The sequence below is a fragment of the Vigna angularis genome, chromosome 5 (assembly GCF_016808095.1).
Source record: "Vigna angularis cultivar LongXiaoDou No.4 chromosome 5, ASM1680809v1, whole genome shotgun sequence".
Classification (NCBI taxonomy): Eukaryota; Viridiplantae; Streptophyta; class Magnoliopsida; order Fabales; family Fabaceae; genus Vigna; species Vigna angularis.
In genome coordinates this window covers 28,899,273-28,971,361 of record NC_068974.1, presented here as the reverse complement: position 1 = coordinate 28,971,361, position 72,089 = coordinate 28,899,273, and the positions used below count along the sequence as shown (strand labels likewise).

Sequence of the window (72,089 nt, the reverse complement as noted above, 5' to 3'; positions counted from 1 at the left end):
AAGGAATAATTTCAAACTAGATTTTCTCAATACGAGACTGCATCTATTGATGTCTACAATGCAGTCCCCTAGATCCTGTTGAGGAGGAAAGACTAAGGAACAAATGTAAGTTAGAGGTGGCAGGTGAAAAGTATAAGGAACGCATATACGGAATTGGACATATCGATTCTCATTATGATTATGTTGACAATTACTTATAACAAACACAAACATCTTTTAGTCAACAAGTAAATCCAAAAGAGTTTATTCAACTTCAAATGCGACTAACAAAAAGTGATGAACAAATTCAAAAAATGAATTCCCAATATCAAACCAGATTTGACACCTTACAAAATTTTATTGGTGCAATCATCTAATATATTCCATTTCTGGTAGTGATTGCACAAAATATTTTTCAAACACTAAATACTGAACAACAAAATCAATCGCAAGATAATGATCAAGTGTAACCACAAGATCAACAAAATTCTTATCGTGATTATTAGTATTAGGGAACTCCAAAATTTATTATTATGTTTGATTTCGTATCAACTCTATATTTTATTTATGAGAATTAAACACTTGTATTTTATAGTGTTTGGATTTAGAGATTTTATATATGAATATTATTGTATTGTCGTATGAATATTGTTTGGATTTTATATTGTTTCTTTCATGAGTATTTCTTATATGTAAGACTATTGTTGGTTGGAGTATGTTTACTTCAATCAATAATTGTTTCAACAAACAAGTTGTTTTTATCAAAGCTAACCATCATGTTACGTATAAATAAATTCATAGATAAATTACATACTGATTTATCTATAAATAATTTATAAGTATTTATCTAAGATAAATTCGTAGATAAAGTTTGATACAATGATTTTATTGATGGAGTTTTGTCCATAAATAAGTTGTAGGTAACATTATGTTATTATGGATATTTTGACTTACATATAGATTTTGTAATAGAAAATAGTATTTTTTTTTTCTCGTAATGATAAAAATCGAGTTGAAAATACTTTTAACTTTATGAGTTATCAAAAGTTAATGATTCAAAATTAGATTAAATTAATTTTTTTATATATTCTTTTGTTAATTTATTTTACTTCAATTCATATTGGATTAATTGGGTTAAATTTTTTTTTTATTTTTTTTATATCTTTAAATTCAAAAAAAAAAATTCTAATCTTTTTTAAAATAAACTATATTATTTAATATTTAAAACTTAAATAATTCAATGCTACAAATTATATATTTAATTACTATATTAATGAAATAAATTGAATAATAATTATATTACTATGTTTTAATAACTTTAGTCGATTTAAATTAGATTATAAATTTAATCTGTTACAAATTCATGAAAGATGTGATAAGATTAATATGGATCCAGTTTAATTCAATTTGAAAATCATAACTTTATTTTTATTAGTATATCCAGCTCAATAATTTCGATATTTTAGTTTTAAAATCGCTCATTTAAAAATAAAATTTATAATAATTAAAAATATAAATAATTAATTAAACTATTTTCTTTAAAGCATGACTTCCAGATATGATAAGATGAAAAGACTACACTCCAATTCGTCTATAGGCTGGTTGGTTTGTGACTCTCCATTTACATTTATTTCAATTTAAGTAGAAGTTATAATTAATGTGTTATCTTATATCAATATATATATTCTTAGACATATTTTAATACTTTATACTAATATTAGGAACATAAAATAAAATACAAAACAGTAAACTATTGAAGGTTAAATTAAATTAATTTTACTTTCATCACATTTATATGAAGTAGATAAAGGAAGCCATATAATTATAAATAAATGAAAATTAGGCATTTGGTAGCACTAGGTTAATATGAATACTTTATTTATTTATGATATTATAAATTACCATTTTTTAAAATAATATTTTATCATTAAAAAATTAATATGTATATTTTTATTTATTTTATATTTTTATATTGCATAAAAGTTGTAATTTGTGTAACTTTCTAAAACTTAATGCACTTTAAAAAAATAAAAATAGAAAAAATTTAGAGTAATATGGAAGAGAGAAAAAATAAATGTATATTAAAAAATAAAATAAAAATGACAGTGGTTTGTTTTCGTAAAACTTAAACAGTTTCAACCACTCCAAAATTTAAAGCCAGGCCAGTAAAAGAGTGTAAAAGATGGTGGTGAAAAGAAAAAAGAGTGTTTAAAAGAAAAATGGACAGAGGTCTAAGTTTCCTTTTGGGCTTTTGGCATGTAATAATGGACCCATGAAGATGTAATATATTTGAGAGTTATTTCCTCTGCCACCACATAATACTTCCTACACATCTCCATTCTTCTTTTGCCCTTATGTAATATTTAATTTATTGTGGTTAAAGATTTTAATTTTCATCAACATAATTTATATCCTGTTTATATCCTGAAACGGATGTGAGTATCAGTTGTATTTTTAATCGGATATCAACGTCCGTTCACGGATCTCTATGTCCGTTTAAGCATAAACGGATCTTGGTAATATAACGAATATTGTTGCAGTTTAAGTTTTCACCACCTAGTTTTAAACTCTTCAGCATTCTTTTAAGTTTTTCAGCATTCTCTTAAGTTCATCCATGGTCTTGTTATGTTATGCAGATCATCAAATGTCACATTTTCCTTCAATGGGTCAAAAACAACTGATTGAACCGGAGAATCAAAGGACATGTTTTTCGAAAAGACTATGACGTTATCTTGATCTGGGATGGGAGAAACTTCTTCGGAAACAACAAGTACTAACCACCTAATTGAACAATTAGAATATGAGTGTTAATAACTTTAGTGGATATTTCAACACAAATTTGAGTTGAATCCAGACACAAACTTAATCTACTACTGATAAATATGAAATAAATAGTGATGCGTGATGCAGATGGGAAAAGAGAAGGAAAAGGTGAAGAAAGAACAGTAGAATAGGAAGAGCAGTGCAGCCATTGCCTCAACCAACTTCCAAAAGCTTAGAGTTTGGGGGACATGATAGTAATTTTGGGAACTCCTTCAACAAATAACGCCTTTCCTGAATGGCAATAAGCGGTTAGGTTTGGAAATTTGAAAGCGAAAAATGCGAAGAGGAAAACGGAAGGGACCTTGAAGAATTTTCCAGATGCGTGACGGAGGTGAAATTGCTTCCATGTTAGGACATCGGATTCGGGAAGAGGAGACGATGACAAAGAAGACGTGGATTTAAAGTGGTAGGCATAGGAAGGGTTTGCTTCCACCTCTGCTCGTAGGTCTTCCCAGTGGAAGTCCTTGCAGAAGTATTGCGCTTCTGCTTCTCCTTCACTACTAGTTGTCCCTTTCTCCATTTGCTTCCACTCTTTTTTTTATAGCTATAGTGATCAACAACAAGTACTAACTACCTAATTAACATTTGCTACAAAGAGCATAAACAAACCTTGATCATCAGATCTATCACATGAGTCAGTGACAATGGAAGCAAAAAAATGGAGAAAACGAAAAAAAAAAAGTAAGAGAGCTAAGAGGAGGAGAGGAAGAAGACGGGAGAAATGAAGGTTATGTGAAGGTGTGGGGATATTACGACAGTGAAAAAGGAATTGAGAATGAGATCAGGGTTTTAGATTAAAATATGTAAAAGTAAAAAATAAATATTTAGATAAGGTTATTTTTGGAAATAAGAAAAGTTCAAGAGGTACATGAAGGACTATGTGGTGATGGAAGGAGTAACACTCAATATAATTTTATTTTAAAGTTTTGGATCATAAATTGCTAGCTTTGATTTCCAAAATGCCTTCCTCAAATAAAAAGGATTTTTACAAATACTAAATTACCTATAAGGATTGAATTTGAAATCTTTATTATTTTATTTTTAAGTTGTTGTGTAAATTGTGAAATTTAATAAAAATAGTAACTTACACATGGTTCAAAACCAAATTAAATCAATCAGTTTAAATATAAAATTGATGAAGTGGTCCTATATTCAATCAATTGCAACTAAAAAATTTGCAAAATAATTGGAAAATTTTGTAAAAATTAATCAAAAGGAAAAAAAAAGAGTTAAATTCTCAAAGAATAATGCTTAGTACAATGTCATTTTGGTTGTTTAAAAATCTAAAATAATTATTTTTTATTCTGTATTATTTAAAGGTTTTAGTAAATATTAGTGGTATAATTGACACTTACACCTAAGTAAGTATATGCTATTAACACTTAATTCTTTCATTGAATATTAAAAATCCTTAAAATATATATTATTTTTAATTTTTAATGTTATTAACTTATAATATTATTTTACATCATCATCCAGTTTTTTTATTATTGAAAAATGTATTCTCTTTTATGTATATTTTTAAAAATTTCTACAGAATATATATTTTTTCAATTATATCTTTAATTTAATTAATATATTGAGAGAGAAATTAACTATATTGACACAGAGAAAAAAGAAATATAGATATTAAAAACTATTTTAATTATAGCTTAAAATATAACAACCATCAATACAATATCCCACTAGCTAGATAGATTTACAAATAAAATTATAACTTAAATTAAAATTTTCAATATATATATATATATATATATATATATATATATATATATATATATATATATATATATATATATATATATATATATATGGGTTTGCTAATGGGCGTACGCCTGTTTTTCAGTTGGTACATTTTAACAATGTGTACCGGGTTTTAGTAGACAAAATACTGTAGCCCCAATTGAAAAAATCATAAACACTTGCCGTTAAATAATCTTACAAAAAATATTTTATAATGAGTTTTCATTTTATAATTTTTGTCTTATCTAATTTTATCCAATTTTCACAACCGTAAAGGAATTGATAATTGACCTGGAAAAAATCAGAAATACTCGCGGTTAAACAATTTCTTACAAAAAATGATTTTATAATGAGTTTTCATTTTATAATTTTTGTCTTATCTAATTTTCACAAGCATAATGACATCAAAGGAATTGGTAATTGGCCTGGAAAAAATCAGAAACATTCCGTGTTAAACAATTTCTTACCAAAAATGATTTTATAATGAGTTTTCATTTTATCATTTTTGTCATATATAATTTTATCTAATTTTCACAAGCATAATGACATCCGAAGGAATTGGTAATTGGCCTGGAGGGTTTTTTTAGAAATGATGATTCAACATATGGAGATGATGAAATTAGAGAGGTTAGTGAAGATAGTAAAATTGAAGAGATCTTGAATGAACATTTGTCTGAAGGTGAATATGTCAATGACTCAACTCTTTACAAAGGCAAATTGTTTAACGACATGTGTTTCTGATTTTTTCAATTCGGACTAGAAGGATGACAAAGAAAAGGTTGGAGGGAGAAAGATGAAAGAGAAAGGGTTGAGATGAATGAGAAAGGTAAGGATTTAGGGGTTTCTTTTTTTAGTTTTGAGAATGAAAATTATTAAAATACTCTTAACCTTAAAACTTAGAATTCATGATATATAAGGATATTTTTGTCTACTAAAATCCGATACCCATTGCTAAAATGTACCAACTGAAAAATAGACATACACGCGTTAGCAAACATATATATATATATATATATATATATATATATATATATATATATATATATTTATATTTATATTTATATTATTTATATTGATATGTGAGACGGTGTTATACTTATAATATCTCTTATTTAAATCAACACAATATCATTACAACCACAAACATATGATAGAAACAAGAATGATAAGCTTTTAGATATAAAATTGCAAAAACAATTATTAAGTAATTAACAATTATAACAACATTCGTACTTTTGTTCATATAATCAAATCCCGTCATAATTAATCTAAATTACATCATCTTAAAATTATTTTTAAAGGATAAATATGAGCATGTCAATTAGATAAATGTTTAATTTAACATCAAACTCTACCCAATCACAAACTAGCTCCTAAGTTAGATTGTTTCCTTATTATATTTTATGAAAGAATACACAATTTTAAAAACTATTACCAAATTTTAATTAATTATAAACAATTGTTTCATAAATATAAATTTTAATCAACTTCCAAGCTTTTGAAGAATTATTTTAATGATTTTTCAAAGCTTTCCCCTCATAAATATATTTTACTGAAAAGTCTACTTTAAAAAAAAAAGGATTATCATTTAAAGTATGCAAACAGTTTTAAAATTCATTGAATCAAGGAATCTTAATTCTTTGAAATAGGTAATTTTGTCTTTTTTTTTCACCCATTTGACAATATTATTTCATTCTCTTTTACCATTAAGTTTTTCAATATTTTTTTTGTCAGTGGTTATTATTGACTTTATGTATCACGTGGTAATGCAGTAAGATTCTCCTCTTTCCACAAAGGAAGTATTAAGAAATGATGCGATTAACTTGTCTTTTTCCCTCAAAGTCTTAAGATATGTCCAAATTAATGTTTGGAGTCTTTGGATGTGGCGAACCTAGCTTTCTTAATGGAAGTCAATGCCAATATCAATTTCTTTCATTTTATCCAAATCAAGAATACATTTTACTAGTACATCACTTTTATAATAATTTTACAAAAATATTTAAAACATAAAATTTTATTGAAAAGTATTATATTTAAATAAAATAAAACCTTCTATATATAATTTTTTTAAGCAATTAAAAGTGTGCATTTCATATTTATTTTTTTTACATCAAATACACATGATATAAAAAATGTTTGGAGAAGTATAATTAATTATGAGCATCAAATCACATTTCCATGATTTCATAGGCTGAATAATAAGGATAAATTAAAACAAAACACAAGTATCAAGTCTGCTTAACAATATTCACTGTATTTTTTAAATAATCAAATAGGCTAACCTTTTCGGGAAAATAAAAAAAAAGTTAAAACTGTTCACGAAGCAGCATGTTTGGTAGAGTTGAATTTCGTTAAATTTAATATAAAAATCGTTTAAAATGGATTGGGTTAGATTGGGTGAGTGTTTTTTATTTTTTTTTAACTCAAACCAAACTTATCAAATAGTAAATTAGTTGGCTGAAATTAGGTGAATGACATCACAATATTTAAATTTATTTTTTACTTTTTATAAATTTAAGTTGGAATAAGGAAAAGAAAAAAAATGATAAAATTAGTTTCACAATTAACATATGGAGTGTAATGTTTTCATTACCTACGAAAACCACTTTTGATTTTTTTTAGTATATGAAACTTGATATTAAGTGAATGAAGATAGAAAAATTAATACAGTAAGTTTTGGAAAAATATCAATAAATAATAATAATAATAATAATAATAATAATAATAATAATAATAATAGACAAAGAGAATAAAGGAAAACTAGAAAATACCAAAACCTTTAATATAAAATTTCTTCTTTTAAGTCATTTTCTAGATAGATTGGGACAAATATAAGAGACTAGTAACATAGAAAATGTATTTTTTTTAATTGTGGAGCAAATAATTTTGTGACAGAGATTAGTAACACATAAAATACTGTTTTTTTTTAATTGCAGAACCAATGAAAAAGAAACACTAATGAGATATTAAACAATGAGTCACAAGTCAATACAAAAAAAAAAGATATATTCAACTACAAACTTTAAAACAATATAATAATGAGTTTGTTAGCTTATGTATTACTCCACTAGTTTATTTTATGATCTTGAGTTACATTGAACTCCAACATGTCTCACAAGCTTTAAATTTGTTACTTCAAGAAATCAGACACTTTTGCTATTTAGGCTTATAAATTTACTAACCGCACCCCTACTCTTTTTTTTGGTGGTACGAATTTTAGTTTCAGTGCTTCCAAATTTTAGTCTTATTTGAGTCCTAAATCAAGTTAGTTAGAAACATACATGAGAAACCATTTCTATCTAAGCCTAAGTTCAGTTCTTACATGTAAACATACATATAAAATTCTTCCTTATACTATGTCACAAACAAAAGAATAAACATTTGCTTAGGAAATATAAACCTTGTCAATAATCCCATTTGTTATGTTAAACATAATGTAGCATAGAGAACAGAGAAACAGGGTCCGGAGATTCCTAGTTTTTAACGGAAAAAATTTGAATTGAATTTTAGTGCAGAATGCCTGAGGAGCAGAGACAGCACGCATCTAGACAACGTACGAAACGCGCAGCTGCAATGCAACTGCGATGCTGTGAAGTTCTTGGATTTCGCTTTTACCAAACCCAACTACCAATGGTGATAAGAGTCACCTCCCTCTCGCATTTATGAAATTTTGGAGGCTTATCATTGTGACCACTTCTGCTATTATAATACTATACTAATATCGATGCCAATTCTCCTTCGTATTTCTCTTACTTGACTTTAATTGCCTGCATCTGCATGTATTCAGAACTCTCATAATCGGCAATTGTGCACAAATACATTGCCTATGGTCAAATTATTAACTAAGTAATTCAACAAACACCATTATTGAATTCTAAATACTTATATAAGAGTATATCATGCTCTCTACTAAGACAAATAATCTAAACATTTAAAAGTGGATTTTCTCATCTTTTCTAATTTGGTTTCTCTTAACAATATAAATTGTTAGTTTAAGTTATACTAAGTAAGTAGATATGATAAAAGTTGAATATCATGTAAGAAATAGATTTATAAATTTATTGTTTTAAAGTTTTTTTTATTAAAAGTGGTGTTATTTATTTATGTATGGATTGAGTTCTTGGTTCATTGGTATTGTATTTTTTGAGTTATTCTTTTTTAAAAGATTCATTAGTAGTATCAAACTGAAGGTTCGTTTTAATAATCTAAGTTAAGTAAACGTGTCTAGCTATAACGAAGGACAGGATAAGTAAAGGTATATTCATAATTAGATCGAAACTCAATGTCTTAAAATTGTGTTGAAGGTTATATTATTCTCTTGTAGATTAGACTCATATCTTACCATCTTATTCCTCTCATGGTTTAGAGAGGTTCTAAACTATATATAGAACATTCAACTCAACTGCTTTTTCATGACTATGTTCAAAGGATGTGAGTGGCTATTCTCTAGCTTTTTCATCAGTGAATAAGATGGTTGGTTGATCAAGTGGTTTACAATGGACATTTCAAATTTTGTATGTAAAACCAATATATTATACACTTACGCATCCTGTAAATTGTTCCTGCCACTCTGCAAGGTTCTCCACACTGCTATTAATTAAGTATATATCTCTCTGCTGGCGATGGGATTGATTTCTACAAAAAAATTCACGCAATTCATTACCCCATATGGACCAAGACCTCTATTTTGAAGAAGGTGATGTTCTTCAATTGAGTCACTCACTGACCAAGCCTGTCACTGCAGCAGTGTTGGTTGGACTATGATACTAATTTATTTGTCCAGGCTGTCCGTAAACTGGTGTGGCCTTGTTGCAAAAATGACTGTACTTTAAAGTCAAACTCATCTACGTACTACATTTTTCTTCTTTAATAATGGATTTGTTACGATGTACCTGTGTGGCAGGAGCATCAACTACATGCAGAAATAATTATGAACAAGACCCCAAGTTGGTCTCTCCTTTAATCACTTTCAACCGTCGTATCTCCGAATCACCAAATTGGACTACGTTTGAACAAAAAGTGTTTTTATTCTCAGAACGACCTTTTTTTTCTTCACCCTTTCACAAAATTAATGTACTTTTCTAAATTTTATCTAACATTGCCTTAGGTATGACCGGATATCGTTGTGGCTTCTTCAACTGTGTTCACGTTGGAATAGCTTCAAGTTTTGAAACATGTTCGGAAGAATATTCCATGACTGTTCATAGTTCAAGTGCAAACTATATAACATCTACGTACTTTTCATTCGTTAATCAAGCGAGAAAACTTTGTGCAAGTATGTCCTTTCTATCACATGCTGTTAGTTGAAATGATGAATCATGACATGACAAATTATTAGTGTTTGTTAGGACAGTCAAAATAATAAGACCTGTGTCATGCTCTTGTACAAATTCTCCAAACGACCGTATCATTTTAATTTTCATTCACGCTTTTAACCCGGTTTCCAAATTCTCCTTCTGAGTCTATTTATTTATGTGCATACAAAATTCAGAAGGTAGTCGAAAAGTGTCATATAAATCTTTTTGGTATTAAGTGACCAAGCTATTATAATATGAACAGGGTTTGAGATAGCTCCAAGTTGAACCAAAGTATGGAGGAACTGGATGAAAATGAAACCAATGATGTGCCAAACTCTTGACTATTATACTGTTGTAGTCATTGAGAAAGTGTGGAGCATGTGATCCAAATCCTTGGTGAACTTTTTCTGGAGTGTGAAATTAACATATTTCAACAAGAACAGGTTTCATATTAGGAATCTGATAACCTGTAGGAAGAAATTAGAAGGTAGCATGGACTTTTTGTTTAGGTGGTAAGTGGAACCTAATAAAGTTGACAGATAGGAAATTTTCACTTCTACCGTGAGACTTTTGCAGTAGATAAAGTGATCATTTGGACGTGACTTTGGCTCTCGTGCTGTGGTTTCTATGATTTCTAATTTCTGTCAAATAAAATAAGTAAGAACATTCACTCTCTCCAAGTCTTATAGAATAAAAAATTGTAGTAATTTGACTAAATCATCAAACTACCCTTATATATTAAAATATTACGAGGGTGCACAATTCGTATGTAAGGGAGCAAAAGAACAATCTCCCAATATCAGCTGTCTTTGTTCTCTTGTCGTCCCCATTTCTGCTCGTGCTTCAAAGGTTAATCATATAATGTGCCCCTATATTCTTTTTCACTCGTATAAACTCTCTTTGAACTGGGGAGACAAGTAGAGAGGAGTGGAAAATAAAAAAATAAAATAAAAAAGTTCAAAGAAATAAAGTGAAAAAATAAGTTGTTTAATTAAAGGAGAGATAATAAAACATAAAGAGAAATAAGTGAAAATCTTGAAAGTGAGATCATCTATAAAATAAAAAGATGATGTGTTTCAAGGTGTACGGTGAAAGTTAATGTTCAACTTTTAGAAGGTAATTCAAGGGGTCTCGATACTCTAATTCTCATGTAACTTCCAAACGGTTTAGAGCACACCTATAGAAGATATTCTGGTTGTCAAATTCAGTTTAATTTTTGACCTTCAGATATTAATGCTTCATTTATTGTGATAATCATATTTTATCTTAAGTTATTAAGTATGTTTTGATAATTAATCTATCGGTCAGACTCTGTAACCATTTGGTTTTGATAGTATTTCATCATGTCGTTTGGTATGTGACTATCCAATAGTCATACGAGTTGAGAGGGGAAGCTCTCTCAAGTTTGGTAAATTGTGTTTTTTATGATGAACTTGTTAAATGTTCTTTCTTAGGTGATTAAATTGTTAGATTAGGTTAAATTCATGAAGGATAGATTCTTGGTTGCATAGAATAGCAAAACTACATAAATCTGGTGTAGTGCTACTGTTTTAATCAATTAAATATAGTCCATAATCACTTAAAATGGATCAGAGGCACACCAGGGAGATATTCTCTATTTTAATTAGGGATGACAAAACAATTCGTGTCTGCGGGTACCCGCGAATAAAATACGTTACGGATAGTTGGTTGTATAAAAGCTGACATAATCACGAACAATATTTCCTAAGGCGTGTAGATTCACTGTCGTTAAGGACTTATCCGCGGTGTATTGCGCAAGTCCCCTAGGATACAACAGGAACTTTCTAGAACATCTCTGAGGATCTCAAAACTAGCAAGGATCTCTAAAAAAGAGAATAAAATAAACCCAGAATAATTTTAGAAGAGGAAAAGAAGAAAGGAGAAGGAGAGAAGACTGACTTGGGATGATTTGGAATGGAGAAAGAGCTCTCTATTTATAGAGCTAGGGAAGAATAAAAGTAATAAAAGACAATAAAAACCATTAAATATTTACCGTTGGAACATTTAAGAAAATGAATTTGAACGTTATTAGCAATTAAAGTTTTGACCGTTGCAATCCAACGTTTTCTTTTGTAATAATCTAACATTATTACAATAATCCCCCACTTATTGCAAAAAGAAAAAAGATAAGAAACTTTTATTCTTGGTCTCAAAGGATGTAATGCATCAGAGTTCGTATAGCAAGCTATATGAACCAGTCTTAGATTTAGAAACTTAACACACAGTGTAGTTGGTATAGCAAGCTATATGAACCAAACACACTTGATGTGTGTTAGAGGTTTATCAATCACAATACACCCCCACAATCCTTGCTATTATCACTGTGTTGCGCTTACTAGGCCATGCGCGTGCCCGATATTCATGAGTGCTCTAGAGATCATGCCAAGATCTCATGCAAGTGGCCCCACTCGACACTCATATAGGTGATTTCATCAAGTGTATGATGCAAATCATACACCACCTGTAAGGGATATGAAAATCATTAAAAACTTTTTTTAAACTAAAATTCGTTCACCACCACATAATATTTTAATTACAAAGTTTAATCTCTCAATAATGCAATCTCTAGCACTTTCACACCCACACCATAGGAATGGACATTACTGATTAAAACACTAGTGCAAAGGTTGGGTTACCATCACTTGTTTGTTTGCTAGTGGCTTAAGTCACATTCCCCTCGATGTTTCTAATATCATATTTTTTCCCAAGGGTGTTATCAGAGGACCTGCTAGATTCTGTTCTGACTTCACATAGTCAATGGACATAGTTCCACTCTTTAGCAGCTGCTTCACAAAATTGTGTCTCAATTGAATATGTCTATTCTTTCCATTGTAATTTTGTTTTTAGCTATAGCTATTGCCGATTGGCAATCATAGTGTATTGACACCGATGGGTTGGTTTCATTCCTAGTGGAATGTTTGCTAAGAAGTTTTTCAACCACTCAGTCTCACTATCAGCCATCTCAAGAGCGACAAACTTAGATTCCATTGTTGATCTTGCAATAATTGTTTGTCTGGTTGATCTCCATGTAATTACACCGCCCCCAAGTGTGAATATATAACCACTAGTAGATTTTGTCTCATCTGAATCAGAGATCCAGTTAGCATCATTGTACCCTTCTAGTACAGCGGGAAATCCACTATATTCAATGGCATAATCCATTGAAGCTCTTAAGTATCTCATAAGCCTGGAAAGTGCATTCCAATGTTCTTGATTTGGACATTGAGTGTAACTACTCAGTCTACCTACTGCATAAGCAATATCAGGTCTAGAAAAGCTCATCAAGTGCATTAAGCTCCCAATTATCTGGGCATACTGAGGCTGAGATAATGATTCTCCTATATTTTTCATTAATTTAGATTTAGCATCATAAGGGATACTCACTGGTTTTAGGTCATAAAACCCAAACTTCTTAAGAAGTTTCTCAACGTATTGTTCTTGTGATAGTAATATACTATCTCTCATCCTTATGATTCTAATATCTAAAATCACAGTGGCTTCACTCATCACTCATGTCTTTCATTTCAAAGTTTGTTTAGTTCTAACAATAATCATTCTCATATTCTCTCTTTAACACTATTCATTCACCATTATCTCATTCAAAAATACTATTCATTCACCATTATCTCATTCAAAAATATAATGTCCTGAATAGATTCTACTCAAACAATAATGAGAAAATATAAATAAATATAATTCAATATTAATTCAAAATAATAAATCATTTATTATTTTGAAATTAAATTAAGGGTTCCTATTCAATTAGGATTTCAAGTTAAAAAAAAAGATAATAAAAAAGTTATTTACTAAAAGAAACCTACGAGAAGTTATTTTAACGCTTATGTTAGATTATTTCAAAATAATTTAATTCCCGCTTATAAATGGATCGGGTGTGGGTATTATAGTATCCGTATCCGCGAATATCCGATATCCTGCAAAAAATAAAAATTTAGTATATATTTTATTAAGTTAAATTTAATTAAAATTAAAATTAATTTATATTTTATCAAGTTAAATTTAATTAAAATTAAATTTTAATTTATATTATATTTTATATTATTTTTTAATAATTTTATTTAAATTTTATTTTAATAATTTATAAAACTATATATTTTTTAAATATTTGTGGGTACTCGCATGTATCCACCGTAACATCCCAAAAATTCACACTTTAAAAATTCAAAATTTAAATATTGTAATAATACATTTACGGTAACACCCCAAACTCTCACACTTAAATCTACACATAAGTTTAAGCTCAGATTTAACTGCAAATATAACATTGAATTCTTCTAATTTGTTCTTCCATCTCTTTCTTCATTTGCACGAGATCACGCGACAATCCTTCATCTGCTCCCGTATAACGAATTATACGATCATCGCACATATAAGATTTTCCTGCACAAACAAACAAGTAAGGGTGAGCTAACATACAACACAACATTTATAAAACATGCATAATTACTTTGATATAAACATCATATAAATTTATGTTAGACATCCTCATATATCATCATACTACAATTCTTATTAGACATTCGCCCCACAATCCCCAATAAACACCACAATACCCAATAGACACTCATCCGGATGATACGTTGATGAGCAATTCAACGGAAGATTTACCACTTGTGATGCCAGTCTTAGTCCCCTCACTATGTCCAAAACCGGCACATAGACCAGGACATCCGATCCTCCATATCATTCACAAGGTTAGTCCCCTCACTATGTCCAAAACCGGCACATAGACCAGGACATCCGACCCTCCATATCATTCACAAGGTTAGTCCCCTCACTATGTCCAAAACCGGCACATAGACCAGGACATCCGACCCTCCATATCATTCACAAGATTAGTCCCCTCACTATGTCCAAAACCGGCACATAGACCAGGACATCCAACTATAGGACCCTCAACATCAATATATACACAAATACCATATCATTACAGAATCTCTCCAGGAGACTCATAACATGCTCATATTCCTTAACTCATATAATACCATTACAAAATCTTCCCATAATACTCATATCATGAGCAAATGCAAAATCCCATATCGACATCATAAAATACATTCATTACAGTAATTTATCATATCTCATGCATTCACATATATCACATTACAACATATATTCCAAACATTTATACACATAATTCAATTCAAACTCAGAATCCAACACTATTTGTAGAATATTATTTGAACGAGCACTATTCACCGAACTCTATTGAACGAACGCTACAGGACGAACGCTACTGAACGAACGCTACTGGACAACGCTATTCACCAAACACTATAAGACCGAACACTATTTGGACGGACGCTATGAGATCCAACACAATCAGGCCGAACGCTAAAAACCGAAAACCACATTGGATTAAACATTATTCGGTCGAACATTAAAACCGAACACCTCACTAAAATCGGATACTGGCTGAACGAACGTTAAGATCAATCTCTGAGGCTCAGTGCTAAAACACCAAACATTATTAAACCGAATACTATTAATTCGAAACTACTTGGACGAACGCTCAAAGATAAATAATCTTCGATACCGAACGCTTCTTATTGCGCAATCTGTTAGGACGAACGTTTAGAGTCTGCGTCGAATACCTCGATCACTTTACCGAACACTTAGAGTACTGGCCGAACGTCTAGAACCTTCGCCGAATGATCACGACTTAACCAAACAGTATTAAATCAAAATCTGACCGAACGGTACTAAATCCATTCTGACCGTTCGGTACTAAATCAAATCCTGAGAGTACTAATTTTATACGAACGCTACAATTTCTAATACACTAAAACCAAACGTTCATGATCCAACCTTAAGAATATCAATTTACAACCGAACGCTCAAGATCTAAATTTAAGAATATCAATTTAAGACCGAACGCACACTAAAACATCAAAACCGAACGTTCAAGATTCAAACCTAAAAATGTCAGAAGAAGGTCGAACGCTACAATCACTAATTCATCAAAGCGGACGTTCAAGATTCAAGTCCGATAATACTAAATTAAGTCGAACGCTACAGTTACTAATACAAAATCAATACCTAACGCTAAAGATGAGAATACCAATTTAAAGACGAACACCTACGGTCACTATTTCACAAGATCGAATGCTAAAGATTGAAACCTAATTATATCAATTTAACCACGAACGCTCAAATCAATAATACATCCAGACGAACGCTCTAGATCACCATTAGAGACTACCTAACTAAAACCGAACGCTATAGTCACTAATACATCGAAACCGACCGTGTAAGATCCAAACGTAAGAATACCAAACGCTCCTGATTGAAACTTAAGACTACCACTTGAAGACCGAACGCTCAGGATTGAACCTCATAATATCAATTTATGAACGAACACTCAAGATTGAAACCTAAAATACCAAATTGAGAACGAACGCTCACAATCATTAATCTACCAAGACCGAACGCTCGAGATTGCTGAGAATACTTGACTAAGGACGAACGTTTAAAATTACTAATTCTATGCAGTTTGAACGAATGTCTAATATATTTCTAACTGAGGATGAACGTTTAAAATTACTAATTCTATGCAGTTTAAACGAACGTCTAATATATTTCTAACTGAGGACGAACGCGAACGCTCGCTACCTTAGAACGCTAAAACCGAACGCTCGTACTATTTTGGTCGACCACTAATTGATCGAGCAAATTGGACGAACGTCCAATTTTGACTCACCAAAATTGGACGTACGTGCATTCTGCAGAATCGCACCAGATTTTTCCAGAAACCCCATTGTTTCACCCTTTTTTTTCCCAAATTTGCAACAGTATAGTTCTACAATTAATCATACGGTTTCATAGCAAAGAAGGATACTCTGAACACAAAAATTATTCATCAAACAATCATAATATGATCTCAAACATATTATTCCTACAATCTATATAAACAGATCTAGCTCCCCTTACCTGGTTTTCTCCAAGCACAACCATCCTACAGCCAAGAACTCTGCCCCAATCGAAACGACGAAAACGTTCGGTTGAAATGAAGCCCTCTACTCCGCGGAGGCCAAGGTAGCATCAGAATTGAATTCCTATGGTTCAAGTTGCTGGAATTCTAGAGAGAAGCGAGAGAATTTTTGAAGATGAAGTTTTAGAACGAGAAAGAATGGGTTCCTTACTTGTGGGCTGCTCCCCCTCCCCCAATAATTGCACTCTAATAATGCAAGAAGTGGGTGTCCCCACCACTTAAAAAAAATGAGGTCCTTACATTCTCCCCAACAACAAAAATTTTCGTCCTCAAAAATTAAGCTTACGAGAACAAGTCGAGGTAAGTTTCTCTCATCTCATCCTCTAACTTCCAGGTAGAGTTGCCTATTATACCATCCTAGATGACCTTGACTCGTTTGACAGTTCGTCCTCAATCCTTACTGGTTGCACTTGAACTGACAAATCCTTTCTAGCTTGCACACTCTCAACCTCAAGCACTGTCCTAAGGTGATCTTCATGCTCACGTGAAGGATGTAAACTAGAAACTTCTTCAGGAAAAACATCTAAGAAGTCATTCACAACCGCGAGGTTTACACTCCGATTCTCCTGCGTCGCATGATCTGAAACTTGAGTCGCTTCCATAGGTGACAACACTAAGAAGCAACTATCATCTCCCAGGAGGTCTTGCCTCAAGACACCGATCGACAGAGACATACCTTTGTCTTCATCATTTGAAACCTTTCATCTTAGCCTATGATCAAACCTTTCTTCTGCGTGAACTACTAATCTTGAAACATCCAACTAAACTTGACTCTGAATCATCCACTTGCTGATAAAACTTGATCATCTCCTTCAAATTTTTCACTTAACTTAAGATCCTTACAATACTTCATTCTTCTCCAAAGACCTCATGTTATGCCTTATCTGACTGCCTCTCGAAATCTTCTCCTTCTACTTCCTATCTTGATACTTATTCCCCTTAGTCACTTTAAAATTTCCTATTCCTTTCTTAACTTAAACCTTAGGTCATCCACCACTTTCTTATTCAGATTCCAACCATCATTGATACCTCGATCCATGTTACCAATCTCCCACAGCGTCACTCCGTTTCTCACCAACACTTCCCTTTCTTCTGACTGCTGACGTTACTGATATACTAAACCCAACTCATTTCTCAAACCTTGTTACAACCATGCTTATCCAAAGCTTCTCTTAATCTAACCTCTGAACTTCTTGTGAACGTACGATATAAGATCTTCTGACTTTGTTTCTTGAAAGTTTCTTCGCCCAAAACATTACTTCTAAACTCCAATATCTTCACTCGTCCTCCGAAGCTTAACTTTTAGTCTTCTAACTCCTTATCTTCGAGGCAAGAATTTGTCTCAAAGGCTTAAACCAATCCTAATAAAGGTATACAATTCAAGTTGTCCTTGAATATGCATTCCTCTACTACTATAGAGCACATTACACTACCACAAAAGCAAGAACAAGACAACAATTACTACAGGAAACAACACTGAAACTCTAACTCTTTCTTAACTCTAACCTTCAGAATTAAGAAAGGAAAATCATCTATGGTAAAAGTCACGAGTGTGCACCCTCATTACTCTTATCAAGACATTTTCTGTTCTCAAAACTTTAGTTAGATACACACCTTACTATATAGACTTGGAGGAAATGGTAAATCATACCATTTACACTCAATTCTTCACAGAGAAGACACGGCAGACCCACAACACAGAGGTCATCCTAAGGACGAACTGCTCTGATACCATTATGATTTACCATTTAGTGTAAATGGTAAATCATACCATTTACACTCAATTCTTCACAGAGAAGACACGGTAGACCCACAACAAAGATGGTATCAGAGCCTAGCCTCTCCCAGTACGGTGTGGTTCGAGGACGAACCATGCGGAAGTTGGTGGGCATGTGACACCCGGGCACTGATACGAGGGCGGGGAGTGACGCCGGTGCAAGAGGCATGGTGCAGGGGGCACAGAGCGGCTCCTGGCAGGCTTCGAGTGGAAGGGACACATGGATGAATCGAACATACACCGGAATGAGAGGGATCCAGAGACTGTGTAGGTATGGGACTATACAGTTGAAGGATAGCTTAAAGGAATTGATTTGACTACTCATATCACCAAAATGCATTTTCTTTTCGGTAGCCTGACTCATAAGAACTCCATGGTTAAGCGTGCTTAGCCTGGAGTAATTCTGGGATGGGTGACCTTCTGGGAAGTTTTCCCAGAAAGTGTGCGAGTGAGGACATTAGAGATGTATTGAGTTTTATTTTTCTATAATTCTTTGTGAATTGTGTTTACCTTTGGTGTGTAGACAAGGTTCATAGAGTGAGCGTGTGTAGTCTCACCTTTAGGAGTTTATTCTTGTTATGATTTGAGATTTATAATGCATAGGTGAATCTTGTATCTCTATAATCTTGACATTTGTATTAATGGATTTTCTTCCCGTTTAGGTTGTTGAAGGAAAACTGGATGTAAAACTCTTAAAGAGTTGAACCAGTATAAATTTTGTGTGATTTCTTTTATTGATCTTACTTCTTAATAAGCTAATTCTTTAAAAGATTAAAAAATTCATCTTTAACATATTTTATACACCTAACTTGTCCAATAAGAGTAACCAGTTTAAAACCAATTCACTAATTTCTTAGTTGAGATATACTGATTATTCAATTTTAACACGTTACAATATATTTAAAGAGTAACAAAAGTATTGTGTTAAAAATGAAATATAATTAAACATTAAAAAAATATTTAAATACTTGTTTGTGTTGAAATGAACCATTTGTCCCGTTACAATTAGGTGTTTGTTTATGAATAATTTTATAAAATCATTTGATATAAAAAAATAACTCTTGAAACATAACTTATAATTTTAAAAAATCATTATAAAAGCTAAGTTAAAGAAAAAATTATAACGCACAAACAATCGTGTTCAAATAAGTTGTTCTTTAAATTATCAAAGTTTACTTTAATTCATTATTGTACTGTGATACAAGTCCAATACATAAAAAATTAACAACATTAATATTTTTTTTTAGAGATTTGCATGAGACTAATACTATATGAGTCTAATTTGTATAAGAAATAAACATTATCTTAACTAAAAATTTTAAAACAACATATTTTTAGGTCTTAATATAATACTCAACTTTCTTATCTTTATTTAATAAAAAAAAATTATAACCATACTTGAATTCCCATAAAAAAACAACATATTTATTCAAAGGAGTATATTTTATCAAATATTAATTAAATCCCATCAATTATTTTGTGAACCCTTACATAAATATGAAGGAACATTTAGATTTAGAGTTTTTAAGTTGAGTATTACTTCAAATTTGAATAAACATATCAATATCATTATAATGTTAGGCTTATGATCTCATAACCAAACATCCAGACATCACTTAGATGGTCTTTACGGTGAGATGTTATTGATGATCCAATTTGGTCCTATAACATGTCTTGTCAATCAATTTCAAGCAATGATGTATGAGAGGGTAAGTATATATAAACATAGATATAATGTAGAAGTATATAATCAATAGTTAAACCACCTGAAATTTTTAAATTTGAACCCTGCAAATGTAGTTTTAATCATGACACATAAAACCATATTTATGTTGTTGTTCAGCTCCTTGGAAAAGATGTCTAAAACTGAAAGCTTTTACCCTTGATATTTGATATTGATCACAATAAGCTAATATTGACTTTAACTCGGAGTATGCAATGGGTTGAGTTTTGTATTCCTCCTTCCTCTTCTTGTTTACCTAAGAGGTATTTAAAAAAACAAAATTCACATTTTTCTATGTATTACTTTGATTTTAGAGTTTATCAAGAATTTATAAAGACAAGTAGAAAAGAGAATTATGGGATATGTTCAAGGTTATGAGATGAAGAACTTCTAATGAATCATAACGAAGTGCTTATATGTCAACTTAATTAATTTTAAGGTTTTCAGATTAATAAATAAAAATAGGAACTTGTGCATATGAATTTCAACTTCATGAACTCATTCTGTGCAAATGATTTGCCTCAAAGTGTGTTAAGGGTGATGTCCTGTAAACTTAATGCATGGTAAATAGCCATTGTTTTATGAAAAAAGCTTTTATTTGGGTATCTTTAATGACTAATTTTATTTTATGAAAAAAAAAATCATTTTTATTTTTTTTTCACCATTTTTTAAAAGTAGAACGATTAAGAAAGTGGTCAAGATAATATTTTATTTATGATTAAAAAGTATTATAACCAATTAAATAAAATGAAAAATGTCATTAAATAAATACAGTATGATAATTTTAATATTAATAAAATGAAATATTATTGTATTTGACTTTGCATTCAATATATATATATATATATATATATATATATATATATATATATATATATATATAAATCTAAATCACATACTTCATAATATTCATGTTAACTTAATAAAATAACAACAATAAGTTTATATAAAAATTATAAAAAATCAATATAATATAAATTATAAAAAATTAAACTGACATAAATGACTATTATATATGTTTTATAAATAACAAATGAAAGATGATAAAATAACTCATATAAATGTGTAAACTTTATTAAAATAATTTTCTTTATTTAATTTTTAAAATTAAAAATGTAAAAAGAAAAATTGCTAGTTCAAACTGGTCCTCTTGGGAGGAGTTAGAGTTTTTGACCTATCTGATATTTGGGTTATCCCATTCCAGCTGTCAAATTTCAATTTTGGTTTAAATAAAGTAAAAAAAAATGGTTAAGTAGGGATAATATAGAGTAGATAATAAATAACTCCATTGGAATCTGCAAATGGCTCGAGTAAATATGTATAATAAGAAATGAACTGTGTTTTTAGAAATTTTTAAAAAGTTTTGCTAGACGAAATGATAGATATAGTTGTTTTTGAATAAATGATAAAATTTAAAAGATGAAAATACTACTTTTATTTTATTTTATTTTTTTTATAATTGCACTTCTATCAAATGGATGGAATCAAGATTTTGTTGCTATAATGATTTGTTTCATTGCAAAATATATTTACCTCTTTATGACTTTATTAATTGATTAAGTTTGTACATAATCAATTAAATTGTTGTGTATGAGAAGTTTGAGAACAATATAATCGATTATAAATTTAGTTAATTGACTAAACCAGATAACACTTTTAAGTGCTTTCAAAGAATAACTCATTAAACTCTTTCTTAGTCAATTCACTTCTTTTTCAATATCAAATGGAATGCCAATTTAACCTATTAATACAAGTTATAACTAATTAAAACAAAAAAGTGTTGAAAATATTTTTCAAAATTCAGTTAAAATAATCAATTAGAAGCTTGAAATAATTGATTAAAAGTGTCACTATTTGTTTTAAATCATCATTGTCAAAACTCTATAAATAGTGGTTGAATCTCAATCTTTTATACTATGATTACAATCATATAAGTGAATTAAATTGAGATCATATGGACAATTTTCAAGTTGTCAAATTGTGCTTACAAGATTTAACATCAAAGGTTGTGTTTTGTGATAAATCCTAGTGAATAGCTTTTGTTGTGAAGTTTGATCATTGAATTTATTGGTGGACTGTTCACTGTTGATATCTTTTTGTTGTCAAGATTTGATGAGGCAGAGATTCTCCAATGGGATCAAGAGTAGATAAAGTTGATATTATCTTATGGTTGATATTTTCTTGATGAGCACAAATATGTTGATAGTGAAACCAATTTTAATGAGGCCAATTAAATCCGAATGTAAAATCATTGGATTTAAACTAATATAAACCTTTTTGGGCAATCTTTCCCTTATTTTATTTTAACCAATCTTGTGTCATTCTTAGTTTATAAATTGAATTCCATTCAATATTTTAAATTGAAAATGTTTTTAAAATACTAAAACAGAAAACAAATACAAGGTGTGAGTTTGCATCTCTAGACCTAATTGTTGGTATTGAAACTCTCACATAGGTGCAGGAAGCAGTGAATTAAAGGGAAAGAGGCAAAAGGAAAGAACAGGAAGCAGTAAGTAATGAAGTAAAGAAGAAGAGCCAAAAAGAAAGAACACAAAGGAAGTAAAAATGAAACAGTAAGTAGTGAATAAAGAAAGAAGAGGAGAGCATAAACAAAGACAATACGAAAGAAGCAAAGATGAAAACAAAGAAGAAAGGACAAAGACCCCCACATAGAGACCGGAGAAAACAGCATTCTTAGCTGTCCAATTAATTAATGGTTAACCGTTTTTGCTCCAACATGTTCACAGCGAATCCCAGAGACAAAAGACGCATTTCCATCTACAGTTATCAAAAGTACATCCCATTGCTTTGCGCTCACCCTATCATCATCCCTTCACAAACAAGAAACTTAAAACACATAAACAAACAATAAATAAATACTTATGCTGCTTTCTTACATACAAAAAAGTACTGCTACTAAATTTTATTTTCCAATAAAGCTGTTCCTTCACTGTTTACACTGTTACAATTATTAATTCCTTACCAGAAGCTAGGCGACACAACCCCACTTAAACCACAAAACATAACAGACACACAAATTCAACACTACAATTCAAAGCCATGTTTTGTCTTTTTCTTTCGTGTTTAAGAAAAACAAAAATTCCACCCACTTATCTATCTATCTATCTACCTTGGTGTGCTCTTTCCCCTTTTCTCACCAAAACACTCCTATTGTACGTACCAAGATCGTGATCCAGATTTTATGTCCCTTCTCAATGTCGTCCCATCACTTTATGGCTTCAAAATTTTCAATTTTTTTTGGTTAACTACACCAAGATGATATGACATTATGACTAATGACATGGTCACTTTCTGATGGACCAGTGGGATAAAATCACAAACGTTTTTTCTTCTTTACTTTACTCTCTCTCTCTCTTTCTCTTTGCTAGTTCTTGAGCACGGTTTAGTTAATTCAAGAGTTGTGGATCGTTGGATTGTTTCCACATAGAGTGATTTTCCTTCTTTTGAGGTCCCTCTCTTGTCTCAGAGGAGAATCAGCAACGGTGATTCCGTTGGTTTTTTCACTTTCTGAGCTGAGAAAATGATGGTCCAACACATTAATCGGTGTGTCTGACCTTGAATCCCCATTCAACGCAGACTCGTACTCCTCCTCTATGGCTATGTCTTGTATCACTTTGTAGCACTGCTCCACGCTTTCCTGCAGTAAATTTTTCGTACCCTCTATTAATTTCGTTCAACATTCAAAATATGCTTTCCCACTTTCCCTCTTCCCCTCCAAAACAATTCATAAATACTCTAATAAAATAATAATAACAATAAAGGAGGAATGTGTTATCTGTACTTTATTTACATATGAAGACTCGGTTATTGCTTTTAAGAAGGACGGATATTGAAAAGGAAACAACTCATGAGAAGCACACAAAAGAGCAGATGCAGCAGTCATAGATGGCTTGAACTCCCAAAGCCTTATCTCTGCACAGAAACAAGATCACAATTATTAAATTAGAAGTGGGTATTCAGTATTATTCATACCATATATCATGCAGAATGACTTTTTCACCACTCAAAAACCCATTGATATTATATATAAAACGATGAAAGAGAAGATAGTGTGAAAGTATGACAAATAACATTTCCAACTGTTAATGCAGTGTTTGAAAAAAAAAATGTACAAAATCATTGACTATATCATATTTTATGAATCTATGAGTACCTCTTTGTGACATGAATATGATTTCAGAAGCACGGTTTTTCAGAACCCTCCCCATTGGTGAGCCTTCGAGACCCATCAAGGCAATGAAGAAAGGTATGAAAGAGAATGGAGTGATCGACCGCATTCTCCATTGTAATGCTCCCAAGATAAGTGCTTCCATTCTTCGCACTGTTTGTGTCTCAAAGATGATGCCCCCATCACTTTGATTCAAAATATCCTAATAAATAAACCACATTCAGTGAGTACACGTACCAAATTACCAATCTTTTCTTATAAAACCCTCTTATGATACCAGCAATAAACTACTTAGAATGCATGATGGCGATTTTACCTGAGCATCTGAGCATTCAGTTCTCATCATCTTGACAGCTAGAGAAATACAGGAGACAGCAATGAGCCTGAGGACCCATGACTTCGGTTGCTGTTTCATAAACCAAATTTGAGTCACATCTTAAAAAGGAGAAGAATCCAATAGATAGGTACTATTACATGTTCTTTTTATTTTAATATTCACACATAAGAATATGAATTAATAGAATTGAAGAACAATGAAGAAAATAAGCAAACAACTAGAACATTTGGATTCTTTACCGAAATCCCTTGGCTGGCTAGGAACCGATCCAGATAGTTGGTAGCAAGATAAGAAAAAGCCGGATCCAAAGTGCAGGACAACTGAACAAGACCAACCAATGCACACTGATATTATGTTCATAAAAAGCTATTCTTTTTTTTTTCTCAGACAACAGTCAAAGTTTCGGCATTCACCTTTGCGATTAAGGAAAGAAGTTCTCTTCTGACAGAGATGTCAAGATCTCTAGCTTTGAGAGTGTGAGAATGATTCTGTGATAGGGTGTGGTCAGATTCAATGAGGAAGAGATAAGAGACAGCATCGGAGTGAAGATTTTCCAAAGGGTTTTCAAGGTCAAACTCCATGGACGAAGTGGTGGTGGAAGAAGGTAGTACTGAATGGGGCTTAAAAGGCAAGGAAAAGCATGCTGAAGGAGGCAAAGTGATAAAGGTAAAGCTGCAGAGAGATAGCTCTGAGTTCTCTCAGCTTTCTTCAAATGAATACCATGGCATGGAGTTGCTTCGGTTCTACAACACCTTTGCCACTTTTCTTTTTCTAGCTCTGAGCTTTGCTAGTTGCTGCTCTCTCTTTATTGGTGTTGTTGCCTTCTGCGCCTCTCTCATCACCCTGTTGTCTCTCTTTGCTATATATTAATTTTGGGAAGATGGGAGGTTTTTGGTCCACATTGTTCAGGGTTGCATGAGATGATGGTGCTGTGGCAGGACCAGATTGGTTGAAGCACAAGTCAATTTTAATGGGAAAGTTTAGTTTGACATAGAAGTGTTGAATTGTGCCCTCTTTTTCTGCTTTTAAATGGAAAAAAGTGTGTGAGAGTTAAGACGGTGGGTGATGATGATTAGGCGAAACCACGATCAGTTTTTTTTATTTTCTTGATCTTGACCTTAATGCTTAATGGCACACTCCTGAATATGAATGGAACAAATTCATAATAATATTTAATTAATAGCAGCAAGTCCAAAAATCGAACGGAAAATGCAACCAAAATGCTACTACTATCTATTCTTGTAATAAATACGTTTCCTCATTCATAAGCGATTTTGATTAAATTATGCTGCATTTTTTCGGTGGATCTGTGGGATTGAGCATAAAAAAGTAGCAGCTGACAATGAAATGCTTTAATGAATACTGATCCCAATCCTATGGTTATTGGCTACGGCAATCCGCATGCCCGAATTCAATGTCACTAATGAAGCATTATTTCCTATGATAAAGTAAGGGACTAGATGCTGATAATCACTTTCTTCAAAATCTCTCTAGTCACACTGCCATGGATTGAACTTGAACAAATTAAGGGTGAATAGGATTAATGTCAAGTTTATGCATGTTACTTATTGATGAAAGCCCGGTTGGTATACATATTAATTGGAAAAAAAAATATGTTTTTATTTTTCACACATACAGAACAATTGTGTTTGTTACTTACATACACAATGAAGGTCCGACCCAGTAATAATCCCTTACCCAATCCTAGATCATGATCAAATAATACTTTAGAACGAAATTTCAGTGAGAGGGGAATCCAATTAAAGTTATATTTAATTTATACGGGACCATGTTGATCTGAATTAACATGTATAATTAATTATTCAATTGCAGTTCAAATTTGAAGTGAACAACTAACTTAGTTCAAATTGCTTTAAAAAAGGACTAACTTACATGATATGAAAGAAGAGCCTGTGAGTGAAACATATATAGTTGAAATTAAAAAGGACTCTGTTGTGTCTGGGTCCACGGTTGTTCTTCTGGATCCCATATTGGTCTGTGTGTATTAAGTCCCACGTTGAATCCTGGAAAGGAAAACTATGATCTTGTCTCTAGTCATTGTTGAACCAAAAAGAAAGGCACAAACTAAACACGGTTTTGAAATCAAGATTTTTTTAACATATTGCACGATGACTTTGGTGGGACTGAATATGGACAACCATATAAAATACAAAGATAAACATGACAAAGTTTTTTATTTATAGATGTAAAACACTAGAACGACCGAACAAGAGGGACACACTGAAACGTATCTGCCATCACTATAGAAAGTCTTCAACTTGTGGTTGGGAAATGAGAATGTGAGTTCTTGGTGCATTTGGGGAAGAAACAAAAAACTGATTTCATTTCTGACCCTGTTTTGATCCTGTTTTCTCCATTCGTTTTATGTGGAAAAGACTAATTGGTTCAATTAGAAACTAATCTTCTTGACCAAATTATGATTCTCGATAAACATGGGAGATACATGGAGAATTTATTTTCTCAGACAAAATCCAGGATTGGGAACTATCTATTGATGTTTTCTGATGTAACAAAACATGCTTAGTGTAGCAGGAAAAAACATCCTTGAGTGAGTAATGATGTCTTATAAAGTATATAGAGGTTGAATTTCTTGGTTTGTTCTGGTTGTCTGAGGATCGTGTCTTGGTTGTGCAGAGATGTTCAAGCGTGCTTCATATTTTATCAGAGTACAGATCCAAGTACACGCTATCACTTTTCATATTTTATCTTATTTTAAATGCTTTACACTAAAGCATCCAATTAATCCTTAGAACTACAAGTTTCATTATTAATCCATGAAGTTATAAAGAAAAAAAATCATTAAATTATCCATTTAGTCCCTAGCGTTAAAGACAGTCGCATACGATTTCCTAATTTGATAACTACACAATCATTGTGATCATTACTATTACTAAGTCACTTTTTAACACTAATGTCTTTAAACATAATTTTTCGTCTCTATTCATAGGATTTTACTTGTAGAATTTTTTGTTTTCTTTTTATCAGTATTTTACTTGGAAAGATATTGATTCAATAATAATAATAATAATAATAATAATAATAATAATAACCCAAAACTTTAAAATAATAAATTTATAAAAAAAAATTTCATCCTGACTTTTTTAATTTTTCTTTCACGTATACTTATAATCTTAATTATCAATAAGAAATAATTGGCACGTGGGTATTTTTTGGGATAATTTGTATGAAGTGTTGGTTGACTAAGGGCTTTTGGGGGCATTGCAAGAGGCCTCAATGGCTTTTCATGTGTTGCTTGATGACTTCGAAATGCCTTAGAAGAACGTTCCATTTATTTTGGAGTTGCTTCAAACATGCTTATATCTCTCAATATAGTACAACTTTCTCTCCATTATTATATGCACAGTTTTATACCAGCACAACTTTTGCTTTTCTTCTTGGATGTTATCAGAAAATCATAGATTCTCTCTTCTTGCATGTCTTGGTTCAAGAGAAAGTCCACGTTTTTTTTTTACAACTTAATTTGTAGATGTATCTTAAATTAATGTTTAACTTTGCTTCTTACTACTAGGGTGAGATCCTTAGATTATGTTTGTCAGTTCGTGCTTAAAGAATATTTTTTAAAATAATTAATTTTAAAGGGTTTAGATTTGTTGAATTTGAAAAAAAGGTAGCAAGCTGAATTATTTGGGCCACCCCGATTTGGATTTGATCATCAACAAATCACCTAACCAAATAAAAAAATTTAGAAAACAAAAATCGTAGTAAGGGAAATAAAAAATAATATTTAAAGTAAGAATTATATAGTTACACAACATAAAAAACAATATAATTACATGACACACACAAAGTAATAGAATTATAAAATAAAAAAAAATATTGTAAATTATGTCTGGATTATAACGTTCCCGTCTATATATATATATATATATATATATATATATATATATATATATATATATATATATATATATATATATAATCTAGACTAATTCATTTTTTTCATTTATACTATTATTAAGTTAAATTTGTTATTACCATTAACGTGATTGATATGAATATACTTGAATACAATTTATTTAATAAGGTATTACTAAAGTAAAACTGTATAGTAATAATAAAAATAAAATATATGATAATATATATAAATATTTGTGGTTGAAGAAATTTGCATGCAGAGATGGTCGTGGGAGTGAAGAAGGAAAAGGAAGATGATGATTAATTTGAAGAGCGGATGGAGCACGCCACAGCCCCCATGCATAGAGCAGAATCATTGCATGCTTAATGTTTTCAATGTGGGCCTTTTCCTATCAACTTACCTTCCAATTATTCACTTTCCTTTTTTCATCAACAATTCTATTTTGCAATCATGCACTGCCTCCCCATCTCTATCACTCAACTCTCTGCAAAACCTCACAACATTTAATCACACTTTTTTCCTTTTTTCAATAATAACATATTAATATCTCACATTTTTTCTTATAATATCATCTTCATCATCAATTTTCTCAATAACCAACTTTCATTCTCTTCAAATTTTACTTGAAAGAATAAACTCAATAATACTCATACTAATGACTTTTTTTTAATATATTACTTATTAATTTTATTCCATCGTTATAAAATTATCTATTTGTGCCATTTATTAAAAATATTGTTATTGTAAACGGACAGTATGATAGTGGACTTATAAAAGCCCAGTTCCTGACTAATACTTAGAATCCATCAGTGTGATAGTGGGCTTTCTGGTGCAGGCAATATGAACAACATATCTTCAAGACTATGATTCGATGTACCATTACGCATAGACTGTACAATTCGCAACTAAATGTATATTACAGTATAATATAAAATATGATATATATATTTTAAATTGTTTTTCAAATCTACATTTCAGATTATACAATTCAAAATAATATTTTTAAATTTTGAATTACATAATTCAAAACATCTACAGAATACACAATCCAAAACTCTAATCACAATAGAGGTATTTTAAAAACTATGGACTGCATGAAGAAAACATGGGGTGCAGGAAGAAATTTTATAAATTTTATATATTTGAATTATATGAAAACTAATCACACACCGATTTGCCAAGCTCCTGAGCTAGGCCTGTAATATTACTAACTCGGCATTTCTTCCTACACTCCCCATTTCTCTTCCTCCACCTCACAGGCTTTGATAAAATGACATTTTTGGCCTCTCCTTTTTCTCCTATACCTAGCTTCGGGAATTCATTACCAATTCTTTCATGCTCCTTTAATCTTCAAATCATTAAGCCTTTTCTCCCATTCTTCTTTGGTTATGACTTTCTTCTATGCAGCCATTTCCTCCATTTGTGCAAGTTGACGAATCACAAGCCATAGCAATGACATCACTGCACAAGATTATAAAAGACATTCATTGCTATTTGAGTGTTTCATAAAGTATTTTTGAATTTGAAATATTTTTCAGAACATTTAATCTAAATATATTACTTTTATTTTAAATCAAATATTCGAAAAGTTAATTTTAAATTTAGAAATATTTTTTTTTAAAACACCAAATCTAATGTTTTGAAAGATATTTCCATATTTTAAAATATCTTTCAAAATATTTAATTTGAAATGTTTTATTATTTTAATTTATATTTTAGATTATATAATCTTGAAGGCTTTTTCAAAATCTTAAAATATATTTTGGATGGTATAATGTTTTTCTAAGTGAAAATATATTTTGAAATATATATTTTGGCATATGTGTTTTTTAATACATTCTAAAATATATTATCCAAAACATGATTATAGATAAAAAAATATATTTTTGAATTATATAATCTGGAGTTTATAAAAAAAAAAGGTGTATGAATAAATTTTACCTTTTTAATATAATTTTAATGAAAGGGTAATTTAAAATTTAGGTTTAATACATCATTTGGTCCCTACTTTTAGGGGTTTCATTCAAAGTGATCCTATCTTTTAAAAAAGTTCAGTAAGACCCCATATTTTGTTAAAAATGTTCAATTTGTCCTTTTCGCTCACGCCGTTAAAAACATAACGATCTAAATGCCAACGTGGTCAAACCTGAGTGAGCTGTGCTTTGATGAATACGTGGCACGTTTGAAGAGGTTGCACTGTGTATATATTTTTAAAAAATTAAAAAATAACGTAAGTTAAGTGCAAATTCCAACAACGCCATCACTAGTTGGGTATCCTTAATGACGGCGACAGCGGGGGAGGAAGAACGTGCGGCCTTTGGCGGCTTGTGTGCGAAATAAGAAGCAACCCTAAGCTACATTCTAGAACAACTCGAGAGAGTGCGCAAGAGAAAAACCACCACCTTTTGTCCTCCACCTTGAGCGTAGTGAGTAATAGGGAGAAGACTATGAGTACCAAGGAGTTGTGTAGGGGCTCTTGTTGCAGTCACAGGATTTTCTAGGAACCAAGGGGCCGTTAAAGAATTCACTGGAAAACCCAGGTTAGGGGAGTTAACTTTTTAATGTATTAATTGAGCATGATGTGTTTCCTTTGAAACCTGTTAATCTTGAGAAACGGTGTGGATAGATAGTATAGCCAATTGGAAGGTTGTGGGTTGCTAAGGAAAAAAAATGGTTTGAGATGTTATTCCCAAAATATGAATGCACGGGTTGAAGGATTACAGTGCATGTGGTTTTCTAGTAAGAACGCGCGGCCTTTGGCGGCTTGTGTGAGAAATAAGAAGCAACCTTAAGCTACATTCTAGAACAACTCGAGAGAGTGCGCAAGAGAAAAACCACCACCTTTTGTCCTCCACCTTGAGTGTAGTGAGTAATAGGAAGAAGACTATAAGTACCAAGGAGTTGTGTAGGGGCCCTTGTTGCAGTCACAGGATTTTCTAGGAACCAAGGGGCCTTTAAAGAATTCACTAGAAAGCCCAGGTTAGGGGAGTTAACTTTTTAATGTATTGATTATGCATGATGCGTTTCCTTTGAAACTTGTTAATCTTGAGAAACGGTGTGGATAGATAGTATAGCCAATTGGAAGGTTGTGGGTTGCTAAGGAATAAAAATGGTTTGGGATGTTATTCCCAGAATATGAATGCACGGGTTGAAGGATTACAGTGCATGTGGTTTTGTAGTAAGGGATAACTACATATCGTGAATCTTTGGAGGGTAGCCGTGGATTGGCTAGGTTAAGAATGTAAATAAGAGTAGGAAGTGTTAACGTGTTGTATGAGTGAAATATGACAATAGAGTGCATTGGTGATGGGTTGTGTTCTCAATAGAGATACCAACATGGGTTTATGGGTATAATAAATTATTATTTTGTAAGTGCATGGAATGTTTGATGGGTATTAAATGTATGGAAGTAGTATGAATGTTGAGTAATGTACTGTCATCACATAATGATATGAGTGCATGTTTTCTTTTGCAAGTGAAGAGTTTCAATACATGTGGGGGTCACGGTAAGATGCAGAAAAATATTATATTTTCTTCCTGTATAGTGTAGACGTTGGAATCTAGAGAGATAAAAGGGGTTCTTGATATTGGCATTTAATGGTTTTCGTGGTACCTACTTTGGGAGGGAAATCATAATATGGGTAATACCAAGTGCATGAAATTGTTGTTGTGCATGTGTTGCTACGTCCCTTGTTGATAGGTAAAGTACGCAAATGATATTTTGGGGTTGCATGAGTGGATTATAAGAATGGTGAAGGATTACATGCTAAGGTTTTTGTTATGCAGATTTTAAATTTTGGGTCTATAAAATAGGTCTAGGGAAGCTAAAGGAGTTTTCTTTGAAAATATAAAGATGAATGAGAGAGGTGCAGAGGTTATCTAATGGTCACAGTTTTGTTGTTAATAAGCAATGATTCTTTGTTTTAGTAATACTGATGTCGTCCTAATAGTGAAATATCTAGTTTTATGGGTTTCGAAAATTATATCATTTTTGATTTATTATTGAGTGGAATAGTATATAGGGTGATATAGGGTGGAATCTGGAGGTGGGTATATAAAACTGGTGCATTGTTGGGTAGTGTCCAAGAGAAGCCGAGAGACTTGAATACTTGATCATGGAGGGAACACAGTTATTTTAGAAATATTGGGTTATGTACTTGGTGTATGGTTAGTAGGATAATCTGCAAGAAGTCATGAATGTATTGATCTTTATGGTTGATGGTTATGATGGATTATATTCGTTTGATGCTGATATATGGATAGGTTGGGTTGTGTGTGAATGAATGTTCTGTAATGTTATTGAGTAAAAGTGGTGTATTCTCTCTCTGCATTTAATTCTTCAAACAACCATTTATATTTCTCTCTCTTCATTTAATTCTTTTAGCCACGTATTCATCAAACTGCACAACTCACTCAGGTTTAGCCACAGTGTCATTTGCATCGTTATGTTTTTGACGGCGTGAGCGAAAAGGACCAGATTGAACATTTTTTAACGAAATATGGGATCTTACAGAACTTTTTTAGAAGGTAGGATCACTTTGAATCAAACTCCTAAAAGTAAGGAGCAAATGATGTATTAAACCTAAAATTTATAGATTTTATAAGGTGCGATGAGAAAAAAGAGACTTACAGTAAGAAACAATCTTACAAACTTGGTTAATGATGTAAGGGCGTTGCTCCCTACACTACCACCGAATGCTCCCAGTATCTCCCAATCTTATTTTACTCTTCAGTAAAATTTAACTTTTAGGGTTAATATTTTTAAATTTTTACCCACTCCATCAATAATCTAATAGTGGTGTCCCCATATGAATTCATGCAGCGACAAGGTCTTCTTCCTCTTTTATCTTTGCCTATTTCATTGTTTTGTTGTACTGTGAGAGTGTTGTGGCTTGTGTTGTAAGTGTGGGGGTGGTGTGAGTGTGTTTCGTGGTATGCTTACAAAGGTTGATGGTGCAAGGAATCATCCAGCAGTGTGGTGGTGGTGTCAGAGGTTGGTGGTGGTGCTTGAAGTTGCAGTGGGGAAAGTCGTGAAGGTACAAGAGCTTCTTCGCCAGGTACGTAATAAACCCTAAACAATTAAAATCTTCGCCAGGTACAGGAGCTTCTTTCGTGGGTTATGTTCAGGCGAGAAACAATCAAACAAACGGCAACACGGTGACATCGGCACAACAATCCAGCATAGATTCAAAGCACATAAACAATAATAAACCCTAAATTAAACTACCTAACATAAAATAAAACTACAAAAATGGTGAGCGGAGAACCAACCTGGACAATCTAGAGATCGTAGCAAAGAAATTGGATCCACGCTCCTCCACACCAGAGATCAACGACAATGGAAGCTTTGAAACCCAAAAGGAAAATGAGGAAGAAACAAATGAAGGAAAAAAATGGAGGAGGGAAAGTGAAACAGAGAAGAGAGATCCGTAAGATTGAGGGTGCAGGAAAAGTGAAACGGAAATGGGAAGAGAGATCCGTGAGATTGGGTGCAGCTGTGGAGAGTAAAGTAGGAGAACCAGGTTTCAAATAAATTAAAATATGGTAAAAGTAACAAATTTTAACTTAAGGATAAGATTGGAATTAAAAAAAAATAGGAGAGGTGTAGGAAACATCCTATGGTGGTGGAGGAAGTAACGCCCATTATGTAAACTTTAAAGGTTGGCCCACTCCTTTAACATTACAATTGGACCGTATAGGACTAATAAAGAGTAAGCCCATAGAAAATAATCAGGTTATATATATACGATTTTAGAAAACAAAAATGTGATTACAATCATTTTATATGTTACATTAGATTAACCTTTCAATTTTAAATTGTTTATTTTGCCTTTAACGTAACTATATTTTTAAAATTAAAAAATGGTAATATACTTTTTATAAGCCTTAAAATATTAAATATTATAAAATAATAAATAATATTGTAACATCCCAAAAATATAGTGTAAAGCCATATAATAGGAACATCACATTCATAATACTACAGATCAGTTCTTACAAAAGATAGAACGTACGGTTATGGCCGAACGGCCTTACAAGATAACGGGAAAATTAAAACTATACAAATATACAATCCTAGATCGAAAGGTTTACAAAATACTTATACCGAACGGTCCTCTAAAATAATAAAACAGCAGATGGCCGAACGGTTCTACTGTTCGACCTTAACATCTACCTCTACCAAATTTTCTTCTTCCAACGCCTCTTCCAGCAACGCTTCTCCATCTACTCAAATCCACACGGATGATCATTGCAACAGAAGGACAACCATCGAACGTACAAAACGGACAAGACAGGAAGTAGGGTAAGCTTATGTAATTCAATTCAAGTATCAACATAGATTTCACACAATTCAAATAAACGAGATAATTCATTCACTTTTACATGCAAAGCCTAATACTAGACTCTGACTGTCCAGACTGTATGAATTCTGTCTAGCTACAACGTTCGTGCACCCGGGTGATGTAGTAACTGGGATACCCTCAACAGCTGCCACCCGAGGTTAGTCCTATCTGTCCAAATTAACCATAAGGACTAGGACCTCCTGCCATTCTCACACATGACTTACCCTTCTCTATGTGAGAACGAGTAATCACAGAATATCAGGATGAACCGCCAGCTTAGTGTGCCCACATTCATACTTTACCAATTCCAATATCTATTCATGAGATATTCCTCCCCGGAATACTCTTTCATAATCAAAGTCGTTTCATCCATATCATATTCCATCATCTTTCATTATTAAACCTCAACTGAACCAATTTGCACAAAGATCCCTTAGGATACCAAATACTAACCGTTAATCTTCAACCCCGAATGAGACCGAACACTTGGACTAAGACCGAGAGGTCTCTAGTTCCAAAATAGATCAAAACCGAGAGAGTTACTATCGGGGTTGAGAAAGAGACCGATTACAATAATATTTCTCAAAGACTAATAGAATCGAACGTTATTTACAAGGTGAACCAATTTAATGAACTGACTCGTGAGAGTTTAGACCGAACGCCAATAAGCTTAGGCCGAGTACTAAGACTCTAGGCCGAACACCATAGAAACTGATACTGTAGGACATCGAATAATAATGAGTGATGGAATTATATGAAGAAACCAAACGCTATAAATACTTAGCTTATTTATGAGTTTAACATCAAGGAGAACGAGTGCTAGTCGAAGACCGAGCACTGTAGAGACTGAACGCTATTGGTTTTGGCCGAATGCTCTTATTTAAAAATTAAATTACAGAATCAAGGTCGAGCGCTTGGTTTAAGACCGAGCACCACTTAATACGAGCACTTGGTGTAAGACCAAGCACTACTTAGTACGAACGCTTGGTGTAAGACCGAGCACTACTTAGTACGAGCGCTTGGTGTAAGACCGAGCACTACTTAGTATTATAGAATAAAAGCTTGATAAATATAAGATATCATTTAACTAGTGTTCAAGAATGAACGAAATATACAAATACATATAGATATACTTAAATTTATAACAGAATACCAAGGAATGAATATCCTTGGTTGAACGCTTATATACAAATATTACTCAACGAAGACGCTCGGTCCTCAACTGGAATTTCATCCAAATGAAATAATCCAGTTTCAACCGAGTCCACAAGAAAACCGAACGGTCAAAGACCTTGAGTGACAAACATCAATTTTCATATGGAATTACATACTTAGAATTCTTTATATCAATTCATTTCTCAACATCTATCTTCATAATTTCATACATCCATATCATAGTAAATTTTCATACTTCATACAGTCAAAACATAGCAACAATCATATTTCATATTCATTCAGCAAATCAACGAACATACATCCATTCAAAACGAACATAAAATCAAATTATATAAGCTTCCCTTACCTCTAACGTGACCGAACGCTTCCAGATATGGTTATTAGTTCACCTCTATAAGTCCTTCTACCCTCAACGCTCAACAATTCCCAAAACTAAACCAAGTGAAAACCAAAACACTATCAGAACCACTCATTTTAGAAGAGTGATCAACACATGAAACCAGAACTTGGTTTGCACGTCTAGGAAAACGCACGACTGAGTGAAGAGAAGAACTTACCAACTCAACTTCACAAACTGATCGGTTCAATCGAAAGCCCTTGAGACCAGAAGAGTGGAAATGGTGCCTGAGTGATGATTGGAGAAAGGAATGGTTAAGATTTCTTAGAGAGAAGATGAAGAAATCTAGAGAGAATGAGAAGATTTCAGAAGGTTGAAGATGGATGGTGCATGCAGAGAAGTGGCACGAAAATTTGAAAGTTTCAGTTTTACTCCTACCATCAAAACCGTTCGTCCAATCTGCATCACACACCTGTCTTCCACTTTCTGAACTTCAGACGCTCCGATCGCTTACACCTGACGTCTACTCGAATGGGATTTTTAGTGGGTTTTAAATGGGTTCTGACAAATATGCTAATTAAATTCAAGAAAAAACATTTATAAGAATTTGTTTCATAAGTTAATGTTATAGTGTGTTCTTTTGTTTCGTGGTTGAGTAGACTCGGATTGTTTTTATTTTTGTCTACAACTACGACTTATTGGGTTTTGTGATCATACTTATATTTGCCAGAACCCCTGAAAACCCCAGCTTAGTGGATTACATGTGTCAGTGAAGGGGTATCTGAAAATCAGAAAGTGGATGACAGGTGTGAGCAGCTGAGTGGCCAATCGGTTTTAACGGTAGGAGTAAAACTTAAGTTTTCAAATTTCACGCCACTTTTCTGCATGCACCCTTCATCTTCAACCTTCTGAGTTTTCATCCTTTCCTCCTTCTCTCTACAAACCTCCTACTTCTCTCTAAGAAATCTTACTCTTTTCTTCTTTCGATCATCATTCAGACCACGCCTGGGTATTCCTGGTGCCAAGAGCTATGCTTTGCACCGATCAAGTTTTGGGTTTAAGCTGGTAAGTTCATTCCTTCCTCAGCCGTGTGGTTTTCTGGCACATGCAAACCAAGTTCTGGTTGCATGGATTGATCACCTTTCTATATGTGATTCTGATAGTGTTTTGGTCTAGTTTTGTAATCAGTGAATTCTAAGGGTAGAAGAAATTGCAGTGGTGAACCAGTATTCTACACCTGTGAGCGTCAAGTCACGTTTAGAGGTAAGAGAAGCTTATATAATTTGATTATGATTATTGTTTTGAATGGTTGCATGTTTGTTTGATTATTGGATGAATATGAAGTATGGTTGTTACTGCATTTTTGGTTGTATGAATGTTTGAGTATAAATGATAAGGAACTGGGTTGATATAAGGTTTGATCTTAAGTTTGTAGTTCTCTGTGTAATCTTGTGGTTGTCACCGAAAGTCATTATTGACCATTCGATTTTTCCTTTGAGCATTCAGTTTGTACTGGATCCTTCCCTTGGGAAGAATTTCAGTTGATGACTGATCGATTTTGTCTTAGTATACTTGTAAATAAGTGCCTGTCTAAGTGTAGTTGTCTCCTTGTATTTGGTATTCAATATTTCTTACACATACACTAGTATATTTATCTTCCCTTAAGAATCCATTATTGTATCTGTATTTAATTCTTCATTTCATAAGTTAAGTAGTGTTCGGTCTTAAACCGGCACTCGGTCTTAAACAAAGTGCTCGGTCTTGTCTCAGTAATCTATCATTATCGTTTTTAAAATAAGAGCGTTCAGCCAAACTCAATAGTGTTCGATTTCTATAGTGCTCGGTCTCAGACTAGCACTCGGTCTCTTCAGTGTGTTGTGTTAAGACTACTAAGTATTATTAGTATTCAGCATCTTTCTATCTCTCGGTTTCTTCATAGTATTCGATTTGTTATTAGTATTTGGTCTCATTAAATGGTGTTCGGCCTAGAGTTTTAGTATTCAGCCTAGCCTTTGTAGTGTTCGGTTTGAACTCTTAAGGGTCAGTTCATTGAAGCGGATCAATTGGTAAATAGCGCTCGATCATGTTAGTTTCTAATGAGTGTTATTCCATTCGGACTTGTTCTATGATGAGAAAGTGTGGTCTTATTTCAGTTGAATATATTGATGATGAAGTATGATGGATATGAAATAGTATTCCAGGGAGGAATATCTCAGAAATTGGTTATTGAATGGTAAAGTATGAATGTGGACAAAGCTTAGCTGACGTTTATCTTGATATTCTGTGATTACTCATTCTCACGTAGAGAGGAGTAACTCATGTGTGGGAATGACAGAAGGTCCTAGTCCATAAGGTTAACTTGGACAGAACGAATTAACCTCGGGTGACAGCTGTTGAGGGTATCCCAGTTACTACATCACCCGGGTGCACAAACATCGTAGCTACACATAATTCATATAGTCCATACAGTCAAAGTCAAAAGGTTGTTTAACTGCATGCAATAATGTATGATATATTAATTTGTATCTGACTTATGTGATATATATGTTTGTTCCATTAATTAAATTACATAAGCTTATCCTATTTCTTGTCTTGTTTGTTTTGTCCGTTCGGTTGTCCTTTCTGTTGCAACTGTGGATATGAGCAGAAGGAGAAGAGTTGTTCGAAGAAGCTTTGGAAGAAGTGGAAGTGAAGACCGAACCGTAGGACCGTTCGGTTATTATTCTGCTTCTAGTTTTGTAAAACCGTTCGGTGTAGGTAATTATGGAAACCGTTCGGTCTAGTCAGTATTTCTGTAAAGTTTAAATTTTGCAGTGTTTTGGTAAGGCTGTTCGACCAAAATTGTACTTCTTAATCTCAGAACTGAACTATAATATTGTTAATACGTGATTATTCTATTATATGATTTTATGTTATATTTTTGGGATGTTACAATAGTTACTATCAATATTACTATTATGCTTATTTAATAATTTAAATTTTAAAATACAGAATAATTATTTAAATATAGAATAATTATAATAATTTTTTTATAAGTAATTCTTGAAATTTTATTTATTTTCTGATAATTTGAGAAAAAAATATAGGAAGATAGAAGGTCCGCTTGATTTTGGAATAAATTAAAAAGAAACACTGCGTTAACTAACTTCTTTACAATACCATCGTTTGGAAGCATTATTCATTTATTCAAGTAAACTTTTTAAAACATATATTTCTACAAATAAAATTTTATTCCTATTTAGTAAAAAAAAACTCAGGTTTTTCAGGCTTTATATTAGTGGTCAATGTTGCGTTACACAAGGAAATTAGAAGGGTTTTAATTGATGTTGCATTTGTCATTGCTTGTTTATCATTATCTTCCAAGATACTTATTTTATTTGCCAAAAATGTGGAGAATTGAGAAAATATTTATTATTTTTATTTTATAAATAATTATATAAGTGTCAGCTTATTTTTACTTTATTTCAAAATCTTTGAAAATGGAAATAAAATAAACCATGAGACATTTTTATACATTTTATGGGGAACTGCACAAATTTCTAAAATCAATTAGCTTTTGGAATTTTATTCTCAATATCAAAATCCAACCTCATCTGAAAATTAATTTTTGTAAAGCGTCCAACTTCTGACTTCTCATACGACAACTTTTCACACCTATTGGCTCCAACCCAAGTATCAAATCAAAGAAAACTTAAGTGGCTTTTATAACTTTAGTTTGCAAAATAAAATTGATTCAAAATCTGTTTTCAATCATCAATCCAATCATGTACTTATTTTAGGAAAATTATGTTAGAATTTGATTGAGTGTTTGGACACTACCATCATGATAAAAATACTTTAATTATTTTATAAAATTTATATACAGATCTTCTTATTTATATAAACAACATCTTTCAAAGATAATAACATTCTTTTTAAAAAAAAGATTGTTTATTGCTCAAGTTATATTAAAAGAAAAAAATTATAATTAGACAAAAATGATGGCGTTTATGTTCTTTTCAACCATCAGCATCAAAAAGTAACAGTAACATTAAGATCATTTTTTTGTTGTTTAAAATGACTAGTTCAAATTTGAAGTAATAATCGTATTTCTTTTTTGGGTAAAGTCCATATTCAAATTTTATATTCTTTTACATTATTTTTTAAATTTAGTTTGGCCTTAAATATTCATTTGTATGTAATGAAATTTCATATTTTTTTTTGTTAATTGAAACAAATTATTAAATTTTGTTGTTTTGTATATAATTATACTCCTCATTTATTGTTTCAACAAACTTTTTAAAGTTAAGATTTTACATGACTTGACACTTGATTAAGTCATTTTCAATTATTCCATTATTTTTTTGATGAATTTTTACAGAGGTATTGACATTCTCAAGGATATTGAGTGTGATCATCATAAATGGTCAAATCATAATATTGAAAATATCTTGTAAAAGTTCTAATCTTTCTTTATTCAAATCAATTGTATGAATTAATTTTGAAATTATTACTCTTTTGGTCGGATATGGTGGGATCATATTGAAACACACCTAATAGTATCGAAGATTAGGGAATGCTAAAGACTGGACGGACGAACATTATAGACGTTACAGATCGGATGGGGCTTGGGGCAGATGGACGCTACTCCATTCTTTAGGTTGAAAACTGAGCGGGCTTTTCTCCATCCACTATAGGTGGTCGTCCTCCTCTTCCTCCAAGCTGGGCGGGCAGACACTTATCAGAGGCACTCCGACGCTTAAGTCAATAAGGTGACCGAACTGTTATAATAAGTGATGCAAGTAGAGCATAATGTGCAGCGTGTGCAGTCTGCCCAGAAATCATACCTGAGACCTTTATTTATAGCAGTTGTAATGGGCTTTTACCTTTCATGGGCTTGATGACGGTCCAATCATACCTTAATCTCCATTAGGTGCCTTAATGAGTGATTACTATTTGTAATCTAACCAAGTGGTCGACCTAGTGGTTGGTCGGCCGGGACGGCCTGTCAGTATGGGTGGTCGGCTTGGTGGTTGAACCGGATGGGCGGTCTTGGGGAGACCGTTCGGTCTCGTGATATGGTCGGTCCTGTGACGGCCTTAGGAGAGTCGACCATGGGGGAGCCGTTCGGTCCATACAGGACGGTCGGTCCGTATGGGTGGTTGGCCTGGTGGTCGGCTTGATGGGCGGTCTTGGGAAGACCGTTTGGTACCCTGAATACCGTACGGTACATCAGCCCCACAAGCTCGAGCATGATGTTAATGATGTGAAGGGTTTTAGTAGATGACTCTCCTGGAAAGAATGAGTTCCCTGGTTGGCTTCGTTTCTAAGTCGCCTCTGCTTGTGGGTGAATGGATGGAAGATAAAGAGTCGTGCTTATTGAGGCCATTCGAGGCCGAGGATTTGAGGCCTTTGGGAGGCAGAGAATTTTGAGGCCATCAGGGGCAAAGTTGAGGCCGAACGATAGAGGTCGTGAAGTTGAGACCAAGCTATGGTTGACAAGTTGAGACCAAGAGATGGTCGAACGATTGAGGCCAGGCTATGACCGAGAGCTTAAGGCCTTAGGAGGCCAAGAAGATAAAGGAGTTAGGAGGCTAATGTATTCAGGCAATTCGCGGTCGACAGGTTGAGGTCATGGTAACCTAGAAATTTAGGCTTCCGGATGCCGAGCGGTTGAGGCAACGATGGCAGAGAATGTTGAGGCCTTCGAAGGTCGAGAAGTTGAGGCCAAGAAATGGACAAACGGTTGTGGCCTTTTGAAGGCCGACAGGTGAGGCCATATGCATGGCCGAGTGGTCGAGGCCTTTGAAGGTCAAGAAGTTGAGGCCTAGGAGGCCAAGATGAGGCCGAGGAGGTCAAGATGGGGCCGAAGAGGCCGAATGGTTGAGGCATTTGGAGACCGAACGGTGAGGCCTTTGTTGGCCGATGAGTTGAGGCCTTTGGAGGCCGATGAGTTGAGGCCTTTGGAGGCCGAGAGGTGAGGCCTTCGGAGGCCAATAAGTTGAGGCCGAGGACGCCGAATGGTTGAGGCCTTTGGAGGCTGAATGGTGAGGCCTTTGGAGGCCGAATAGTGAGGCCTTTGGAGGCCGATGAGTTGAGGCCGAGGAGGCCGAACGGTTGAGGCCTTTGGAGGCCAATGAGTTGAGGCCTTTTTTAGAGGCCGAGAGGTGAGGCCTTCAGAGGCCTATAAGTTGAGGCCGAGGGGCCAAGATGAGGCCTAATGGTCAAGGGCGCGGAGGTCGAGATGTTGAGGTCGTGGTGGCCGATAATATTGAGGCCTCTGAAGGCCGAACGGTGAGGCTGCAGAGGTTGAGGAGTTGCGGCCAACGTGTGGCCAAACAGATGATAGGATTAAAACTCTGTTCATCAACTTTGAGTTTTGATGCGATCCGGGGGGTAGGGATTCACCGCCCGACCAAGTTGACAGGAATGAAACTTCGTTCATCAACTTGGGTTTTGATGCGATCCGGGGGGTAGGGGTTCACCACCCGACCAAGTTGACAGGAGTGAAACTTCATTCATCAACTTGGGTTTTAATGCGATCCGGGGGGTAAGGGTTCACCGCCCGACCAAGTTGACAGGAGTGAAACTTCGTTCATCAACTTGAGTTTTATGCGATCCGGGGGGTAGGGGTTCACCGCTCGACCAAGTTAACAGGAGTGAAACTCCGTTCATCAACTTGGGTTTCATATGGAATCGGGCAGCAGTGGTTCACTAACGAACTCGTCATTCACCGCCCTACCAAGTTGACAGGAGTGAAACTCCGTTCATCAACTTGGGTTTTGATGCGATCCGGGGGGTAGGGGTTCACCGCCCGACCAAGTTGACAGGAGTGAAACTCCGTTCTTCAACTTGGGTTTCATATGGAACCGGGAAGCAGTGGTTCACTAACGAACTCGTCGTTCACCGCCCGACCAAGTTGACAGGAGTGAAACTTCGTTCATCAATTTGGGTTTCATCTGGAACCGGGTGACAGTGGTTCACTAACGAACTCGCCGTTCACTAATTTTGGAGGCTATGTTTGGCTGGAAGGTTGAGGCTTGATGGTCAAGGCCGACTGGCCGAGAGGTGAGGCCGACTGGGCCGAGAGCTGAGGCCGACTGGCCGAGAGCTTGAGGCCGACTGGCCGAGAGCTTGAGGCCGACTGGCCGAGAGCTTGAGGCCGGCTGGCCGAGAGCTTGAGGCCGGCTGGCCGAGAGCTTGAGGTCGGCTGGCCGAGAGTTGGGGGCCGACTGGCCGAGACCGAACGGATGAGTACGAACACTCGATGTCCTTTACAACACCGCTCACTGGCTCCTTGTGGCTACAATGGGTATACTAGTTCGGCCCCATGGTGGGCGCCAAAATGTTTCGGTCGGATTTGGTGGGGACCCTATTGAAATACTCCTAATAGTATCGAAGACTAGCGGATGCTAAAGACTGGGCGGACAAACACTGTAGACGCTACGGATCGGACGGGCTTGGGGCGAACGGACGCTACTCCATGCTCTAGGTTGAAAATCGAGCGGGCTTTTCTCCATGCACTTCAGGTGATCGTCCTCCTCCTCCTCCAAGTTGGGCGAGCGGGCACCTGTCAAAGGGACTCCGACGCTCAAGTCAGTAAGGTGACGGAACGATTATAATAAGTGATGCAAGTAGAGCATAATGTGCAGCGTGTGCAGTCTGCCCAGAAATCATACCTAGGACCTTTGTTTATAGCAGTTGTAATGGGCTTTTACCTTTCGTGGGCCTGATGACGCCCCAATCATACCTTAATCTCCATTAGGTGCCTTAATGAGTGATTATTATTTGTAATCTAACCAAGTGGCCAGCTGGGACGGCCTGTCAGTATGGGTGGTCGGCCGGGTGGTTGAACCAGATGGGCGGTCTTGGGGAGACCGTTCGGTCTTGTGATATGGTCGGTCTTGGGTCGACCTTAGGAGAGTCGGCAATGGGAGAGCCGGTCTTGGGGGAGTCGTTCGGTCCATACAGGACGGTCGGTCCGTATGGGTGGTCGGCCTGATGGGCGGTCTTGAGAAGATCGTTCAATACCCTGGCACTACAAGAAATAATGGAATTACATACGGAACATTATATACGGATTTAAATTTGTATATAAATCAGGTATTATATACGGAAATTATATACGGATATCAGAAAAATATTATATACGAATATTATATACAGATTTTTATATACAGAAAAATCTGTATATAATTTCTGTACATAAAGTTGGCGCGTGGTGGTGGAAAAATACCTAAGGATATATCCCTATGTAATTTCCATGAACCGTATGTACGTAGAATGCATTATGTTATATACGGATTTCAACAATATTTTTTTTAAAAAAAATATTTTGGATTAATTAGAAGCTGAAAAATATCATTCTCTCGAACCGTGGAGCTTTGCTGTCTGTGTCGAACCCTCGAGCTATCTTTGTCTCTCTCTCAAACCCTCGAGTGCTTTCTCTCTCGAGCCGTCTTCGCTCTCGCCATCCCTCTCTCGAGCCGTCTTCGCTCTCCCTATCCCTCTCTCCAACCCTCTTCATTGTCGCTGTCTGTTATGCTCTGCTTCTGTCTCCTCTCTGTATTGAGCTGTCCGTCGTGTTGTGGCGTTCACCAAGCAATTTTGTTGTTCGGTCAGGTGCCGTAGTTGAACGTTGAAGGAGTATCTCCATCTGGTAAGTAAACCCTAATCCTAATGCTTAGTATTCGATGAAATCGTTAATTGGTGAAAATCGCAAGCCTTAATATTGTATTTTTTTTTTGTTTTATTTGACACATTTGTGGTTGGTCTCGCAAGCTGTGGTTGGAGTGTTAGGAAACATCAATTGAGGCTAGTGTTTGGCTGTTTAAGAAGATTGTCAGTGGTATGCAGGACTGAGACATACCATTTGGAGTTGCGAAGGCCCTTAGTGAAGGAACCAAAGGTGAGTGAGTTCCTTTCCCTCGTAAAAGGATGTCCCAAGTAGGTCCAAACCCAATATCTCAAACACTACCGTGGTCATAGAGATCATCTTTGACCATGCCCATAATCATTTATTCCATCTTTTGCTCAGGTGAACCATTCAATTATTATTGGATTCTTATATTGAGATAATTTCTTAATGCCATTAGATTAAGTACATGATGAATGGATTTTCACCTATACCTGGGAAATGTCTTGTGGTCGCTGATGAATATTTTTCATTTTTCTTTGTAATGGAGGTTTTCAACTAACTAAATTTAACAAACCCATGTTTCAGCTAATGTTCCCACAGCATCATTCACTTATTACGTACCCATTTTGTAAAAATATAGCACCAATCTTGAAATGAAAACTTGAAACCAATCTCTTTCTTTATTCTCGGTGAGGTATGAAACCTGAATCCATACTTTGGTGCATTTTTAGGACATTGAGTGAACATTCAGAGGCGTGTTAAGGTATGTTTACGCAATCTTTAAGGACTATAACATATAATTTATATTATTAATTATATATATGTTTGATATGGTTTTCTCTGGTTGGATTTGCGTGATATAGGACTGCAAAGTATTTGAAGGGTAAGATAAGTGGAGGAAGCTTTTGGGATTGAAAAAGGAAAGCACCACAAAAGGGTAAGTAGTTATTATGTTTTGTTTAATGAGTAAATAGCTATTGTATATAGTTTAATGGTTTTGATGTGATTACCATATACATTGTTAATTGAGAAGCCATAAGTTGCTTTGGGTAATTGTAGCTTGATCAAAGAAAGGAAGCTCAAGCTCTTCCTCATCTTTGTTAATTTGTACTATCAAGGAATTACTTCATTGACAAGACGGAAAGATAATATTCCGTTAAACTCTAAAATGGGAAATTATTGAATTTGTTTTTGTTTAGGAATTTGTGGATGCCCACACTGGCCATCTACTAGCAGGGTTTAGCTCTGCAACTCCTTTCTCTGCCTCATCAAAAAACATCCTTGTCCTCTTTATCTGTCCCTTCATGAATTTACTAGGTTTATCTATAACTTTACCCAGGAAAATGTCATCATCTAAAAGCCTAGCTGTTGCCAATTCATCTTGTGGCAGATATAGTCTTCCTCTTGTGGCACTGCAATCATAAAAAGCTACACCAAATTACAGAGAACATAGTTTCAATCCTTTTGTGTTTTTATTTAATCTATTCTGTAACCTTGAATTTTTTTGTTTACTTTACGATATCAAGAATATATTCCCTACCCTTAATTTTTCTTCCCGTGGTTATATGGAGTAATGTTAAAAGGTTTGTGTTGAGACTACATAACCTCTTTTCTCTATTCAAGAGTTTACTCATTCCAAAATCTACTTTGCTGAAAGTTGGCATACTAGAAAAGATAAAGAGTAAGAATCATTGCTTCTTAGACAGTATCAATAAACTTATTACTACATATTTTCCCTTGCTATGGCAGCTATTAAAGGATGGTTTTGGGAGAAACTGGATGTCAACAAAGCTTTCCTTCATGGAGAGCTTCATGAGGAGGTTTACATTGTCCCTCCTCCTAGTTTACTTCCCCTTTGTTGACAATGGCATAGTACCTTATCTGCTACTCTTCTTTCTCTTAATTACGAATAATGTTCTGCAGATCAAGCTTTGTTTGTCAAATCTGCTTCTACTTCTTTTACTGCATTATTTGTTTAGGTGGATGATATTGTTTTAATTAGCAATGATATGGCAGAAATTAATCATCTTAAGCACATCTTAGATACCAAATTTAAAATCAAAGACCTAGGATCTTTAAGGTACTTTCTCGGTCTTGAAATTGCAAGGTCCAAATCTGGAATTCACATGAATCAGAGAAAATATATTCTTGAACTTCTCAATGACAGTGGTTTGATTGGTTCTAAACCTACTAACACTCTTTCTGATTCTTCTATTAAACTTCAAGCAAATCATGGACAACTTTTATCTAATGCTGGTGGTTACTGGCAGTTAGTTGGCAAACTTTTGCATCTCACCATCATCAAGCAAGATATTGATTATGTGTACAACAACTCAGCCAATTTCTATGCAAACCTCTTGATACTTATTACAATGCTGCTCAAAGAATCTTTCATTACCTCAATGGATCCCCTGCTCATGGCTTGTTCTTCTTTGCTTCATCAGACCTTAGACTCTCAGCCTTTGCCAATTCAGATGAGCTTGCTGTTTGGATACCAGAAGGTCTATCATTGGCTTTTCAGTTTTTGTTGACTCTTCATTGATCTCTTGGAAATCAAAGAAGCAGACTACTATTTCCTGTTCTTCCTCTGCAATTGAATATAGAGCTTTGGCCATGTTATTCTCGACAAAATTCAACAAGGCTTAATTTACCTACTTCTTATTTTTACCTAAGCCTAGCTTGCTGACGCTTTCACTAAACCTATTCATCACACCTCTTTTGACATTTTTGTTACCAAGTTGGGAATTTGTGAACTTCACTGCCCAACTTGACGGGGATTATTACTAGATATTTCCCTTTTAGTTTCTGTTTTTCTAATAGTTGACGTAAGCAGTTATAGTTTATTTTTTTTGTTTTTTTTTCTGTTGGTTTTGTAACAACTATTCAGTTATACAAAGTTTTATATAAGCTCTATTTTTCTTTATGTAAGATACATTTTTCTCAATTTGAATACAATGAGAATTCTTGCAAAATGTGAGAACTAAGAAAACTGTTGTGTCTGCAATCTCTATATAATATAACAACTCAACAATAATGTCTAAGAGTTATAAAAAACTGCACCAAATTACAGAGAACATAGTTTCAATCCTTTGGACAACTAAAAGTAGAGTCTAACATAAATAGTATAAAAGCTTTTGCATTGTTAACCATCAGATTTCCGCAAGATCATGCAACAAACTTCTTCACTATTGGTGCATATATTATTTAAACATTGTCTGTCATAGGCCTAGTTTATATTGTTCAGACCCCTTTTAGGTAAATCAATTTCATCACAAAGTCACATCTATGAGAGTTTCTTTTAATCAACAACCATATTTACTAAAATACAATATCAGGAATATTTTAATCTTTCACATGCAATGACAAAATTTTGTACTGGTGCAGAGGCACTTGTCAATTCATACTAAATTTGATAGGAAGTGTTTTGTTCTATTTAATTTATCCTTCACTAATAATTTATTTCAAAAGTCATATATATGTTGATTAATAGTGTTGGTGAATATGCATTAGGGATAAGTTGTATTATAGTGTATGGAAGATGAAGAAAATAAAAAGCAGGGAAGCAACTTCATTGGTTTATTGGAGCAATTTAACTCTCATTTTGGACACATTAGAATTATAAAATATAATAGAAAATAAAAAGCAGGGAAGGGGAAGAGATGTCTGTAAAACCTGTTACATTTTAATTAATTTGACGTGCCAATTTAGGAATTTTATTCTGCATTATTTTTTTGATATATTCTTTATTTTAGACTTTGATTAGGATCATACTAAATATGTTAGCTATTAAGATCATGCATTTAGACATTACTAAACATTCAGACCCAACTTGCAAACATATGCATAACTATCTTGGTGTTCTTACTTTAAAACTTGTTCATCCACTTTCCAATGACTTTTTCTGTTTTGTTGATTCCAGTAGGGATTTTATTATTCAAACATTTTTGTTTAATGTTAGATTCATGTTGGTATCATGATTATACAATTTTAAGTCATTTTACAGAATTTGACCGATTAAGTTGTTTTCTAGGTTCGCATACGTCTATATAATTAGGCCTTTCTTATTCATTACACATTCTATCCAATTCTGCATTTTAGCATGTAATTAGCATCATATTAAGCATGTAATAATCATAAAATCATCCAAATATAACCTTCAATATATCAGAATTAAACTTAGGAGAAAACCCATTTGATGTTAACACTAGTTTTGACTAGTTTGCTCTCAAATTTGGTATCACCACTGATTTTACATTTCTCTTATTCCAGTACTGTTTTGACCAATTTATTATCTTTCTTTAATGATGTATGAACCCCGAATTACCCAATTCCATGCATTTTACATGTTTTGACTCATTAAGCACATTTTAGCCTACCTAAACTTAAGAATTTTGTAGTTGACTGCCCCTCTATTACTTTATTATAAATTGATATGTGATGTTCTTTCTTTTGTAGTTGCACTCGGTACCTGCAATCCAGTATAGAACAAGCTTATTTTGACAATCAACCAAAGCTCCTAGTAAGACCTAAACCTTCAAATAATTGTCCTTTTGCAAATGTATGCTTATGCAATTGTATGTAACATATTAGGAGGGTTATTTACTTCTTTAAATGTTGATTTTTTAATTAAAATTATTTAGCTAAACAATTAAACACATCAAACATTGGCTAATTTAGGTTATTCTTTAGGAAGCCATTTGTTAGGGTACGTGTCATAATATAGAGACGTATATTAAGCATTGGCTAATTGTTTTGTAATCGATTTATGTACAGAACATGAATCGTTCTCCACCAAATCGTGCATGGATGTACGATAGGTGTCATAGAGGAAGAGGTGCTTTGAAAGAGTCTTTTGTATTCACAGGAGCTTGGTCGGTCTGTGCATGTTGATGAAATATTTCAGTAGACACATATTCGTCAATCAACAGGGGAATTTGTGGACGAAAGGTCTAGGCGGACCCATGTAAGTTTGTACTAACTGTATCACATTATAAAATTTCGGTTTTTAAACCTCATGTTTAATATTAATATTTATTCATTTAACAGGAACAATTTGTTGCAAAATTTTCTCAAACAAGATCTGAGACTGCATCTGTTGGTGTCTCAGCATCTTTTCCTCTAGACCCTGCGGAGGAGGAAAGATTGAGAAATCGACGTTGGTTAGAGGCTGCTGGTGGAAAATACAAGGGACGCATATATGGCATTGGAAATGTCACTTCCCAAGATGACTGTGTCGATAGTTACATCCAACAGACACATGCATCTTCTTCTGCTCAACAACAAAATTTAGAAGAAATTGTTAATCTGAAATCGCAGTTACAACAATATGGTCAGCAACTTCAAAAGTTTGAAGGCTTTATTGGCGTCCTCCTGCCATTCCTTCCGCCTTCAGCAGCCGCAGCTGCACAAGACTTTTTAAACCTTCAAAATCCTCAAGTTCAAAATGAAGTACCCAATGATGTCCAACCAGAACAACAACCTCCAGAACAGCAACCACCACACCAGCAACCAATAGATGAACAACCAGAAGATGGAAATGATTATATGCATTATTAGACATTTTATAGAACTTATTTCCATTATTGTTGAACTTATTTAGAACCACAATCACAATCCGTTTATGAACTTACTTGATGTTTATTCTTGCACTTATAATGATGTCAACAATATTTATGTATTCATATACAATGTTTCCTTTATGGATTAAGTGTATCTGAAAAGCTTTATGGATTTATATGTCAATGTGCAATGTATAATGTCCAGGATTGCTTATATCAATTGTGAATGTTCACTATAATGTCCAGGTCTGTTTGTATATTGTGTATGGGAAACTGCCATATACAGAGTATATATTTAGCTCTGCTTAAACCATTATATACGGATATATAAGTTATATACGGAAATTATATACGAAAATTATATACAAAAATTATATACAAAAATTATATACGAAAATTATATACAAAAATTATATACAAAAATTATATACGAAAATTATATACGGATATATCCGTATATAACTTATATACGGATAAATCCGTATATAACTTATATAAGGATAAATCCGTATATAATTTCCATATGTAATTTATATACGGATAAATCCGTATATAGCTTATATACGGATAAATCCGTATATAATTTCCATATATAATTTATATACGGATTTATCCGTATATAAACCTAGCTACGATGGTATTATATACGGATTTTTGTCCGTATGTAATCTGTCTATAACCAAGTATTATATACGGATTTTAGGTCTTATATACGGATTTTTGCTGTATGTAATTCACTTTTTTCTTGTAGTGTGGATACCATACGGTACAGTTACTAATTGTCCCTCTAACATAGTTCTAACCTTGTTTTTCCACTTAAACGCCATATCTTCAAAAAAGAATATGACAGTTCTTATCTAAATATAGTCTTCAAGTTGGGATCATAAAATTGAAAGCCTTTGGATCTTTCAAAATAACCAATAAAATAATTTCTTACTATTCAAAGTCTAATTTCTTTTCATTTCACTTATATGGCCTTAATTTAACTGATTATCCCCATATACGAAAATAATTTGGATTAGGCTTTCATCTAACATAACTTATTTTGGTAGTTGTCTTGGTTAACATTCTCTTTAGAATGTAAGTTGTTGTTTTTAATGTCTTTCACTATCGTGAGTTTGACAAGCAATAATGACAAATCATGTCTCTTACTAAAACCCTAATAGTTTTGTTTCGTCTTTCAACCATACCATTCATTTCTAGGTGACTTCAACATGGTGTAACGGTTAAACAATTCCACATTCTTCTACTGTATTTGGTGAAAGGTCCTAGACGTTGTTTACTTGAATCCTCATATCTATCATAGTATCCACAACCATGGTCAAATATAACAGTCTTATAATTCTTTTGATGAGTATATTTTTAACTTCAACCTTAAATGATTTAAACATGTACAAAGATTGGAAGTTTTCATTTTATTTTGGTTTGTTTACCTTTAATGCATTCAACACAAACATCAAGGTTTATGAACGTTGGATACCAAACCTAAAGAAATAACAATAAAATTAAAATAAAAAAATGATAAATGAAATATAATTTACATCATATAGATGATAAGTTCTATCATAAATTTAGAAACTAACAATTTTCAAGAGTACTTTATGTGTATTAATATAATGTTAATATGCATACCAAACCAAAATTTCTAAATTTTCAAATAAAACAATTTGAAATAAAACGGATTTATCCTTCAAATTAAACGGATGTCAACATATATTTCACCTTCAACGGATGTTCACATCCGTTCCATTACATATTTTAACTTTTTTTTTATATTTTAGTTTATTATTTTTATTTTAAATTTTATTTTAATAATATTTTTTATTTATTATAAAAAAAATTAAATACTTTATAAATTAATTTAAAATATAATATTTTAGTAAACTAAAAAAAATATCTTAACGGATGGATGTGGCATATCTGTTTAACTAATTAAATAAAGGGTTAAATATGTTTTTAGTCCCTCAACTATCAAGCGATTTTGTTTTTCGTCCCTCTTTCAAACTTTGTACGCTTTGATCCCTCTCAGTAAGGAAACCATAATTTTTGGTCCTCCAAAACAAACGGCGTTAAAAATCAAGTGAGGTGACTAACGGTGAAGTGCCACATCATTTTTTTTTTCTGACATTGAGTCAATCTGTCCCTCACCGTTCAGTCACCATCACCATTCAGTCACCATCACCGTTCGGTCACTATCTCCATTCAGTCGTCATAACTGTTCGGCCATTACCAATACCGTTCGGCCATTAACAATACCGTTTGGTCATTACCACCATCACTGTTCCGTCACCATCTCCATTCAGTCGTCATAATCGTTCGGCCATTAACAATACCGTTCGGTCATTACCGTACGGTGAGGGACAGATTAACTTAGTGTCAGAAAAAAAAATAATGACGTGGCAATTCGTTAGCCAACTCAGCCTAATTCTAACGGCGTTAGTTTTAGAGGACGAAAAATTATAGTTTCCTTAAGGAGAGGGATCAAAGCGTACACCGTTTGAAAGAGGGACAAAAAACAAAATCGTTTGATAGTTAAAGGACTAAAAATATATTTAACCCTTAAATAAAAAATAGTTAAATAATTAATTAAATAATAATATATAAATTAAATTGATAATAATTATTTTATTAAATAAAATAAATTTAATTTATATATAATTATGTAATAAATTTTAAAAAAATTTAAATAATATTTATATATTAATTTAATATATAATAAATTAATAAACTAAAAACTATAAAAGAAAAACCTTAACGGATGTGAAACATCCATTTAAGTAATTATATAAAAAATATTTAAATAATTAATTTAATAATAATACATAAATTAGATTAATAATAATTATTTTATTAAATAAAATAAAATTAATTTATACATAATTATGTATTAAATTTTAAAAAAAGTTTAAATAATATTTATACATTATTTTAAAATAAAACAAATTAATAAACTAAAATCTAAAAACTAAATAAAAAAAACATGTTACACATTCGTTTAACTAAATATATAAAAAATATTTAAATAATAATAGATAATTAAATTAATAATAATTATTTTATTAAATAAAATAAAATTAATTATATATAATTACATAATAAATTTAAAAAAATAATAATATTTATATATTAATTTAAATACAATAAATTAAAAACTAAAAAGAAAAAAAAACATAACGAATGTGACCACTCTGTTAACGGATGTGACCATTATATTAAAAATACTTAAATATTTATTTAAATAATAATACATAAAGTAAATTAATAATGATTATTTTATTAAATAAAATAATTTAATTTATATATAATTACGTAATAATTTTTTTTTAAAAAAATAATATTTATTATTAATTTAAAATATAATAAAATAAAAACTAAAAAAAAAACTTGAACATATGTGGCCACATCTGTTAACGGATGTAGCATATTTGTTAAATAATTTTTTCTTCAAAGGATGTTGACATCTATTGAAGAAAAGAAGTGGGAATGTATAATATTTTAAAATATAAATTATAGTTTTGAAATTTAAAAAAAATGTGGTGGTGCAGAGAGTAATGTGGAGTAATGTAGGATGGTGTAGGGAGTAACCCTCTCTACATAAATAAAGTATGAATTACTCTGATGTAATGTAAGTCATAAATAAAAATATTTAAGATTTCTTACCAACAATTTATCCAAGAGAGATCATTTGGTGACTTCTTGATTTAATTTGCTTATTTAAGATACTAAACTATATATCAAATCCAAAGAAAAAATGACAATAAATTAAAAACAATAAACAATTCTAAAAATGAAATATAATTTAGATTGCAGGAGGTAAATGAGATTCATCATGAATTTATAAACTACCAATTTTAAGTTAATATGAGTAAGAAATCAAAATTTCAAAATTTTCAAAATCGCATCTAAATAGAGTATGTGTTACCCTACCATTGAAGGAGTTTTCTAACCAATAATATCATTGAAGGAGTTTTCTAACTAATAAGAATCGTATCTAATTACATGTTTTTATTAAGGCTGGGCATAGTTAATGTAATTGTACTGAATTTTAGTTTATCTATACTTTTTTATACTATAAAAACTAAACTATTTGTACTAAAAACTAAATTATACTAGTTTTTAATTCAGTTTAGAGAAACTGAACTTTTATATTTGTAGTTCAGTTAACTTTATAAACTGAACCATGAACTAGTTATTAGTAAAGAATATATATATTTTGCATATTTTATTTAATCTTATAATTATAATTTTGAATTATTACTTACCTTTTCATCTAGTCTTTGATTTAGTTTTTTAACATGACAACATAAATTGCTCAATATTGATTATTTAATCATTATTCATTATATTTATTATTTAATCTCATAATTATTATTTTTATTTTATTAAAAAATAAAAATTGACATGAAATTATTCTTGACCATAAATATTTTGAATATTTTGTATTATATAGTATCATTGTTAAAAATAAAAGCGTTATATATATATATATATTCAAATTATTTAAAAATTAGTTTTATGATTAAACTAAATTATATATTTAATTTGTCTTTATAGTTTATGATATAAAACAAAATGAAAGATTCTGAGACAAATATAATTTAAAAGGTTAAATGTATTTTATATTTTGTAAGAATAATTTATTATTAAACTAAATATATTTTTTTTTCTGAGAGTTAGACGTAAGTTTTGAAGAAAGAAAGTTAGGGAAAAGAATAAAAGGAAAACCAAAAATAAATAAAATTTATTAGAATTATATGTTAATTTTAATTATTTGTTTATAGAAAATATTATAAAGTTATTTAATTTTATTTATACAATAAGTTTGAAATAAATCTGAAGTATTTTTCGGAAGTTTAAGAGTAAACGTTTTAAATAAAACAAACTTCCAATAATCTATTCTTAAAATTACATTAATTTCTGATAAATAATTTTTTTTAAATATGATTTTTTTTAATAGATAACATATAAAAATAGAAATAATATTTTATATGATTGGTATAAAGTCTAAGAATATATAACTTATCTTAAAGACAAAAACAAAAGAACAATGTTTAAAACTCAAAATAAAATATTTTCCGTAAAAGCGACGGAAGAGTAAGGAGTTTTATTGACTTGATGATCTTGAAAGGATTTGGTTATTAGTTAATTGGTATAACTGCAGTTTTTTATAACTGAACTGTTAACAATACAGTTTATATATAGTATATGTAGTTCAATTATTTTTAGTTTATTAGAAATATAGTTAACTATAATTTATTATAGTTTAGTATAGTTTAGATACTTATGCCTAGCCCTAGTTTTTATTCATGTAGATCCCAAATGCATAACACAGTCTTGTATTAATCCTTAATCAACTTATACATTACCTCATGATAAAAATAGAATATGGAAGCATACCTAAATTTATGATTAGGCTATTAAGAATTATGCGAATAATAATATGAACAACATTAGTAGATGATATTTTATATATAAAGATCTTACAATCTATTTTTGTTTTCTCTCTTTTATTGATATAGAGAAAAAATAAAAGTCAAACACACTATGCAATGTTACCTTTCTATAAATATGAATCATAACCCTTTTATAACTTTTTTATTAGACACATTCTGAATTTTGATATTTCATTTTAATCCTTCATCAAATCATAATATTATTTTAAGTATTTCATAACAGTTTTTCATGATAATCATTTTATTATCCATAAACCTAATATTAATATATGATTTTATAATTTTAAGTTAGCATATAATATTCTTGACACGTTTAGATTCAATAGTCCGTGGAATGACTGTTAACTTCATCGAATTCAAATCTGTGATTTGAGAGGTGATTAGTGCTTATGTACTACTGTCAGAAAAACCAAAATACAGGAAGGTTGCTTTATTTTTCAAGAAAAAATTAAAAAAACATGTTTAGTATTTTTCTTTGATTTATTTTTCCCAATATATAAAATAAATGTTTACGTTTATACAACTAAAATTATAATAAATAACTATTTTTATTATTTAAATTATATTATAACTAAAACCTATAATAAAATAAATTTTTAATATATAATTTGTTTTAAATTTATGGTAAATAGAATACGCTGTGATATAATATTATTTTAACAAATAGTTAATTTTAAATAAACATTGGAATTCAATTTGAAGTAAAGATAAAAATTGTACAATAGTTAAAAATATTTATTTCTAAAAAAATATATTTGAAAATAACAAAATATTCATAATAATATTTTTTTCCCTTATTTAAAAATCATTCCTTTCTACATACTTACTGATAATTACTTATAAAATTAGTTTCTTTTAAGATGATAATTCAGATTTATAATACTAGAGAATATTAGAAAAAAAATTATTTTTCATGAACATAATTCATATGATAATATAATTCGATTAAGGGGTAAGTAAAATTTAAATAAAATAAAGATGAAACCTAAATAATAAATAAACAATTCAACATAAAATTCAGCATTGGTAGAAGAGAAATTAATAAATGAGATAGTTTTATTTATAAATTTAATCAATATTTTGAAAATTATAGAAATATTTATAATATTACAATATATTCAATAAATATATTAAAGAGTATGTTTCAATAAATTTTATTAAATCTTTTTATTATTAAACAACCTATGTCTACGTCTATTTGAATTTGAGTCATATTTACATATTATAACTAATATTTTTAGTTTTATATTATAATTATTATATAAATTAAGTATCATTCAAATGATAGTTTATATTAATCTTATAAATATAACTTATAACTTGTATTTCTTAAAAAAAATTCACTTAATAATTTATCATATTTCATAAAAAAATTTAAATTATTTTATTAATTTAAGCATAAAAAATTATTTGTTAGTAATATTATAACTTTTTTTTAAGACATTTTTTTCATGATTTTTGAAAGTGCTACGTAAATTGACGCATTATAAATATGTATAATTTTTTGTTATTATATTTTTACGAATATATATATATATATATATATATATATATATATATATATATATATATATATATATATATATATATATATAAAATAAATGAAACTATTAGTATTAATAGAGTAGTGTTACGTGTGGACGCGTGTTTGCGTGAGGATAAAAGTTACTGAATTTGTATTCGTTCGATAACATGATCTAGCATATCATGAATTCAACGTAATCCAAATATCAATAATAAAGTGTATGGGTTCAAACCAATTTCTTATATATATTTTTAATCTTATGATTTTTAAGAATTATTAATTTTTTTAATTTAAATGCAAATATATTTAACCTTTGATAAATTCAAAATTTTCAGTTATTAAAGAAACCATTAAAATTTTGAAAAACAAGATGAAAAGATAAAATATTAAACAAAAAAAAAAACCTTAATAATGAAATCTTACTACCGCGGGAATAATTTTGTAACGAATTATAAAATGAGGTGCAGAACAAGTTTGAAAACGTAGAGATCGGTTTCAACCCCTTTTTTTTCTATCCCCTAATCGCAAAGATTGAACTAGAATTGAATAATCTTGTGGCTAAACACTTTCTCATATTGTACTCACAAAGAAGACACACGACAAATTTATTTGACTTTGTTGAGATTTTGAGAGATACAAAAACATAAACAGGGATTCAAAACAACCCTTTTCAGTTACATACCCATATATATATAAGATCACGTATTTAGATTCTGATTCCAACCGCAACTGCTCCACCTATAAGAAATTTTATAATCTATCTCTTTCACTTTCACTCTCTCTCTCTCTCTCTCTCTGAGCTGTGCTTTGTTTTGTTAGAGTATGATCTCTCACTTTTTCCTGTTTTTGGTTTCATCTGTCTTTGATTTAGGAACATGATAATACACACCTATGTATTATTTCCATGCATAGAAAGCGAGAAATATATGGCATAGTATGCATCTGGTTAATGGGTTTTCCGTGAAAAGATCATTGCTTAGAAAATGTAAAGATTTTTATGCGAGCAGTGTCATTGGCGAGGGTGTATCTGCGGCTTCTATTGTGTCAATGAGTAATTTCTATGATGTTTTATGTCACTGGGGTGTGCAGAAGGAATTTCGCTTTAGTGGTGCATGTCAAGTGGGTGCAATAAACAAATGGAAGCCATGATTATTGTGCTATATATCACCTTGACTACAGTTTTTTTTCTGGCTTGTTGCAGAGGTTGATACAAGAGAAGAAACTAAGGCAGCCATGGAGAACAGTGAGCTTCTAAGGCCTACTGAGGTGCTTTATTTGTTTTTATTACTTTAGTTTCAGAAACAATAAATATGCATTATTTCTTCACTTAAATTCTTTGCCATTAACAGGGAAAATTTGCTGCAATAGTAGTCTGTTGGCTTCTTGGCAATGGGTGCCTTTTCTCATGGAACAGTATGCTGACTATAGAAGATTACTATATTTACTTGTTTCCGGTAATTCATATATGTTGTATTTTTCTTTTCATCTGGTTGCTCATTCATTCCTGTGGTTAACCAGGGACTTCACCAAATTGAACTACTTCAAATTTCAATTTTTTCTGTCAAACATTGGTTTATGGATAAAGTTGTAGCCTGCAAAAAGTTTAGGAATTGGCTTAAGAACCCTGAAGCTTTCAGAACATGAATTTTGATAAGAAAGAATAGATGACAGAGCTTTACATCAGTTTATGTTGTTACCTTTGATACTCAGCCATGCACTTTAGATAAGATGATCAATGAATTTCTAGTCACTTTTTAGTCTTTTTCATCATATACAGAAGCTATACTAGTAACTTAAGATCACATCACTAAACTTTCTGATCAATAAATTTCAGTGGCTATAACTTTTTTCATTTGTCTTGGTGATGTGATCGCAGTTTGTTTCTTGTTTTTTGCTGTTCTTAATTGTTCTTGTTATAATCTATATATACCTGGATTGCTTTGGAGTATTTTTTACTTTATTTTCTGTTCTGTTTGTGCAGAAATACCACCCCTCTAGAGTGCTTACTCTTGTATATCAGCCATTTGCGGTTGGAACACTAGCAATACTGGCTTACAAAGAGGACAGAATCAATACAAGGATAAGAAACCTATTTGGATATACTCTTTTCTTCATAAGCACTTTGGCAGTGTTGCTTGTAAAGTCTCATTCACTTGTTTGTAATCTTTGATTCCTTGACAATGTGGTTTTGACTTTTGCTTTTTACTTTTCCATTAATCTGCCATAGTTGGATTTAGTAACATCTGGTAAAGGAGGACTTGGAACTTTTGTTGGTGTATGCATAGTTAGTGGTGCATTTGGAATAGCAGATGCTCACACGCAAGGTGGAATGGTGGGAGAGCTATCTTACATGCTTCCAGAATTCATTCAGGTTTGCTTTAGCCATGGAATTACTATGAAATTTTGAAAATTTCCTTCAAAATATGCATTTCTTTTTCTCTTCTTATATGGTTTTATTGCTGTAGTCTTTCCTTGCTGGTGCAGCAGCATCTGGTGCACTAACATCTGCTTTGAGGTTGATTACAAAAGCTGCATTTGAGAATTCTAAGAATGGTCTTCACAAAGGAGCCAGTAAGTTCAACTCTGCATAGCTTAAGACATTTGATAATGAAGATATATTCGTGAATCATGGCTATGTACAGTAGCAATGCCAATTTCTTCAAATGCCTAAAGAAATTGTGATGATTGTTCAATATTTTAATTTGATGTCATTTAACTTTATACTATAAATATTGTTTCAGCACATGACTCTTCCAATATTGATCACTTGTCATTGTACTTGCCTGCAGTTTTGTTCTTTTCCATATCAACATTCTTTGAGCTTCTGTGTATTCTTCTATATGCATTTGTGTTTCCTAAATTACCAATTGTGAAGTACTACCGTTCAAAAGTAGCATCTGAAGGATCAAACACTGTTTCATCTGACCTTGCTGAAGATGGCATCAAGACCCCAAGAGTACTGTTTCTTTTCTTTTCAATGTTCAAATCACGATATGTTCCTAATCATTCAAGCTTCAGTTTACAATGAAAGTACTTTTTTTCAGGTCAATGAAGAGGGCAAACTATTAGAGCGCAAGGGGACAAAGCAACTGTTATTAGAAAACATTGATTATGCAATTGATTTGTTTCTAATATACGCACTTACACTATCAATTTTCCCCGGATTCTTATCAGAAGATACCAGATCACACAGCTTAGGAACATGGTATTTTCATTAACAACATAACTTCTTTACTTCATTTATATTTGTATCTTTTTAGAAATAGAATCTTCCATCGATTTTCCTGTTCCTTTATGACCAGACACAACATGATCAAGATTACTGTTATTTGACACAGAAATTACTCAGTGATGTTATAGCTCGTTTTACCGTTGAGAATTCAAGTGTGAGTCTAAATTCACTTTTAAGTAAAAAAAAAAATATTATAAGGTGGTGTCAATGTAAATTGAGTTTATGTCTTATTGTTGTTATATTTTCACATCGATCATCTCTTGAGAGACCTGTTAATGGTATTAGAAAGTAAGAAAATTAAACACCATATAAAGATAAAGACCTATTATCCACACATTTGACTGTATTTAACTCTTCATGAATTGAAAAACTTAATATGTGTCGGTGGTGTCAATCTCTTACGTGCAGACTGAGTTTATCTGCTGTTATATTTTTTCATCAATCTTCTCTTGAAAGACCTGTTAATGGTACTAGAAAGTAAGAAAATTAAACACCATAGATAAAGACCTATTGTCCAGACATATAATTTTTCATGAATGGAAAAGCTTAATATGTATCATGTAAAGATTGGTGGAGACCATAGTTACATGATGGTTGAATGAACTGTCTAATAATATTTCATGTGATTTTAAGTCCTTCGATATTTGGAATTGTTTCAGGTATGCTCTTGTGTTAATTGCTATGTACAATGTGTGTGATCTGATTGGAAGATACATTCCACTGTTGAAAAGCCTGAAGTTGGAGTCCCGAAAAATGCTCACCATAGTCATCGTTAGTCGCCTTTTGTTTGTGCCAGCATTTTATTTTACTGCAAAGTATGGTACACAGGGCTGGATGATAATGCTGACATCCCTTTTGGGGTTAACCAATGGTTACCTCACTGTTTGCGTTCTCACTTCAGCACCCAAAGGTTATATGGTAGGTTTGTTAAACAGCCACAACTTTTCATGGTTTTCTAAATTCATATTCGGATTGATTAATGTTGTGCATTATTTTTGTTATGTTTGTAGGGACCAGAACAAAATGCTTTGGGAAACGTGTTGGTGTTGTTTCTTCTTGGAGGTATTTTTGCAGGTGTAACACTTGACTGGTTGTGGTTAATTGGGAAAGGGTGGTGAAATCTTAACCTAAAGCCAAACTAGATAAATGACAGATTTCAGATTCTCTGTTGATTTTTGAGGTGTTGTTTCAAAATGTATTGATTTTAATATGTTAAATATGTTTTTAATACATTTTAAAATATTAAAAGTATATAGTTTAAAGGTACATAAGATGAACAATATCAAAGGATCAGTAGAGAATTTAAATATTAGGCTTCATTATTAAAAAAACATATGGTTTGTTTAGAGTACTTCTCTATACCTCTCTTGAACGAGTAAGAGAGTATTTCAGTGCCAATTATTTGTGAATTCAATCCTTATATCTCAAATTGGGTTTCGGCCCCTTTTAGCCCAGGACGTCATCAATCGTGTGTTTCTTCCTGCACCTCCATAGTTTCTCTCTGAACCTCCAGATGCAAGTGAAAAGATCATTTTGCCCTTATTTTCTTCCCATCATCTCCTCCTTCCTCCATGCACACCTCTCTCTTTCTCCTTTCTTCTTCCTCCAACGCTGTTCATCTCTCTCAAACGGCAACTCCAGCGTCAAATTATACAATTTTAAATATATTTTTTATTTTATATTTTAAATTATACATTTTGAAACTCAAAACAAAAAAAAATTATGGTCCATCAATTGCGTCTCATTTTCAAATAATAGATCGAGCCTATTACTTCCCACACTTCTACAATTACTAACGGTACTCTCATAATATTTGGAAAACGATTCAAATACCCTTCATCACTGCACCACACCAATCTATCAGTGCTACCATCACACAACTGCTGTAGAGAAAGAAGACAGAGAACGATGTAGAGGAAGAAGATAGCAAATCCAGAAAAACAAAAACAACACCTCGTTTTGACAAGTTTCTTACGGAACATATTTCATCTGTCGTGAAAAACTCTTTCAAGAACAAATTTCATGTATAAAAATATTCGGAAAGCATTTTATAAGTTTTGGAGAGTTTTTCTTTTTCAAAAAATCTCAAAACACTTTTCATGCATTTCAGAATATCCATTTCGAAAATTACATTTCGTTTTGAAAATTTTATTTTAGAAATTGTATTCTAAAAATGTTGTGTCAAAAGTTCTAAAATACTTTTCGGAAAAGTTTTTGAAATACATAATTTTGGGTACCATTTTCCGGAAGATAAAATAGTCATTTTGACAATTTGAGATAGTGTAAAGAAATTATGGAGATAGTGTAAAGAAATTATGGAGGTACAGGGAGTAAAAGCCATAGGTCAATCTAATAAAAAGTTTACATTATTTATTTTATAAAATTAATCAAAGGATATAAATATTTTGATAATTTAGTTTAAAATTTATTTAAATATTAATTTATATTGCTATTAGAGAAATTAAATTTATAAAATAAACTAGCAATAATAATAAATCTATCTTTATTTCTTTTAAGAACAGTAAAATTTTACAAATAAATTATAAAATAATTAAACGTAATTTTTAATCGTTTAAAAATTACAAGTTTACATGTTAAACGGGATGAATCATAACCACTCGTCATATTGGATTGTTTTTCAATTTATAAGCTAATTTTTTCTTGATTAAAAATTAAGTTAATTTATGATTGTTGTTTTTGTTGATGTTTTATATTGCCTAATTTGCATCAAGTGCAATGGATATTATAAAACAAGAGTCTTATCTATAGAAATTTGTTTACACATTCTAGTCACTCAAAAATCTGATTTACAATAAAATAGGGCTTTAGGAAACTATAATTAACAAGCAAAATAAAAATGGATTGAGATTTAAATGAATTGAAAATGATAAAATGTCTTGAAATTGAATTTCATTAATCCTCTTTTACTGTGTTATTATTGATATAACATATTTTAAGACCATTCTTCTTCAGTGTTTAGTCCTTGGTTATTTTTTAATTAATTCTAAGTTTAGAATCTAAGGATTTCAAATACAATATGATTCCTCAGTTCCTATTGAATGAATCCTTATCTTATGTGCAAGATTTTTAAATCAGCTAAAACATTTAAATCTATTCTTAACATTCAAAAAGCAAAAAATGGTTTGATTGGATTTTAGATTTAAGATTAGTTTCCTATTCAATCTAAATCAATGAAAAAAAAATATGAGTGATCACTTCATCCCATTAATCAAACTAAAAAATTATTTTTTTAAATAAGAACTAAATATACAAAAATTAGTGGTACAAGCAATAATTAAATTCATTAAAAATACTCTAGTCTTTACCACACTTGTTTTTCAAAATTATGGGAACTAAATTATCTTAATTTATATAACAAAATTATAGAGAATTAAACAATATTAGATAAATCATAATTATTTTATTTTTTGGGTGAACTTATTTAATTTGTATAATTTGATAATAAGTAAAGATTAAATCTAACCTGGAAAAGCTAATTGCAAAAAGGCTAGAAGAAGATTGATACAATTCATAGTGGTCATTTATGTGATTTTTTCTGGACTATATTTACACGAATATCACACTTTTTATTTTAGTTTAGAATTTGATTTTTAGAGAACAGATTGACCTTCACTTTTGGTAATGGTGGCCAAAATATTAGTTACAATTAGGTTTACAGGAAATCGAATTCTGAATTACTTTTTATTTTATTTTTATTTTGAATTTTATTAAAATAAAGGAGAAAGAAAAATAAAGAAGTTGTATATTTTGTAATGAGAAGATATGTATTTATATGTTTGAATTTTGTTAAATTATACTTTTGAAATAATTTTTTTTATTTTCATTTATTAAAAATGGGAGATGGAAATAAAAATTAAGAAATGATATGTTTAATAATTTGCCTTTATTAATTTTGTAATATATTTTTTTTGAATTATTTATAATATGATTTTGTGAAATAATATGTTTATAAAATTATATATATATATATATATATATATATATAAATTGTTTTAATTTCGTTCATGTTTTATAATTTTTTTTAATTTGAGATATTGTAAAAGTGAAATTGAAATTTATAACTTAATACAAAATTTATTTATTCAATTCAATCAATTATATATAACAGAGTTGACATAAAAGAAAATGGAATTAAACAAAAACAAATTACAATAATAATTGTCTAAATCTTATACCACCATTTGAATCAACATAACTACAAGGTTTCATATCTTTCTATTGTCGTGAGGTGTTGGTAGATGTATATATATTGTTTAGACGAACAATTCAATATATTTCTAAGTATGGGAACGATACACAAGTGAATTTATAGGTTGAATTTGTTTTTTCACCGGTTGATTATATGTGTTATATCATTATCTGATTTGATTTAAACTCTGACATGAATGAGTTTGTTATTAACTATTCTTGTAAGAGGAAGATAGTCCATTTCAGTTACTATTTTGCAGTCCCCATAATGTATTATATTTTTCTCTCATGATAGCCTTCTAATGCTATAAGAATTAATGCAATTTTTTTTAAATACTTATACAATTTTTCTTTACTAATTTTTATTCACAAGTCCTAATTTTTAATAAATCAAAGTCAGTGTAATCATTTCAAAACTATAATTTAAATAAATTAAAAACTATACAAAATTACGAAAAACATTTAAAAAAAAATTCACATATTAATAAATATTTTCTCATTACAAAAACATATAACTCTTTTATTTTTATAAATTCAAAATAAAAATAAAAATAAAAAGTAATTCAGAATTCGGTTTCATTAAAATCAAATTTTAATTAGTATTTTGTCTATCATTATCAAAAATGAAATCTGAAAACCAAATTCTAAACTAAAATTAAAATGTGTTATATGTGTAAATATGTACATAGTATACTATATAAGTAAAATTAAGGAGAAAAAATAATCTCATTTATATATTTACACTAATTAATTTATTAATAATTTTATAGGTTTTTTTGGTATAATAAATAAGACAATTCTTTGAAACCACAAGCAAATATTACAGATGATGCACATTCATTCTTCCTTCCAACAAAGGCTCCATTATATGTTCTTAAATAAACTACACATGTTTTTTTTTTTCAGAAATAAACAAATAAAGAGTTCATAATACTCTTATAAACTTTTATAATTGAACAATGTACAACTGTCGCTTGTGCCTTGATCGAATACTGGCTGCCCTAAGTTGTAGAAGCACTCCTACTACCCAAAAATGACAGACATTCCACCTCATTATCATCGGTACTATTTTTTCTATTACTATCCTTAATTTAATTAAACTCAAATAACGCATTTGAACCCGTGAATAGTTAATCATTCATTTTAAATATTGCTTTGAAAATTGGAAACTCGAATTTCAATTCATCACTGAACTTTCGTTGAAAACCGTAAACTAGTCTGTATTTTCCCATCTAAATAGCTGATTCATTAGGCATTTCTTAATTTACCTAATAGACCAACATACCCATATCACAGGGAGCTGTTTGTTTCCCCTCAACCCAAGCTCCGATTTAGGACTATGATTAATTAATTAAGTACCAACTTAATTAATGAAGTATTTTTCAATAATAATGTATTGGTCCAATTTCGAATAAGAAATATTCTATGTATTTGATTTTTTGAAGATTAGAAATGGGGAGATGGAGAAATGAAAAACCTCTTCTTTTTCTATGTAAGTTAGTGACACACCAGCAGACATGTACACATACATGTGAATGAACTCTGAAATTTACAGCGACAAAACCCTTCACTCCACTCCACTCCACTGCCTTCAAACAAACGACCCCGTTTGTGCATGTTTTTGTCCACTACCTCACCTTCACGTGACAGTGAGAGAGAAGAACAGAAGAGACACTAACCCAAACTATTCAACCCTTGTGGACCCTTCTACACAAAACATGAAAATAACAGACCCACCAGGGCCAAAACCGTCACCATAAACTTCGACGGCCGCGATGCGCCTTTTCCACTCTCGAACTGAAGCGAATCAACTGCCAGTGGCATGTTCTCTTGATCGGGACTGCATTTTGACTCATGCGGATGCGCGCTGTACATCATCGCGCGCAACACCGCCGAAACGGTGGGTATGTATGCCGTTTTGTTCTTTGCAAGCAGCCAAGTTAACCCCATCAGTTGACAGTCCCGGTTGAACATTTTCTTCACCCTCTCGCTTCCTCCACTACCCTTTGTCTCGTTCTTGTACCCTTTCACCTTCAAACATAAAATAAAAAATTACAAAACCACGTTAAATTTTCACTATAACTATTCATTCTACACCAATCGACATCTTCCACAGTAAAACACATTCCGGACAAGCAAAAAACGGTTCAACAATGTAGCAAAAGTAAACCCAAAAAAGGACCAAGGAAAAGGAAAAGTTTCTAATAATCAGTAGACGCACATGGGAAGTCATGTTCGCAGGTCAACCTGGTCGGCAAAAAATCGAGACTATTTTTTTCCTCTTCACTTTTTTGTGTGGATATCTCACCGCTTCGTCCAACATTTGTGTCCAACCAAAATAAATAGCTCATGCAAAATTTAATCTAAGGAATTCATAAATTTTAATCAACCTTAAATTTAAATTTTAAGATACCAAGTGATGTGGGAGTAAAATTTCCGAAAGGTGCAATTTTCGGTCATGGAAATATATTGGATATCTCACATTGATGAGTAAAGAGTGAAAACAGTGTATGCAAGTGAAGAAAAATCTAGAGATAAAGTAATGATGATTTGAGATACCTTTTGTAGGGCGCCGAGGCATCTGGTGCAGCCGGCGTAAGAGGAGTTGCGACAATTGTTTTCTAAGTTGCGAACGGCGGCGGTAGGGGTGGCGTTTTTGTGGGAGAGAGAAACGTTGAACGCTGCGTTGCAAGTTAAGGATGTTATTTGGTGTAGTCTGATGCCGCAGAAGCAGAGGATGGCGTCGCAGGTGGCGTTGGGTTGGGGGATTCGGATATTGCGAGTGAGAAGCGAGTCTTGGAGGGAGTTAACGCATTTCTGGGAGTCATCGGGCATCATGGGGAGGTCGCCGGAGGCCGGCGGCGGCGCACCAGAGACCTCGAGGGCAGAGCGGGCGTGTGCAGCGAAGAGCCACGCGGCCAGGACGGGGCAGCAGCGGCTCCGGTCGAGGTCCTTGCCGCACGCGTCCTTCACTCCGCCGAAGAGCTCATTGGAGAGGTCAAGCCGGCAGGTCTGCGTCTGGGTCTGAACCGGGAATGCGGGAACCGTGTTGGAGGAGGGGTATTGGCCCGGTTCGAGAGGCTGGTTCGGGTTACTAACCGGTTCGGACAGTAGACTGGCATGAGAAAAAGGTTGTCGTTGTAGTAGGAAGAGCGAGATGAAAAAAGCAAGGCACGCGAGACTGAGGGAGAATGATTGCATTTTTTAGAGGTTGTTGTTTTGCTCTGTTTGGGATTCGAGGAAAATAAAATTTTGAAGAAAAGGGTCGAAGATGGGGATGGGTTGAAAAATGAAAAGGGAAAACAGGGGCGTGGGTTTGGTTGAAAAATTATAGGGGAGATTGAAGGGACAATGCCAGTGGAGTTGGTCTTGGTTATATTATATGGTAGGAAAAAAGATATATAGAAAAAACCCACTTTTTTGTCAAAATATCACAACTCTATATGGTATTTGGTCTGAGATTGGTAGACCCATGATTTGATTGGGGCGTGTTTGCTAAAATAACAGTGCATGCTATGCTGATAAGGAGAAAAGATGAAGAGGTGCTAAGACCGAGGGAAGGGATTGTTTGGGTAAAGGTTTGTAATATTTTCTTAGCTTGCTTTCGCTCACTACTTTCTGCTTTTCAGAGAACCCGGAGATTGGTGTTTATAGTTTGATAATAGTGTGCTTTCCATGTGATGATTAGAATTTTCTTTTTTGCAAATTTTAATTCATGTCTTTAAAGATCCTATTAAGAGAAAATTAAATTAAACGTAATCAAGTTAAGTAATTGTTTATAGCAAATATTTGAATATTCGGTTTTCCCAATCCACATGATAAAAAGTAGGCATCTGTTAGTCAGAAATCAGTCTTGATTCATGCGTGCTGACTGCTCGAAGTTCTAATTTTGAAATTTGGATAAAAATTTAAATTGAAAAACAGCTTTTCTTTTTCCTGTTTCTGGATAATGGAAGGTGATTCGATTTCATGAGAAAACCAAAGAACAACGGGATCTTCTTCAGAAATGGAGCGAGATTCGTTTCAGGGCACAGGCACACTAGGTAGGAGGAATCACCTTCACAATTATATACAACTTTTAGTATAGATAAAAAACAATTTTATTTATTAATATCTTTTAATATATTTATATGTAACTGTTTAAATATTATTATTAAAAAACAGAAAAGGTTGTCCGAATATTTGGCCCTTTGTGCTGTCCTTTTCATTTTATCAGTTTATTATCTCTCTTCTCTCTTTGTCCTTTCTTCTTCTGTTATATTTTTGTTTTTGCTAGGAACGGGGAAAAAGCTTTTGGTGCGCTTGCAGTGCTGGACCCTTGGTTTTCCCACTCAAACATTTTTTAACACCAATAAATAAATAAATATGCTACAAATTGAATCATCAAACACTTATCATTAGCAGATATAACACTCTAATAACTTAACTAAATTCATGTGTGTGATGAAATTTGAACATGCGAAGTGTGAATACCTGACTTCTGGTACACATCAGTTTGTTTTTCCTTATATATTCATGCGTGACAGCCAACTAACACCATTTTCTTTGCGTGCATTGTTTTTCTAAAGATAACATTATTTAAACACACGAAGCTCCTCAAGCTCTAATCTGGACAAGCACAACTCTTGCATTTCACATGGGAATGCCAAACCCCATTGCAACTTTTGCTACTTTCTCTTGTTTGCCATTACAAAATTGATTTATATTCATATTCATATATGCAGAACAAATACAATGAGCCAACTTTATATGTATGTATCCGTTTCCCTGAATATTCTGATACGCAAGAAGACAAAGTAAGGCATAGTGTGAAGTAGGTTGGAGTTGAGGAGAGAGTAAAAACTAGAGAGGTGGGCCAAGACGGGAAAACGAAACAAGAGTGAGAGAGAGAGAGAGATAGGAGCAAAGCAATGCATGCATTATTAGTTTAAAGGACAAACACAAAGTGTCAACCAAAAGAAAATTGTTCCCGTAAAAAGTACTAGCTTTGGGAAAAGCCTTGAACCACTTTTCCTGCCTCCAATAATCTCATAGCTTTGTTTCTCGGGTAGGGTCTCCAAATTCAAATCATGCCCGTGGACGATCATGCTTTTTGTTGGGTGTTACATACATTACTTGTATAATAATATCCTATGCATACACATATTATTACTAGTCAATAAAAAGAATGCATTATATACATCGAATTAGCTTCCAAAAGGAGAATGAAAATGGTTGGTAATTGAGCCCAAAAGTTTATCCCAAAAGGTGTAATCATGGTGTTCGTGTTGTTCATGTTGCCCATTACAAATGGAGCTTCTCGGGTCCATGTATATCATCTTCCAATTCATCAAAACAATGGATTTTCTTTCTTTTTTCTTGAGCACAATCTTGCGTAAGCGTAATGAATATTCATGCATGAATAATATTGCCTTTTACTCTTACTCATCACTCACACGCTCGTGCACGTGCAAAAAAGCCTCCTCCTATTGTGTTTTTCTCATGATATGAACCTCAAACTCAATCAAGTTTTATTAGCAACTAGCAACTAGCTACTAGGGTAAAGAGTAAAAGCTGGTCAGTGCAATATTGTAACCCTTTTGCCCATCACCACCACAAAGCTAATGGAACTTTACATGTTTGTGGTTGTAAGGAGTTCGTGTTGTATGATTGAAAAAACATGTTGTGTCTTTTGATCATTGATGTCATTGGTTTAATGAAGAGCTGTTCCAAAATTAGTGAAATGATTAGCTACTAATTAATGAGGATCGGGTCAAAATCAAAATCTTGTGTTGGGAAACACTTTCAAAATGGTTGTGCAAATCCACCTGTGTACCACTTTGAAGTCTTTAACTTTAAACAAAGTAATAATGACTTTATGATTTGGTGTAACTCAAAGGATCAGAGCACACACTTGTAGGTCTCTCTCTCGTCCTCTTTCTCTTTAATTTAGCTTTCCCAGATTCAAATAAGATTAATATACGTAACAAAGTAAACTTAATTTTTTTTTTTTGGGAAATTTCAAAGGGAAAAAGGAAACCATATATATAGCAATACAGTGATAGCACAGGAATTAATTACGAAAATGAAGAAGAATGATGGTAGAAAAATAATATAGGCACATATATAAGTTTAACATAGAAGATTGGGTTTTGCTTTTTGCTTTATGGCATTCCTAAAATGCTTGATAACCTTTATAAAATGCTTGATAACCTTTGGTCTTAAGGATATTTTTATTTGATGAGTATTTTAATTTATCTTTTCGTAAACATCATATTCCTATTCCATTTCATTACCTCAGCCACGATAGAGTGCAGTGACAGGTGACAAGAATGCCTATTTTCCCATTGTCACCTTCTCTGTATTATAGTCATATACCATCAATCCCTCATATCATAACCAATAATTTCATAAATAAAAAAGTAGGTTTAATACCCAATTTTGTCCCCAGTTTGGTTCGGAAATCTCAATTTAGTCCCTTTTTATAAAACTGATTGTAATGGATCCTTACTTGTAATTATGTGAGTCAAATTAGTCCCTTCCGTTAAATATAGACAAACGGAGTTAATTGGTTGATGATGTGGCAGTAGTTACTGGTTAGGTGTCTAACACGTAATTATGTGAGTGCTTACGTGGTATTAGGGCAACAGATTTTAAAATTGAATTTTAATTAAAAATTGGGTTTATCTACAACACCATCTCCCTAATCTCTCGCCTCCCTCAGCAAAGAGAACACTGTTGAGTCCGAGTCTTGTTTCTCCTTCTTCCCCATCATTTTCCATCGTCTTTTTTCTTCCATATCACAGGATTAGGGTTTTCAAAAACCCTTTCTTCTTCTCTTCGACGTCACTCCTACAACGGGG

General features: G+C 32.2%; 3 protein-coding genes and 1 long non-coding RNA gene across 5 annotated transcripts; 2 read left to right on the top strand and 2 right to left on the bottom strand.

The window, feature by feature from the left end:
• Nucleotides 1–23,046: 23,046 nt before the first annotated feature.
• Nucleotides 23,047–25,869, bottom strand: LOC108339893 (putative cyclin-D6-1). The gene is made up of 6 exons (XM_017577116.2): nt 25,312–25,869; nt 25,138–25,218; nt 24,878–24,967; nt 24,547–24,763; nt 24,175–24,305; nt 23,047–24,030 (listed from the first exon to the last, which is right to left on the bottom strand). Exons 1-6 carry the CDS (start codon nt 25,477–25,479, stop codon nt 23,785–23,787), a joined length of 933 nt encoding a protein of 310 aa, XP_017432605.1. The 5' UTR covers nt 25,480–25,869; the 3' UTR covers nt 23,047–23,784.
• Nucleotides 25,870–45,424: 19,555 nt separating this feature from the next.
• Nucleotides 45,425–46,207, top strand: LOC128196476 (uncharacterized). The gene is made up of 3 exons (XR_008248783.1): nt 45,425–45,540; nt 46,002–46,033; nt 46,134–46,207. It is a non-coding gene; the product is annotated as an uncharacterized LOC128196476 (long non-coding RNA).
• A 12,104-nt stretch (nt 46,208–58,311) lies between these two features.
• On the top strand, nt 58,312–62,278 carry LOC108340077 (equilibrative nucleotide transporter 3). 2 transcript variants are annotated; one of them, XM_017577304.2, is made up of 10 exons: nt 58,312–58,626; nt 59,008–59,072; nt 59,156–59,260; nt 59,788–59,943; nt 60,034–60,177; nt 60,272–60,377; nt 60,596–60,762; nt 60,851–61,011; nt 61,698–61,956; nt 62,049–62,278. In XM_017577304.2, exons 2-10 carry the CDS (start codon nt 59,040–59,042, stop codon nt 62,154–62,156), a joined length of 1,239 nt encoding a protein of 412 aa, XP_017432793.1. In that variant the 5' UTR covers nt 58,312–58,626; nt 59,008–59,039; the 3' UTR covers nt 62,157–62,278. The 2 variants fall into 2 exon arrangements, with proteins under 2 accessions (XP_017432793.1, XP_052733784.1); XM_052877824.1 differs by lacking the exon at nt 58,312–58,626 and adding an exon at nt 58,686–58,925.
• Nucleotides 62,279–66,709: 4,431 nt separating this feature from the next.
• LOC108339590 (uncharacterized GPI-anchored protein At4g28100) lies at nt 66,710–68,862 on the bottom strand. The gene is made up of 2 exons (XM_017576743.2): nt 67,807–68,862; nt 66,710–67,278 (listed from the first exon to the last, which is right to left on the bottom strand). The coding sequence occupies exons 1-2, from the start codon at nt 68,446–68,448 to the stop codon at nt 66,955–66,957; spliced, it is 966 nt and encodes a 321-aa protein (XP_017432232.1). The 5' UTR covers nt 68,449–68,862; the 3' UTR covers nt 66,710–66,954.
• Nucleotides 68,863–72,089: the final 3,227 nt, after the last annotated feature.

Bases quoted from the DNA above. Each gene is read 5' to 3' on its own strand.
- LOC108339893 (XM_017577116.2), bottom strand. From the start codon at position 25,479: ATGGAGTTTGACCTTGAAAACCCTTTGGAAAATCTTCACTCCGATGCT. The intron at 25,219-25,311 runs GTGAATGCCGAA...GGTCTTGTTCAG, and splicing joins TTCTTTCCTTAATCGCAAAG to TTGTCCTGCACTTTGGATCC. The intron at 24,306-24,546 runs GTACTCATAGAT...GTTTCTGTGCAG, and splicing joins CATATTCATGTCACAAAGAG to AGATAAGGCTTTGGGAGTTC.
- LOC108340077 (XM_052877824.1), top strand. The intron at 59,261-59,787 runs GTAATTCATATA...CTGTTTGTGCAG, and splicing joins ACTATATTTACTTGTTTCCG to AAATACCACCCCTCTAGAGT. The intron at 61,012-61,697 runs GTATTTTCATTA...GAATTGTTTCAG, and splicing joins TCACACAGCTTAGGAACATG to GTATGCTCTTGTGTTAATTG.
- LOC108339590 (XM_017576743.2), bottom strand. From the start codon at position 68,448: ATGCAATCATTCTCCCTCAGTCTCGCGTGCCTTGCTTTTTTCATCTCG. The intron at 67,279-67,806 runs GTATCTCAAATC...TTATGTTTGAAG, and splicing joins GCCTCGGCGCCCTACAAAAG to GTGAAAGGGTACAAGAACGA.